A 72,089-nucleotide genomic window follows, 5' to 3' on the forward strand; every position below is an offset into this window, starting at 1 on the left:
CTATATACGGAACATAAGGAACAGTGCGGGACGCGTAACCAACCCAGAAACTACGACAGAACAAACACGTTTCCCGTCTTCATAGTTGGCTGAAGACGAGCGCAAGAAAGAACTCACGCAGAACTATAGCCACTGATTTTACTAAAGCATAAATGAAGAAAGAATAGGCGTACCGGGGATAGAGAAAAAGTTGACCGTAGAGAGTTGACAGACACCGCGGGACAGAAAACACACACACGCGCATACAAACACGGCGACACACATAAACGACGACGACGGCGACGAGGAAATTCTCGCCGGAGATTCGGATCACGTCGTTGGGGGTTCCGGCCCGGACGACTTCCAAGCACCGAGTCACCTCGCTTTCCCCAAGCTCACAATGCGGTGGGAGCTGCGCGCGCTCGTCGTGACCAATGGCACGGGCCATCTTTGGCCACGTGGTCACGCTCCCGCCCCATACCCACGCGCAGAGAGCGGAATTCGGTGATGAGAGGGAGACGGCTGATTGGTCTTGCGGGCGAGTAGCTTCTTGCCGCAGGGTCAGCTTATGGGCTGAACGAAGGGCAGCTCCAGTGAGGGGAATTGTGCGCCGCTGCCCCTGCTACACTCCGTTTCACCCCGAAGATGGACTGCACTGGACGCGCTGAAACCATCATAGCCAACGCGTCGCCGAGAGAAAGTCACGTCATCTTCCGGCTGGGAGCAGTGAAACGCGATGCATTGGGTCACGTGGCAAGTTCTCTCCCGCATTGGCTGGGATGGCTAGAATGCGCCCGCTGCGGTTCAGCTCTATATCAGACGGAGTCTAGGAGGGGGCGGCGTCGGGTTGGGGAAAGGGGGGGCGCAGCCATTCTCGAACCGGGTTTTCTCCGTATTGTGTTACGAGGGGACATGATATATAGATATATTTAAGCCCGGCCATCTGAAAGTCCGCGGCCCACTGCGCATACTTATCAACTGCGCCGCGACGGCGGCAATGGGGGCTCGAGCACAGGCCGAACATTTGCATGTGCAAAGCAGCCACGAAGGAGGGGAGCTCTCCCCTCTCTTTCCCCCTCGATCCGCCAGTAGCACTCCGGAAAGGACACGCAGAGTTGGAAACAAAAACGTCCCAACTCTACAATCGTCTACATAGACAAGGGTGTTACGGCGTTGCTTCTGGGTTCTGTTCGCCTTCTTTCGCAGTTTTGTTATGGCGGCCTTTCTGGAATGGGGTCCTATAATCGCGCCTACCGCGTTCCGATGCGGTTTGTTCGCCCGACGAGGTTGGTTTCAGTATGACCGCTCCGCGGTCTCTTCATGGACCGTTCTGAAAGCTTTCTCTCGGCAATGCCCTTTCATGCTGATGTTGCTGTTATTGCGCCGCTGATGTTTCTTTTTTTTCTGTCGCATCCCGTGACCCCGGTTGAGATGTTGGTGAAGTTATGGCTGCATTACAGGACAATGCTTGCCTGAATCACCGTGCTGTTTCTACCGCAACCTTCGTATAAACTGAGATCAGTAGGTTGATCGGTCGGATGGCTAATCCTGCCTGGGTCTACTTATCCGACATGTGTAGTAACTAAGAATCAGATTGGGACTGAGAATTAATAACCTTTTTTGAAGAAATACACACCTGGAGGAGTGGGATGTATATATAAAAACAATCTTTACATAAAACGTCTAGCTCTGCAAGTTTTGTCTTTCGGCAGCTTTCGAACATTTATTACGGTTGGATCAATAGGGTTTATATATCTGCGTATTTCAACTATTTCCTCCTCAGAAAACCCGAAACGACAACGAAAACTTGGTCATGCACTTAAAGGGTTACTCCACCGATTTTTTGAGCTACCTCAACTAACTATATTTTCTGACTCCCCGGCCTTTACTCTCTCCGGTATGCTATTTAGAATCGCGAAATTCATAATAGTTATTGCGAACTCGGCAAATGAAAATGGTGCAAAAACCAACATTCAAATATACGCTCGCTTTTCAGGGCCGTGACGTCAGTGGCAGGCAGGCTTGCCAGTCGAGCAAGCAGCCAAAAAATAGAATATGCCAATCATTTGTTCCGTGCTGGAGCGCGGGTACTGCAGCGAGCTTCCCAAGTATTCATTTGACACCATTAAACTGCTTCGAATCAGTTTAAAACAAAATCTACAGCCCAAAGAGTGAACCCCTGCCTTCCACTGCCGTCACTTTTTCATTGTTGCCAGTAGAGACTTCGAGCTTGAAAAACACGGTGAGGACCAAAAATGTAAATTCAATAACTTCGCGAAAAAACAATATTTTGACCTAATATTTGGGATACTATTTTCGCGATGTTTGTTGGTTAGTTTAGCAAAATTTCAAGCAAATCGGAGACAATGAAAAAATCGGTGAAGTAGCGCTTTAATAGTAGGCTCGCTGAACTCGGCGACAGAACCAATCAGTGAAAGCTTCCAAACTCCCAGGTTTGGTCACCGACGAGAACGACACGCTCCTGCTAGGCAGTGGAAGACGCACGCTGGGCCATGATTATGCCAGATAATTCTTAAACAACAGAGTTACTCCTGGTCATTGTGAACTTTTAGCGCCGAGCAAAGTTTTGCGGGTACGCATTTTCACTTCTGAATTACGAAAGAAAGTTGTTCTAGAGTATTAACTGCCTGATATAATCGAGAGGGATTATTAACAAAAAAGCAGTACTAATTTTTATTTGGTTCGTACAACCTTGCTTGCACACAGTCTCCTGTTCAGACCACTTACGAACTCTGCCTTTGTTGTCCATGACAGCAGCATAAGCAATCGGAGCAATAACAAAAACAACAATGAGAATTCCCCCCGCACGCATCGGCAAGCTCGTGCCTGGCTCTGTCTCTGTTTTCGTTGCTGTCTTCTCCGGCCGTGCTCCCCGGTTGATATGCATTGTCTGGCGTGGCGATAGTGAATAATTGGACCGGGGGCAGACGCTAATCCATTGTTTCGCGCGTGCACGCCGGTGTACTCACTCAAACTACTTCACCGAAAACCTGTCGGGCGAAGATGGAACGCCGTGCGCGGCTCCCTTAATGACCTTGTCTCGCCGGTGAAAACACCGGATGCCGCGTTTCGAAGTGCGTGTACACACACACGCACAAACACATATAAAATTAGCGGTGACTATGCTAGACTTAAACCACGCGGAAAGCCGAACGAAAACGGCCGTGTTCGTCGTAGGTTGGTGGTAATCAGACATGAACAACTTTTTAAAAACAAGAACAAGAAGAAGCAAACAAACAAAATAACATACGGGAGAACGAATAAATACAACTGCTCGAGCTTGCCTGAGAAGGGTCCTGTTTGTTTTTCCTAATGAAAACTTTTTGTGCACTCTAGATCAGGTGATACTGATGTACCTGATCTTTTGGGCATTCTAAAGTTGGATGTGACATCTAAATTTACGCGACTTTGCGACGCATTCCATCCCGACAATCTGATTCAACGATCGCGAATACATCGAATTCATATTTTTTGCAATAGCCTCTTTCAGCAACATTTCTTTTTCTACCTTCAACTACCAGAGTGTGTCTGTAATATGATTTATGATGACAGGTTATTTTAGTGCTACTTGTCTTTACTTTTTGGATTTATATATCCTTTTGCGGAAGTGACTCCTGCCGTGCACAAACGTCAAAAACTTGAAGATGTTTTGAGAACGTAATAAACATCAATATCATCATCAGACCAAATAATGTTGTTTTGATCACTCTGATAAACTCTGGGAGCACATAATCTTCCAAGCGTGCATCATGCGTGGTTTATGACCTGTTATGCATGGTTACGGGGATTTTAGGGTCTCTTAGGACATATCGCATGCTCACGCAAATCATCGTCCGTTGCCAGAGGTGTTTCGTGCATTGGTGGTGACGTCAGCCATGCCACGGGATGCCTTATTTCGGCAAAAGGTGGTTTATCGCGGAAGGTAGACTATGCATTGGTGTGTTAAGATCTCCCCTTGACGCGGCGAGGTTAAGTCGGACGAATACAAAACGAGTTGTAAGTCAGCGCGTGTGTTTGTCCATTTGTGTGTCAGTGTGTGTGTGTGATTGATATTGCGCTGTTAATCTTAGAATATGAATCACCAACTCGCCCAAGTTTCCATTCTATTAGGTAGGAAGCTCCGGTTCGTGATTAGGGCACACAGTAATAAAGTAAACGTAGGGAGTGGGCACTAAAGCGATTTGGCGACTGAGCATTTGGTGCTCTCACGTCTCATGTAATGTTGGGTGCTGCCATTCTGCGAAATCTTCAATGTATTATGCGTAATATTTGTTACAAAAGTGGCTTGAATTGAAATCAAACGCGCTTTGGGGAGGGATTTTCGGTTTGCCTAAAGAAATATTTATATTGCAGCTCCATTCCAACCATGACTTTTTAAAAATTTGTAACAAAGTTAGTTTTGTTAGCAAAAGTTTCAAAGTAGGACAAGGTGAAATGCTACGTGGCTGCTTGTTTTTTTTACCCAGCTCGGGCGGTTATCGTAAATACATAAGCATGAAAACTCGTAGTAACTTTGTTTGCAAATTTATAACGTATCATTAATTTTTCTCTTTAAACTAAACCGGTTTGGCGTATTTCATGGCAGAATTAAAGGATGCCAAACATCGCATTTTTGACGTTTTCGGAGATATTTGGAGCCATGTACATCAAAATTAATTATACATTTTTCTTATAAAATAAATACGATATGCCTGTAGGCCCAAACATGTGCCATCGGCTGATACTACTTCAGTTTATTATTTTCAGTAAATAATTTCTTTGCATTTTAATACTTCATCAAAAAGTAGATTTAGCCATAATTTGAAATCGTTTTATTAAAATACCATTTTTGGTTTCTTGCTCATTTATTTATACTGTTCTCAATGATGGGAACTTTCTTTGCGTATCATACAAATTCCCCAGTTTTGTTGTTGTTATAACTTCGCCTCGGTGGTCGTCGACCGAGATCCAGAAAACAGACACCCGGCTTCGATCGCACCCGCGTTCCAACTGTCTCGGGGCGTTTATTTGTGAGACAAAGAAGAAAAAGACCAAAACATGCGACGCCCTCCTAGCGGAGGTAAATCATTCAGTTACTAAATTTCCCCACACTAATCCAAAACACACGTTACGCAGTACAACAGCAACACTTCAACTTGGTCTGCCAACCAGGTAATAAGTAAGCCTGTCGGGCTGCCTACTTATTCGCGTGCTGTGCCTTACAGAAGGAGCGGGCACACCAGGTTTGTCATCGTCATGACTATTGAAGTGGTTCTCAGGCTCCGAGTCCGAGTCATCTGAATTCGTGGATGCTGTCGGCTCACCGTGGTCCACCGGCGAGCTCCGTTCAGTATCAAATCCATTTTGGGATCTTGGCCTCAGGTGATCACAGTGTACAAAACGAATCCTACTAAAGACTCGCACCAAGTATGTAAGAGCACTAATTTTCTTCGTCACCTTTCCTCTTGCCCATCCCGTTTCCTCCCCTCTCACGTTTCGCACCCACACATTGTCTCCGACATTGAACTCCCTCGGCCCTGCCTGTTGGGTGTCAACGGTCTTCTTGGCTTCATTTTGTTTTTCTTGCCGAAAAGAAGCAGAACCGGGTTTCAACAAGGCAAGACGTGTCCGTGGCAAGCGCCCAAGAAAGAGCTCTGCCGGCGTCTTCCCAGTTACCACGTGGGGAGTTGTTCTGTACTGGAACAAAAAGTTTGACAGCTTCAGCTGCATCCCAAGCAGCACCAGAAAGTGAATTTCGATCGGCCGACGGTTGGCCAGTGTCTGGACAGCTTGGCCACTTTAAGTGCTTGGCCACCGGAGACATAAACAAGGCCGGCAAGAGTCCGGCCACAAACTAGCTGTTTTTAGCTTGTCCGCCGGAGACATAAACACTGCCGGCAAGCGCCTGGCCAGAAGTGCTGATTTTTAGCTTGGCCGCCGGAGACATAAACACGGCCGGCAAGTGTTTGGCCAGCAGTGATGATTTTCAGCTTGGCCGCCGGGGACATAAACACGGCCGGCAAGTGTTTGGCCAGTAGTGCTGATTTTAAGCTTGGCCGCCGGAAACATAAACACGGCCGGCAAGTGTTTGGCCAGCAGTGATGATTTTCAGCTTGGCCGCCGGGGACATAAACACGGCCGGCAAGTGTTTGGCCAGCAGTGATGATTTTCAGCTTGGCCGCCGGAGACATAAACACGGCCGGCAAGTGTTTGGCCAGTAGTCCTGTTTTTAAGCTTGGCCGCCGGAGACATAAACATGGCCGGCAAGTGTTTGGCCAGCAGTGATGATTTTCAGCTTGGCCGCCGGAGACATAAACATGGCCGGCAAGTGTTCGGCCAGAAGTGCTGATTTTCAACTTGGCCGCCGGGGACATAAACACGGCCAGCAAGTGTTCGGCCAAAAGTGCTGATTTTCAGTTTCGCCGCAGGGACACCCATAATCTAAACTTTTATCCCGTTGACGAAACTTTGGCATAACGACGGGCAGCGAGAGAAGCATCATGAGCGAGTGGTTGGCAGGATATTAGTGCGTGCATCGCGCGAACACTGTTAGCGCAAGCAAACGATCATCGTTTTATTCAGTTTTTTTTTCGTTAGACTTGAAAGGCTATTGTCTTAACTAGCACTGTCGTGTGATATGTTCATTTAGAACATTACCATAAGTGGGAACATATTGTGCCCGTCGTTGTTCTATGAAAATAAAATACGAAAACAGCGCCCACGTCATCTTCGCGCTAACAATACCTCTCTGTCGCTGCGCGCACTCTTACGCGAACACCCCATCCGCGATTTTTCGGTTAATGCTCCACATATTTACTTCCCAACTGCACTCGAAGAAAAAAAAGTTGTAGTCGGGTGCATCGGGCGCACATGCTCCCCTTTCCTGGAAGACGCACTCTCCGTCACCCAGCCAGTGTACTTGAACACCGACCATAAGCCCCCTTCTCTACCTTAAAACCCTATAGGTGTATCAATGCACTCAGCTTAGTAAACCGCCACGCTAGCCACGCTTCCCGATCAGCTTGTGCTTGAATCGGATAAGATTGGATATTTCAGGCTTTGTGTTTTGGAAGAGCCTAAACAAGACGTCTATCATATATTGATTAAACTTAAGCTAGGCTCAATAATGTTTTATATAGGTGCTAGGATACTGATTTCCTGAGCCAACGAAAGCTAACGGCTTCGGTTAAAACCGCAACGGAAACGTTCAAAATCGAACCACACGTAAAAGAAAAAGAAAATGAACATCTCGACCTAGATGTGCAGAACGCTGGTTTTGTTGTTAACAACGTGGTTGTTGGCGGGTGGTGGGCAACGCCGTGACGCTATTGACTATTGACGCTATCGTTGTGATTGAAGCCAGTGACGCTCGGCCGTACTACACAGTAAAAGTTTTGACACCTTTCAGGGTGTAAAATGGGTGTTGTAGCAACTTACGCCCTCTGCTACACCCTTTGAACACCCTAAAAACTAGGATTACAACCTCATAATTTTACCGAAAAGGGTGCTGTTTCGTGTTACTCCCTACACATAGTGAAGAATGTGGGAAGGTTGAAAAAGAGGGTGCTAAATAAATAATTTGAAATGGTTTTGGAAAGCTTATATATGGCTCTGTCCATAATGTACAGGTAAGATTTCTGCTTGAAAGCAACAGTTGTTGGCAGCCTAGCTTTTTTTTATAATGTCAGTTGTAATTCATACAAATAGCTGATAATAAAGTGCTCTTTTGCATACAATTTCTATGTTTGCAAACAAAATTTTATATATGAGTACATATTTCATTTTCTTAGAAATCACTCCATGCTCAGAAATTGGAAAGTAGGGTGAAATGGTCTATACTAGCATTTTTTACAAATATTTATTGATGGAAGTGTACAGTAAAAAATCAGTTAGGCTCGAGTTTATATCTGGCAACATAAAATAAAAATATGGTGAAAATGTTCGACAAATATTAATGACATGCCGCTAGAACCTGTCACTTGACCATGTCAACCTGAGTAAAATATTCATTTGAGAATATGGTGACATGCACAAAAACTCACACACAAAAAGAGGCAAATCCCATAATAAACCAGCCCGGGACATACCATACAAAAATGGCCTATGGTCGTCTATGGAAAATTCAATGGCAGGCTATCACCCCCTGTAGCTTTGCATGGTCGGCCTTAGAAATTTATAGATACAGCTACAGCCAGCTATAGAAAAGTTTAGGGCCCTGTGTCTAAGGACTCAGTGCCATGTTTCAACAACAATAACAATAACAGCAACAACAACAACAACAACAATAATAATAATAATAATAATAATAATAATAATTTTATTGGCGATGGGGACCAGATTAAAGAAGTTCAATTAGCGGGACTGGACAAAGCCTGCATGGGCTTATGGGCCCAGACCCAGCATGCTAAGTTGTCTATTAAAATGTTTAGATTATCATTTGCTTGCAATACATGATTGCTTCCACATACGTATCTGCACACACATATACACGCAGAAATGTCATTCTTGTTGCACCGCTAAACCACAGTGAAGCAGTGCCAGGTCGTTGCCTCGGGAGTGATTGCAGTTTGAAGACAGGCCGGGAGACGCCCACACAGACACACGCACACACACACGCACAGGCACAAATGGGCTGAAGTAGACCGGAAGAAATGTCGTAGAGTATATAACTCTGCTTGAGCGGTAGCAATCACATTTCCGTAAAATGATATGCAAAAAAAAATATTGATTACAATGAGAAGTATACTAAATTATGCAATGTTGAAATTAGTTAACATTTTCTTCAAATTTCTTCTCGTCGTAGCCTTGAGAATACGGTCTGGAAGCTTATTGAAAATGAGAGGAACGTAATATGAGCGAACTCTCTTACCGTAACGCGTGAAGCATCGCGGTGTTTCAAAGTGAGTTAGGTGGCGAAAATTCCTTTGAGAGATGAAGGGACGCTTAAAGTCATCGCTCCAGAAATGGCGAAGCACAACGCTCTGTAGAAATAAGGAATAAAAAGTTGGTAATTGCAGAGTTTCAAAGAGTTCTATGTCAGATGTGAAATTCATTTGGTATCCAACGCTTTTCAACAAGCCTTTTAGATTACGATTGATCTTGTCATGCCATAGTTCTGAGCAATTAGCGAACAGATTGATGCCGTACCTGAGTATACTGTAGCCTAGAGCATGCGCGATTGACTTTCTAATAGTAAATGGCATAAACACTTTTTGATTAAAGAGTAAACAACTAACACTCCGAAGTTTTTTACATATTTGTGAGAGATGCGTGTTCCAGGACATATCCGAGTCGAAATGTATGCCCAAATACTTCACACTATTAACACATCCTAATGGCAGACATTTGCAGTTGCTACAGTTTGATTTGTGTAAGACAACCGACGAGCGCAGGTTCAATTTCTTTAGTGGATTTCTAAAGCAGACAAATCGTGTCTTGGACATGTTAATTCTAATTAGGTTTTCGTCAAACCAGTCCATTAGCTGCGTTGCGTCCTCTGTCAATAGATGTATTGCTTCGTCATAATTCAGATGACGAGATATGAGAGCAGTGTCGTCTGCATACTGAAATATTCTGCAGTTGGATACTCTGGTTGAGATGTCGTTCACATACAAATTAAAAAGTAAGGGTGACAGAACTGATCCCTGAGGAACTCCCGCTTTTATCATTACGCGCGAACTTTGAAAATTTCCAACACTTACAATTTGCGATCGATCAGAAAAGAAGTTTTCTATTAATGCAAAAAATGGACCGCGGAAGCCGAAGTTATGAAGTTTCTGAAGAAGCAACTTATGGCTGACCGCATCGAATGCTTTAGCAACATCTAGGAAAAGGGCACACGTAAATAGGTTATGATCAAATGCAGTGTGTATGAGATCGGTGAAATCCTCAAGTAAGGACTGAGTGCCTCGTCCAGCTACGAAACCGTATTGGTTCTCTGATAAAATTTCAGAGGTGTGAACAAAACTAGTCATTATATTGGACATGTGTTTTTCCAATATCTCGCCAATGCACGGTAAGATTGAGATGGGTCGATAGCAGTCCATCCGACTTGGTGTTCCCCCCTTGAAGAGTGGTTTTACGAGTGCGGTTTTTAATTCAGCAGGAATGTTGCAAGACGACAGGATACCATTTATCATGATAAGAATGACGTTTTTGATAGTTTCAAAATTTCGGCAGAGGTCTCCAATTCGTATGCCATCGATACCTGGAGACTTTTTCCGCTTTATACCGAATACAATTGATCGCAATGTGTGCTCATCTATTGGGGGCAAAAAAGCAGATGGAGATATTTTGTCAACATGACTAGGAGTGATGAGTGTCACTCTGGAATCCCTGGAAATTCCCGATGATGTCGCAAATTGCTTGTTGAAGTCATTCACAGTTGACTGCAAGTCCAAACCGAAATGCTTCTCTAGGGATGCAATTATAGGTTGCCTAGATGCCCGCCCTCGAAATGCGTTTATTAAGTCCCAGGTTTCTCGTGGATTGTGCCTCGTCTCAAAAACCTTTTTTTGGAAGTAACGGCGCTTTGAGGATCTGATCATCGCATTCAATTTGTTTCTCGCGCAACAGAATTCTGCTCTTAGCTCCAAGTTACTAGGAGCGCGACGAGAGCGTATCCATAACGCCTTTTTATCTTTAATGGCTCTCATGATATTGATGTCAAGCCGGGGCTTATCTGATCGTTGTTTGAAATTGACTACTTTCTGGGAGGCCTCATAAAAAGACTGAAAAATTGCAACAAAAGCAGGGTATACATTACAAGGTTCTGTAGATTGCAGGAAGTCATTCCAGTTGAAGGCAGCGACTAAAGCATCAAATTTAATAGTATCTGTTATAATTACGGACGTTTGGTTTCTTCTACTATATTTCTGTTGGGTAGCTTGGTGCTCCATGTGACAACCTACCAAGTAGTGATCGGAATAATAAAATAATAACAACAACAACAATAACAACAATAATAATAATAATAATAATAATAATAATAATAATAATAATAATAATAATAATAATAATAATAATAATAATAATCAATCAATCAATCAATCACTGTTTATTTAAGTGTCCAGGAACAACCAATCGGTCTTAGTGCTGGCACACTAAAAAAAATGAGCAAAAACACACACATACGAACACGCATACACACGAGTGCAGAAGGAGAACGTAGTTCTCCAGTCTGATAATAAAAATATTAACAAGTATGAAGGACACTCAAATCAACAAGGGAAATCAAAAGCACAAAACAGACATCACCAGGTGTGAGAGCAAAAAGCAAATACATCAACGCTTGAACTGATCAGCCCTTTTCCTGCAAGAGGAAGATTCGAACAGCATTTCCGAACTTGCTTTGCATGAGTTAAAAATATCAATTGTGTCAGAGTAGCGATTATAACACTCAGCCAATCTTTGGATTGGGTTTAATTGGCTAAAATGTCGAGCTACATAAAAAGATGATCGTAGCCTTGTAGGCACACGTGGAACTCTGAGGCTCACTTCGGACAGAAGGCTGGGAGAGTTAATCGAGCCGTGCAGGGTCTTAAACAAAAACAACAAATCTGCCTTCACCCGACGCTTTCGCAGGCTCAACAAGTTGACAAGTTGCGAGTTACACACACCGTTCAGACAAGGATCACCTTTCTCAAGGTAACGATATTTAAAGATAGAAATAAATTTGTTTTGGACTCACTCGACCGATAAACTGTTAGTCTTGGAAATGCCTTTCCAAACAACCGAGGCGTACTCCAGCTGGGATCTAAATAGGGAACAATACAGCGTAAAAAAAGCGGACGGGCTTTTGAACTCCTTCGTTATGCGAGACACGGCACCTAACGTGCGCAAGGCCGATTGAACCACTCTGATAACGTGAGTGTCAAATCTCAGGGTTGAATCAAAGACAACTCCAAGGTCCCTCAGTTCACTTACACGTGACAGCAGTTCACCATGATAACTATATAGAAAGAATATATCAAGGGTCTTGCGAGAATATGTCATTACTTTTGTTTTAGAATGATTCAAACGGAGGTCATTGTCTAAACACCAACGACCGAAGGAATATGCGTCATTCTGAAGCGCGATGCAATCCTCTAAGGTCGATATTTTTTTGTAAAGTTTTATATCATCAGCGTACTGCAGAAATGAAGAATTTAATATAACTCGAGAGACCTCATTTACAAAAATATTAAAAAGGAGGGGGCCCAAGACAGATCCCTGAGGCACTCCAGAGCTTGCCTTGTACAAGGACGAGGTAGTATTGTTGACGCGGACGTAGGCTTGCCTATCAGACAAATAGCTTTTTAACAAATTGTATACTGAACCACATACTCCGCAAGAGGAAAGCTTGTATAGGAGGATGTTGTGGTTGACTACGTCGAATGCCTTACTTAGGTCAAAATAAAAAAAAACGTCAAGCTAATAATAATAATAATAATAATAATAATAATCAATAAGTTAGTGTTTTAACAGTGTCCAGGGACATCCAATTGTTCTTCTTGCGGGCGCAGTGCAATAGAACGCACAAACAGACGCTTGCGCGCTCGCAGTCGCACTCATACACGCGCGCACGCACGTACACACGTATGCACACGCGCAAACCCACGCCCGCGCGCAGACGCACACGCACGCACAACCAGAGACGCACACACGCATGCACGTGGACGCATCCACACGCGCTCACACTAACACGCACGCGCATGCACGCACACACACACAAACAATTACGACAAAGGAAACGTTGCTTAAGTTAGTTTCGGTTTCGGTTTGCACAAAAAAGAAACAACCTAAAGTTTAAATAAAACTTAAGATTTACTTACTTTTTGTAATGTTTTACATTATTATTTTAAGGAAATTCTTATTGTTACTTATATAATAATAATTTGCTTAGTATCGTTCTAAAAAAAATAACAATAAATGAAAAGGAAAATAGACTCTTGAAGACTGCGCAAGGTCATCGCTATTGCAATCAGCTTCCGTTGGGTCGGTGGAATAGTCGTTTTGAAGTTCCAGAGGCACCAGAGGCTTCGGAAATCTCCTTTTTTTTACGTTTTAGCCGTTGTAGTGGATATTTTAGATATCGTCCTTGCGAATACCGTGTTCAAGAATAGCAATCGATGACTGAGAGCTGGGAGACGCTGCGCCTTGCCAACGCCCGTAAGTTCAGAACCGCCCATGCACGACTCGTGCAAACGCCGGTAAGCAACTTTCTTTTGTTTCTGCGAAGTGGGCTGCCGTTTCAAACTTTGTCGTGTACCGTGTGCTTGCTAAGCTATGCTTGATTCTAACTATGCTTCTGCCCTGTGTTATTTCGTTATTTGAAAAGAGCGTATCTTCTTCAAAACCTGTGGCTCGCTCCGCAGTGTGATTCCCGTGCGGCGGAACCGTGGGCATGTTCTGGGCGCCGTCGTGCGGCGCTCGTCCGACGACGCTTGTGCGGAGCGTTCAAGTGCCGTCTGACGGCAGTTCAAGCATTCAGTCGCCGTCCCAAAGTGTTAATCAAAGGTCATGCTAGTTCTGACGTCTTGCCCTAACAGCCGCTCGCCACCGATTTGTTTCATAAAGCGGGAGCGAGAAAAACGTTACAAGAGCGAGCATGCAGCATGATTTTTTGCATAAGCTAATGCCTGTGCCGTAGAGACGCGCGGTCTCTTCGTCATATTTCCGAGGGTAAAAGCGCTAAATACAACGGACAAACAACGCCCTGTGTTGTTTGTTTCTTTTACTTGCCCGTTGTTTTTAGAGCGTTTACCCTCGGAAATTAGGTCTCTTCTCGTTTACCGAACCGGCACACTTTTTAAGTTTACGATTGTGTGATGCAAAAGCTAAAAGGAGTTTAGATGTCACGTTTTATAGTAGTGGCGAAAGCCCTTACAAAAATCAGAGCAGCTAGAAAAAGCAAAAACATGAAAAAAGGCGGAAAAAATAACTAATGTCAAACCTGAATATTTAATGAAGTTCAAAGACTACCACCGTACCAACTCGCCCGGTTATTCTTTCTGTCAAAGAATAATAGCCAATAGTAATGAACAAATAAATGCCAACTATTAATTGGTTACAAAGTCGTAATTGGTGCAGTGCAGCCCTACGCTACTCTATTCTTTTGATGATATCAGGTAATGTGTAAATGTATAGGGCAGTTCATAGCAACCATTTATGCCCGACCCATTATATTGAGTTTTTTCTTTATATAAAAGTTATATGAAAAAAAGTGCTCTTCCTAAATTAAGCCGCACCACTGAATGTACAATAGCGTGTAACGTTTATGTATGTTCTCAGCAAAAGAAAAGGAGGCATTAAAAAAAGGCCAATCATTTTGTTTCCTCTCTGTTAGAGCTTCTTTCACGTACACGCAAAATGTGGGTGTCTACGTCTAAAAGAGTGGAATTGACATTTCCTACAAGGCTGGAAGGCCTGACTCAGTTTGGCTAGCAGCTTGAAACCTATGGGAACCTGGGGAACTGAACCACAAGAGTGAGAGTGACACCCGCCTTGCACTTCCTGAACAATGGCACCATGAGGAAGGTGGAGCTGCCCTAAAGTGAATGCAATAGCAGGTGGGTCGTTCCAGTGAACCCCTATACAGATAATGTATCTTGAGCGGGAACTGGAAAGAGTCCAGCGGCTTGCAGTGCGCTTTATATTTTCTAGTTATCGCCGACTTGAATCCCCTACCCAGCTTTGTTCGCAAGCCGGCCTTCCATCGCTTAGCAGTAGGAGAGAAACCAAGCGTTTAAAACTTAACTTTATGATTCTTAATGACCTTGTTTTTATTGACAAAGCATCTTATATTACGCCGCACCAATCTAGAATTACAAGAAACAAACATAGTCGACATATACAAGAATACAGATATAACAAGGAATGTTTTAAAAATTCTTTTTTTCCACGCACAATACGCGAGTGGAATTCCCTGCGGGAAAGTATGGTGGCATGTCAAGATGCAGAAAAGTTCTTTTCTTCATTAAGCGTGTTTTTAGATATTTAGGCATATTGGCATGATCTGTATGTGAGTGAACGGGTGTGCTTTTGAACCATGTGTACCATTGTTGAATTGTTCTTCTTTTCCACTCCTGTAAGAGTCCCGACTCGGGACTGACAGTATGTGAAATAAATAAATACCAAGCAGAAAATTATTAATAAATGTGTTATTAAAAACATGGAATGTGAATTGCACGGACAAGAATGAGGAGATCAACACAGCGCTGTTTTGTGTTCATATCCTCTGTTCCCATATTCTTCATGATTTCTTTTCAATAATTGGCTACTAACTAGTCCAATCATCAGCACTAGTCAATAAAAGTATGCTGCTATTTATTAGTGTGCATTAACACCGTGCTTGGAGTTGAATCCTACAGTCATTTATTAATAAACAAAAACGAGGGTGCAAGCTAGCTAAACAGGCTAAACACATAATTTATTAAAGACGGGTTCTCTGAAGGATGACACAAACGCAGAGAAGCATCAAACACAGCTGAGTATGAATGGGCAAAAAACGAATAGGCGACCCAAAAAAGAAAACGTAGGGGAAGACATGAGGTCAGTCTTTACAATTTCTCTTCTGCTTGCCACCACTTTACTAAGGGAATTCCTTCTTGGGCCTTACGGCGTTTTACTGTTCACAACCCCTGACATACCCAAGGGCTGTAAACATAAAAAAAGCAACCAACATTTGGGTAAATGTGATTGAACAAACAACAGGGAATGCCTTGAGCTTTCAACCTAGGAAATAAAAAATATGCACAACATCAAGATTAAAAAAAAAAAAAAAACAGACGGACGCATCACACCCGTTTCTAACAAAAATATAGGCCAAGAAACTTCTTCCATTCGACGGCATAACACAGGGAAGGCACTAATAGATTTCTAGGTTTCATCATTGTCAGTGATTCTTTCAGTATACACTTGCGGTGCACTCTCTTTAGTAAAAATTATTTCATCATCATCATTCATTAAATCATCACAGTTGCGTTTTTTAAAGGGGTATGGAATCAAAAATTGAAACATTCAAATTTCGTTTGGAAGTGAGTCAAGCATGACGGATAATAACCGTAAATGATAATCGCACATTTGTGTTTTGAACGGCTGGCTATATTTTTCCTTCCAAACGGTGCACTCGAGCAAGCACTCGAAGAGAAGCGAACGGAGAGCGCGATGCGTCATGGGATATCCGGCGCAAACAAAAACAGAACGAAAAGATTCCCCGCGTTCGTGGAGTAGCAAGGCAGGCGTGGTTAGGAGCTTTGCCCTTGGTGGCGCTGTCAGCGTTGTGATGGTGTCAATAGGGAGTTTTCGTAGATCGTTTTCGCCGTCCCGCAACGCCCTCCGCAACCCGCTACGATAGCGGAAACTCCACAGTCAAGGCTATTGGCGCGCAGGCGCAGTAGCAACTTTTTCCTTGCGGAACGCCTAGCGGAGGGGGCCGCGCGGTCTACGAAAACTCCCTAATAGCACGGTGGTCAATAGCGTCAGCGCGTTACAACCGAGCCGTTCGAAGTACCCGTGGCATGACGACCGCGTGGCTGGCCCACGTGGGCTGGCCCAAGGAGCACGTAGCTTCCACAACACTGTCAGCTTAGGGCTGAACGGGATGGGGAAAGCAACTTTTGTTCGAGTTTTGAGCGACGGGCTAATCTTCTAGGGGGAGAATGGCTGTTTCCGGTTGCACGAACGAGGGTCCGAGAATGAGGGGAGTCCTTCCTTTCCGTCTTCTTGGACCGTTTGGTACAATGCGCGATTTGTGAGTTGAGCCAGCAGGAAAGCTAAGAAAGAAAATGTTGAAATTCCAAAGGGCGGCGCTGCTCCAAAGGAATCTGCTACGTCACGACTACGTAGCAAGTTCCTCAGTGTTGCTAGATTACCTCCCAAATAGGCTCCGCATGCATCCACCAGGTGCACATTGAGAGATCGTTTATTTAGCTTTAATATTAGTTTTCTTGTAGCTTTCAACGGAAGACTGGTCTTTTTGAGATTAGGGTGCAACATGCAACACATTCAAGCTAGAAAATGAGCGCTGAAATTTCGTTTCCCTACCCCTTTAAGGCCACACACCTATTACATTAGATCACATGTTTTGACACAGCTGAATACAGATCCTTATTTTTCTGCAACATTTATACTAAGTTCAATCGGTCCCTAATGCAGGGTTTTGTCGCATGAAGTGTTCTATGAGTCGAGCGAGAATTTCTAGCGGTCTTTGGGACATGTCGTGCTGTAGACTTATGTATTACTGGCTTTTCTTTGTTACTTTGTGGGATATGGCAAGCGGTATTGAATTTATTGCAGGTCCCAGCTGCACCAAGCGAGTAGACTCACCGTCAAAGACCGCAAGCCGCTATCTTCAAGCCGCGCAGAGTGTTTTTTGAGGTGAGCAATCATGTTTGGCGGTCTTTGGTACATGCAATGGTGGGGGTTTATGTAAAACCGGCCTTGTCCGTTTGATCCAGTTTTACTTCAGAAAAAAGTGGATTTCTGTAGTGGGATGGTGCACGGCTGCATGCACATGCAGCCGGTATTTATTATATTTATATATACATAAATACAAAGCTTTCTAAAAAAAAAAGAACCGGCGTGAGTGTTACTTGGATGTTGACTTCAATGTGTGTTTGTGGGTCTCAGAGGATATCACATAAGGGGAAAACCTTTAGCAGTATGTTATTCAAAACTAATTAGCCAAAAGTTTTAATAATAGTTTTATGGGGTATGTTTCAATTCTAGTTTCAAAGGCAGTGAATATTAAAGACTAACACAATTGACGCAATTTGCGAATGGCAACAAGTTTCGAAATACTCAGTGCTAAAAATCTGCCTTTTCGTCGTCCACTTTTAAAATCTTGCGCTCAGAAGGCCTCAGGATGTCGTGCGGACGTGGTTGCTTCGGATGCACCTTCACTGTCCTGGAAGTATGATGCCGATGCTTCCGCCAAGGACACTCTGTCGAGATAGTGACGACGTACCCGGTATGACTAGGTCACTCTTCTGCCCATTATTAACGGCACGAAATCTGGAGCTCAAGCTGAGCACGGTTTTTGCATCCGACATTGAAAACGCAAAAGTTGGACAATGAATACCTCCAGGCCGCTTGGCTATTTCTGAATGGTTTAAATAGGGAAAGCCTTTAATACTGACTGGCTTTTAACACTGCAGTTGCAAAATGGTCCATAAAGCCATGAATTACAAAGCTAACAGAATTTGGTCAATTAGATAACGTACTGTGACAGTTATCTCCTTTACCAATGTCCGCTGAGTCCCACGAACACGCAGTGAAGAAGACATCGACAGATCTCTCACGGCCTTTTTTTAAAATTTTGTTAGCTTTCAAATAGAATGCTGTGCAGAGTGTATACACGTAAAACGACTTGTAGAATGTAATCATGCACATAATTGTTACAAAACTTTGCTTTTTACCCAATTAAGTATTGCATTTGTCATGGCAACCTTCCAAACATAAGCAAAGCATCCAGCTTGGTACTCAAAGTTTATTTTATTCGGCAATAAATCAACGGACTACTACTTGGTTCGCATTTGGCTTCATTGTGAAAATATTAGGCTTGTGCGAATGATGGATTTTGGCTTAAAATGGATAATAATTTGAGCTTATTAACTTTTCAGTTGAATGTCATATAGTTTCTGCTCCTCTCTCCAAGCCCGTGAATTCTGGGTCCGTTTACATGAAGTCATCCAGCAGCCGCAGGTTACCTTTTGGGCCACCGAGATTGCTCTTCTCTTGTCGCAGACAGCTCATTGTATATTTTGTCAGAACACCTTTGTCTGTCACGGATTCGAGGGGTGCATTGAGGTGCAAACGCAACAATGTATCATAGCTTGCTGTAGAAATATATTATCACGAGCCCCTTTTAATATGTAATCACCCCCTCTACCGTTGAAAACCGCAGCCGTCAACCTCGACACGCTGCATGCTGGATTTTTGCTGCACCGGTTGGTGTTCGGACGGGGGAGTTCATATGGCCAGCGACTGTACTTAAAATGTAGCCCTTGAAAATTAATTTCTACAGCTACATGCGAAACATTTTTATGTTGGCTGTTTTCTGTAACCTTCATCTTTGGGTTTTTCAGTGTAGAGGAGGAGGCAAAAAAATTAACATTGGGCAAGGGACAAATATTAGCATGTACCGTTATGGTCAGTCGGCAGCCCTACACGGTTCATAAATGCAGGGTGGCAAGGTGAGAAGGGCCCGTCTGTGGCAAACATAGATTGTAGCACCTAAGCTCCCCGCCTCCTGTCGGTGTTTGTCCTTTTTTTTTTTTTTTTTGCAACTGGACTTTTCTTGGCTATGTTCGCTGATATTAAAAAGAACCCATTATCGCACCCAATGAACGCTGGCGACCAATGCCACCGCCTGACAAAGCGTGTCTGCCCAAACGTCCCTGCTTTTGCCTTCTTCTTTTAGACATATTGTTTTTCATCTGTGCATTTGTTGGTGGCCTCTTACCCATACAATAACCTCAAATGTACACAGGAAGGCTGCTGTCAGCAGAAAGAAGACCGGCCGCTGTACAAGATAAAAGTGAGAGCAAAGCAAAAAATCACTCATTGCGAAAATAAACAAGTGATGCGTCGGATTTTTTCCGTGGCTTTTTTTTTTTTCTCTCCAAACCTGTTAGCTCATTTCTAACAATAAATGTAACAATACACATAAGTCTAGCAGCGTATCATAATACATCGCAAAAATATTTCACTACTGAAACACAAATAGATTTCGGAAATGCATTTCGGTACAGAAATAGAGATACTCACAAGTGCCCCTAAGATTATATCGCAATACTTGCATGTTGTGATGTTGCCCCGATTGTGATTCCTCATTCGTTTTACATTGCTGCGGACGCCGGTTACTTGTTCCAACATAAGTACTGTATGCCTGTGTGGAAGCTGATGCTCATGGCCTTAACTGCAGCGAATAATAGCAGTTGACAAGAGCAAACATGTTTTGGCCTTCTACATTTAAATATGTTTTGCTTTATCCTTTTACCTAACGCAGGACGAGAACACCCTACCGGCACTATGTGTCCTCTAAAACAAGCAAGAGCTGGACGATGCAGACTTTCTTCACCTTGTTGAGGATCGTGAGCGCTTGTTCTCCGTTTTTAATGCAGAAGAGGGGCTGTGCATGTTGTTGGCAGCATATTGGCTTTTCAGCATCCAGTACGAATGCAAGGCCTCCAACACACTGGTTGCTCTGGAGAGGATTTTCCTTGGCTTGAGCGACACCAATCCAAGGACAGTCGTAAATAAATTTTTGAACAAAGTTTGCAGAAAGGTATGTGGTTGAAATTATGTTTTGTGAGCCGTTTTAAAAGTGTATAATCCACTTTTCTCGCCAGTATTATCAGGTTAATTTTTATTTTGCTCCAGAACGAATGATAGAAGGTTTTATGGAGTCATGCTTTCTTTTTCTTTCTTTAAATGTTGGGCACTTTCTGTGATAACTAATGCTGAACTCCTGTAGGTGAGTGCTTAGAATTTAGCTGTACGAGTTCCTTATCCATAGTTGTCTTCCAGAACTTTATAATTTTCTTTGTACGTGAGCAAGAGGATAGCGTCTTCTACTGAAACGTTTGCTTATTTGCCGTAGAGTGCAAGTTCATTCTGTAATATTTTTCATTACATGTTTGCAGATAGCATTCTTTATTTCATGGAATGGCATACATTGTATTTTCCATTTCTCAAGGTTCAATAAATGTTCAATTTAACACATTCTAATTCATGTCATAATGAGCTTCACCTAATGAAATACTGCATTGGTTTAGTCAAGGGCTAAACCACCCCCTTCTACCCTGCTTCCAATTAGTAAACAGGTGCACGTAGGAGACAAGTGATAAGCGAAGTGTGTTGCCTGCAATCATCTGAGACAAACAAATCATGTCACTTGATCTCCAAACAGGAAAGCTTTACATGCTTCGTTTGTGGCAGGCCATGATGTTCACAATGGTTCAGCCGTGCAGTGTGATGCTTGGGGCCACTGCTTGCTGACTTAGAGTTCGAGAAGGGGGGGGGGGGGGGGGGGTTGCCGTAGCACTTCCCAATTGCCCACGGGGTTATGATGTGGCTTGCAAAGAGCTATTTTGTATAACTTCTTCATGAAATGAGTTGTGTTTATTGTGACTCATTATTTCTTTATCAGATGCCTCGTATGTGGTGATGTGGCAATCCCTCTAAGTGAAAAAAAGTGTAAATGTGTTCAGTAAACATGATAATCTGTAAATCGTATAATAATAATATAAGAATATGCAATACCATATATGATTTTCGTACAATTACAAGTTCTGATATGTGTATTGGACACATTCCAATGAAATGTTCACTGGGGTTTATACTTCAATTCACCCTTCCTCCGAGCGCGGCGGGCGCTACCAGCCAATCCAGCGTCGAGAGAGCGTCATGTGACCTTAAACTCCACATAACCAAAACGTCGCATAATACTCTCCTGGCGCCAGATTGGCTGGGGTGGCCCAGCATCCACTGGGCCACCCCAGCAGGCGCCCATTTCATGCCAAGCACCCTTTATCAAGGATGTTAGCAAGCACCCTTTGTGAAGGGTGCTTGCCTGAACGCCATAAGGGTGTTAGTCCAGGGACAAACTTATTTACACCCTTAAGTGTGAAAAAACCTTTACTGTGTACTCAAGGCTTCTCTTTCCCATTAGTGCCAGTAAGTTTGTGTAAAGTGAAAAATATTGTAACTGAACAGTAGAGAGTTTTAGTAGATCGCTCCCATGACTCCGATAACGATACCCGATACTCCGCCACCGCCTCCCTTGCGCATGCATGGTATCGTTATCGGGGCTATCGGAGGTATCGGAACGATCTACTAAAACTTTCTATTGTTGCACTCTCCCTTCACCTAAAGTTACTTCTTTTTTTTTTTTTTACTGCTGCACTACCGGGTGATCTTAATGGTGGGACAACATATCATCCCTGAACCCACGACGACTGGAACGGTGGTCGTAACCAGCGTCATAAGACTTAGTACTCAAAAAGTCCAATAAATATTGAGCAGCCTTGCAGCAGCTTCGCGTGTCATTACTATGTAAGAGTTTCTGGGGTTGAGTCCTCAAACTTGACCTCCCGAAACTCTTGACTGTCTTCTGAGGAACACCCAAATTTTCTGGCAGTCTGTGATAAATTATGCATTAACCGCCGAATTCAGAAACCTCACTCAAACTACACTTAAACTGAAGGGCCCCCCTCTTCCTCGAGGAAGGCGTGAGGGCCGGCGCTGGCCAATCTCGAGGACGGATCGGCCGTCGCGATTGGCCAGCGCCGGCCCTCGCGCCTTCCTCGAGGAAGTGGAGGGGCCCTTCAGTTTGAGTGTAGTTTGAGTGAGGTTTCTGAAGTCGGCGGTAAGTGTATAACTACAGCCACTTTCGGCCAGTGGCTGGCCAAACGTGAATGGCCAGTGGCTGGCCGAAAGTGACTGGCCAAGGGTGAATGGCAAGTCACTGGCCTGAAGTCAATGGCTAGTCACTGGCCAAATGTGAATGGCCAGTCACTGGCCAAAGGTGAATGGCCAGTCTCTGGCCTAAAGTGAATGGTCATCCACTGGACAAAGGTAAATGGTCAATCACTGGCCTAAAGTGAATGGCCAGTCACTGGCCTAAAGTGAATGGCCAGCGACTGGCATAAAGTGAATGGCAAGTCACCAGACGAGGACGAAAACACTTCTATTGCCGAGCACTTTGGCCAAGCTTGGGCCATCGAAAATCTGGTTGGCCATAGTACACTTGCCAGCGATGGCCCATTCACAACGTGCTGCTTGGGATGCTCCTCTTTCCATCCCGCTCCCTGTCCTCCAGCACCTGCTTCAGAAGGGACTTCTTCACCGTCTGAACTTCGCGTTCGGCAAGTCCATTGGATGCCGGGTGGTAAGGAGGAGTTATCGTGTGCAAGATTCCATTTTCACGCATGAAGGATCTGAACTCTTCAGACACCAGCTGTGGTCCATTATCTGTGACCACTTCCTCTGGCAACCCGAATTGCGAGAATATCATCTGCAGCTTTTCGATGGTGTGCCAAGAGGTCGTAGACGACATTAGAATGGCTTCCAGCCATTTTGAGTGGTCATCAACTAGGATCAGTATGTTCGATTGATCTTTCTGCGCGAAATCTAAGTGCACGCGTTCGAAGATCCTAGTTGCCAACGGCCAATGTTGGACCGGAGCACGGGGGGAGTTGTTCTGCGTTGCTTGACAGACGTCGCATTTTCGCACCAGATTCTCAATGGCAGCGTCTAATCCATTCCACCAGACATGCTGTCTCGCCAGCATCTTCATTTTAGATGCTCCTGGGTGACCTTCGTGTGGGAGACGGATGATGACGTCATGCAATGCTTTTGGGATGACCACTCTCGTGCCCCATACCAAGCAATCCTGGTCGGTAGACAACGCCTCTCTTCTCTGGAAAAAGGAAATTAAGTCCGGATCGTCTACTTTCTTAGGCCATCCTCGTTTCGTGAGTTCGATGATCCGAGGTAGTAGGGGATCCTTTTTACTCTCCTCCTGAACTGTCCAGCTTGTGATCGGAACATGATCGAGCGGCGAAAAGTAGTTAACCTGGTCACAGTCTTCTGTTTTCGCGGGAAGGGGGAGCCTTGAAAGGGCGTCGGCGTGACTAATGCTAGTACCTTTCGCGAAAACGATCACAAAGTCGTACTCAGCTAACAGAAGTCGCCATCTCTGAATACGTGCAGCTGCCATGCCGGTTGGCTTCTGGCCTTGCTTCAAAAGTGTGGTGAGAGGGTAGTGGTCAGTGACCAATGTGAACCTTCTACCGAAAAGGTACTTATGAAACTTCTTGACAGCGAATACAATGGCAAGCGCTTCCTTTTCTACTTGCGAGTAGTTTTGTTCGGCCGTCGTCAATGTCCTTGAAGCGTACTCAACCGGTCTGTAAACTCCCTTGCTCACTTCATGAGCCAAAACTGCCCCTACACCATAATTAGAAGCATCGCAGGTCAACCTAACAGGCTTACTTGGACAGTACAAGGTCAAGACATCAGCACTACATAGAAGCTCTTTAGCTTTCCTCACACACTCATCACATTCTTTTGACCACAACCATTCAGCCCCTTTTTCTAGCAAGTCGTACAGAGGCCGCAGCAATGCTGCCAAGTCTGGCAGAAACTTGGCGTAGAAGTTTAACATTCCTAGAAAACTGCGGAGCTCATGTACATTTGTAGGAGGCGGAGCGCTTTTGACCGCTTCCACCTTGTCGGGGCAAGGCCGGAGCCCGTGTTTGTCAAGCATATACCCAAGGTACTTCACTTCGCCCACAAAAAACTTGCTATTTTCCAGGTTCAAGCTAACACAATGCTTCGCAAGTCGTTCCAACACGCGTTTCACATTGTCGAAACATTCATCATGGTTCCTGCCTCCAATCAACAGATCGTCAATGTAACATGCAACCTTCGGCAACCCAAGCAAAATCTTATCCATGGTAGCCTGAAAAATAGCTGGAGCGCTCGAGACGCCGTACGGCAACCGCGAAAACTCGAAAAGACCGAGGTGAGTGTTTACTGTCAGCGCTTTCCTTGCGTTGCTATCAAGTGTCAGTTGCTAATACGCAGCGCGCAGGTCAAGAACCGTGAACACGCGGCACTCCGTGAACGCTGCGAACAACTCGTCCACCATTGGCAAGGGGTAGTGTTCCGTGCGCAAGTTCGGATTTACTGAGACACTGTAATCGCCACAGATACGAATCTTTCCGCCGGGCTTCAGAACAATGACTAGCGGAGTTGCCCAGTCACTCGTCTTCACAGGAGACAAGATACCATCGTCAATCATTCTCCTCAACTCGCAATCAACAGCGTCCCTAAACGCAACGGGAACGGTACGATGCTTGCAGAACACTGGCTGAGCATTATCCTTGAAAACAAGGCTTGCCGTGAATCCTGTTATTGCTCCGGATTCTTTCTTAAACACCGACGGAAACAACACTTTCAATGTTTCAAGAGATTTCTCTTCTGCTGTAACTGCGAAAACTGACCTCCAGTCCAGCTTTACTTGCTGCAGCCAGTTTCTACCAAGCAGCGTTGGTAGCCGCACACTGCCGTTTCTTACCACCACTAAAGGCAGCACATGTTTCCCATGACCGCTAGCTACCTCGACGTCGGATACACCGACAACGTTAACTTTTTCCCCGGTGTACGTACGCAAGCTGAGCTCACACCGTTTTAGCACTCCTCGAGGTAGAATCTTTCGATACGCCTCTTCTGGCATAAGGGTAACTGCAGAGCCCGTATCAACCTTCAACTCTACCTCGTGACCTGCTATTTCCAACGTAGTCGTAACCGGTGGCACCCCCGCGACTACGTTACAACGCACAACGCACACGTCTCCGGGACCCACATTAGGCCAGCTCTTTGGCTTATCCCTGGTCTGTTCTCCTCTGCACATTCTTTTGATGTGTCCTTTTCCGCACTTGAAGCACTTCGCTTTAAGGAATGGACACTTACAAGGTTCATGCGCAGAAGAACCACATCGAGAGCAGACAGTTCCTGGCTGTCGCTGCTGTTCCTGGTCTTGTCTGTCCCACAACCGATGCACGTCGGTGGTATCCGGACCGCTCTGTCTCTGCAGCTCTTTACTCTGCTCTGTAGCCAGTTCCCTTGCCAGTGCCACCTTGTAGACGTCCCCGAATTCGGAACTGCCGTCCATCTCGAGAAGCGGTCGCTGAACCTCGGCATCGAGGCAACCAGCGACGAACCGGTCTCGAAGAGCAGTGTCGAGGAATTCACCAAAGTCACAAGTCATGGCCAGCTTCTTGAGGGCAATAACAAAGTCTGCCAGGCTTTCGCCGTCCTTCTGGTACCTCCGGTGGAATTTCGTCCGCTCCGCTATAGTAGACTTGGCCGGCGAGAAGTGGTTCTTGAGTACACATGTCAATTCTGACAAGCTCTTGGAAATCGGAAGCGCGGGCACCAGCAATTCTTTAAGAGTGCGATATGCATTTGTCCCGAGGAAGTTCAAAAACGTTGCCGCCGCATCCTCTGGTTTCACAGCATTCACTTGCACCAAAATCTAGAAGCGTTCCAGGTAGTCGTCGAACGTTTCCTCGTCCGGGCGGAACTCGTGGAACTTCGGCATGCTGTCTGTTCATCCCATCCTCGTCGCCAGTTGTTATAAGTTCGCCTCGGTGGTCGTCGACCGAGATCCAGACAACAGACACCCGGCTTCGATCGCACCCGCGTTCCAACTGTCTCGGGGCGTTTATTTGTGAGACAAAGAAGAAAAAGACCAAAACACGCGACGCCCTCCTAGCGGAGGTAAATCATTCAGTTACTACAGTTGTACTTTCTGTAAACGTGTTTAAAGGGACACTGACAACGCCAAAGTATTTTTTTTAAACTTTTTGCCAGGCGAATGAATATGGCACCAGAAAACTTCCCAATCGATATTTTGCTACATCATCACGCATATCTTTAATAAAGTACAAACAAAAAAACAACAAAAAAAAACAACAACATAACTGCTCGCAACCGAAAATGAACTGGGAAGAAAGAAGAAATGAAGAGGAGGAGCGAGTTGCCGGAAGTCACGTGGCTACACCCGACGCCGTTTTAGAGCGCAGTTCTTAAGGCCTGACCACATTAGCATAAACGGCGCCGCCGGTCGGCGCCGCTGGGCGGCACCGCCGTCCGGCGTCCCAACGCGAGGAGTCCACAATGGCCTCCGTTTTGCAGGCGTCACGTGACAGCACTCGCTCTCGCGATCGCGCGCTCGCCTTCCGTCGGATTTCCCGCTTTTTTGTAGTCTACTCTTCGTTAGATACTTCCGTTTCGGCTCTCATCTTTCGTATATATCAGCATCGAAACCGCACTCGCTGCCTACATGGTAGGTGTCCATGATGACCTGGTGATCAGCGTGAAGGTGATTATTCTAGCCTGCTCGTTGATCTTGCGACGTCGCCGCGCTCTGAAGGGAAGGAGGCAGAGGTTTTGGGTCCGGCCGAGTTGGTTCTACCGAAACACCGAAGGACAGGTCAGTGCTTTGCTGCCCCGCCAGCGCGCCAGATATGAAGGCCACTTTCGAGAGTGTCACGAAATCAACACGACATCTGTCAGAACACAGACGACATGCAGCAAGTGCCACGAAACAAAATCACTTTTAATTCTGAATTTCTCTTCTATAATTTCCAGCGGTTCTTAGCGTCCTTATCTAAGTAGTCTGACTGCGTCTTGTCATATAAGAAGGGAAATAGCCCAACAGTTTAGAGGAAGCGCTCCGTTCGGAAAGGCATTGGGGGAAATAGGGATAGCAGACGAAACAAAACAACGCTACGTTCCGTCAGAACGTGAAAGACGCGCGGAGAACCGTCTTGCGCGTTGCCATGGCATCGCAACGTCACTATCTACGCCACCTCCCATTGGCTCCTCTTTTCTGCGGCGAGGAGCGGCGAGGTCTGAACCGAGCAAGGTCCAGTTGACTCGGCGGCGCTGTACGTCGCGCCGCTGAAGGCGAAAACTGATTTTGGTCGGCAGCCCGAGCCGGCCAGCGTCGCGCGGCAAGCCTCTGCGACGCCAATGTGGTCGTGCCTTTCGGCGCCCGTTTCCGGGCTGAGCATCATCGCCGTCGCCGTCGGCATAACCGCGCGTTGCATTTTGGGACGTCCCCATAATGACATCACATATAACGTCACGTGTGACGTCAAGTGGGTAAAATTTTCTCGCTAAATTTCGCAGGAAATTTCATCGCGCAATTTAGCGAGACGATTTTTCTGCTAAATAAAGCGGGGAAATTCTCCCGCTAAATTTAGCGGGGAAGTTTTTCCTCCAAATTTATTATAAAAGTTCTTAGCGTCCTTATCTAAGTAATCTGGCTGCGTCTTGTCATACAAAAAGCGAAACAGTTCAACGGTTTCGAGGAAGCGCTCCGTTCGGAAAGGCATTGGGGGAAATAGGAATAGGAGATGAAGCGAAACAACGCTACGTTCCATCGGAACGTAGCGTGACGTAACGTGTGACGTGACGTCACACGTGACGCCACTGACCCCGGGAAAATTTTCCGCTACATTTAGTGGGAAATGTTTATCGTTAAATTTAGCAGGAAAGTTTTCCCTCCAAATTTAGCGAGAAATTTTTGCCCTCGTGACGTCACACATGACGTCACGTGTGACATCCCGAGGGTAAAATTGGCCCACTAAATTTAGTAGAAAATTTCCCTGCTAAATTTAGCAGGAACATTTTACCCTCGTGACGTCACACGTGACGTCACGTGTGACGTAGCATTCATTCACGTGACATCACGTGAAATTTAGTGGAAAATCTTTTTCGCTACATTTAACAGACAATATTCGCCGCAAAATTGAGCGGGGAAATTGACGTTACGTGACCTCAACACCCCAATTCACTTTACCCGCTATATTTAACAGGGAAATTCTCGCTAAATTTAGTGGAAAATATGCTGGTAAATTTCCCACTAAATTTAGTGGAAAATTTAGGGAAAAGTTCCCACTAATTGGGAAGGGGCAGGAGAGGAGGAGGGGAGGGTATGGAGGGGAAGAGGGGCATATCCTGCCCTCTGTACCCACCCCTCCTCCTCTCAAGATTTGTACTTTAATTTGGAATTACATGGAATTGTCATCGTCTTTCATTTTTAGGGGCGAACCTCCTTAGGATCTAGCCTTGTCCGGCGTCCGTACTCACATCGATTGCCATCCCATTTGTCTTCTTAAAAAAGAAAAAAAAAATGTTTCCGCAGTCGACAGGATTCGAACCTGTGCGGGAAGACCCCGGTGGATTTGTAGTCCATCGCCTTAACCACTCGGCCATGACTGCGGGACGAGTAGGGGGCTCTGAGATGTGGTAGTAACTCAGAGCTGGGGATGTCATGGATGAAACGTTGCATGTAGCCGCTCGACGTTTATACAGGAGAGGGCGCTGCGGTCAAATGCGTATATAATCGCGTTAAACTTTGCATGTATTGGCTCAACGTTTATAGACGAGAGGGCGCTGCGGTCAAAAACTCAAATCCGTATATAACCACGCTCCATACCACACATTTTCTTTCTGACATGGACCGTTGACTTAAGCGGTGGAGATGCGTTCCCATGGCTTCTAGCGGATCCAAGCTGATCCGCTAGAAGAACCACTGGCTTTGCATTTCACCGACCATAAAGCAATAATAATGAAGTTGAAACGCAACCCGGAACTCAGCACTACCTAGAGCAATAAAAAAAATTATCACCATCAGCACTACCCATAAACAAAATCAGTATCATCAGCACCACCAGAGCTTCGCCCCAATCAACATCATTCACCACGTGGAGATGCTTTCATTTTTTTATCCTTCGTTTTCTTCCTTATTGAAAACATACCATTCAGCCCTGATCTGTTATGGGACCCTCCCAGCACTTCAAACTCCTTCAGCCCACCAAACCCCTCCAACCCATCAAACCCTTTCAGCTCGTCAGACCGTCAAACCCCCTCAGCCCATCATACCATTCAGCCCGTCGGAACCTTCAGCCCAAACCCCCATTGCCCATCAACCCTTTAGACACCCAAATGACTGGGAACCATAGACAAAACTGTAGCTTAAAACCTTATTGGAAATTTATTTCGGTCATTGAATTTTACATATATGTTGTAACTCAAAAAGACAATAAGAACCAACATTTGCTCAAACCCGAGCTTGCTCTCGGGTCTGAGCAAATGCTGCTGTGTATTGTTGTCTGTGTTGGGAAATGTTGTGTAGTGTCTATTCTGAAAAAGAATTGGGGTACCTTCGATCAGCAATGACGGGCATTACGTAGCAACTGATATGGCCTATCTTGACAAAAATATGCTGCTTGGTTGGCGCGTTGTCTATTTTTAAAAAGGAAGGAAGAAAAGAAGTGTCTTCATCAGACAAAATAGACAACGCGCCAACCAAGCAGCATATTTTTTGTCTGATGAAGACATTTCTTTTCTTCCTTCCTTTTTGTGTATTAAAAAGCAGTTGTTAGTTCAGCGCCGTCCTGTCGTCTGTGCTTCCTTACCCTTGTCCAAATATTTGCCGCTCTTTCTTCCCAAGATGTTCACTCAAACCAAATAGCCCAATACATCTCATTACTGTAGTTTTGTAAGTTGACTTTACTGCAATGTTTTTAACCTTAAGATGCTAAGAGCAGGGGTGCCAGACAAGTTTGGGGTGTGAAAAGGCGACAGAGTGAGTGAGCTAAAACATGTATTTATTTTTATCAAGGAATCGCTGGCCTCGGCTGAGTTATCCCGAGGCACTACAGGGGTTGGGGTATAGGTCATTACGTCATGACTACATGAGCTGATGGTTACCAATAATATATTCATTTATTTACCCTTAAAGGTCCCGAAGGGGCATTACATTAGGGGCGGCATACAAGGAAACACATGCATAGGCAACATTATACAACAATAAACAAAGGGAAACACAATGATACATTTATGGCCAAGCAGTGGCCACAGAAAAAGAAATCTTTGTTACATATTTATTATGGATGACACTGAATCTCTAAAAAGATGTGGGGCACTGATTTTAATTATGTGCTTCTGCAGATCATTGCATTCTATTATTGCAAGTGGAAGAAATGAGTTGTTAGAAGTGACGGTGGAACCGGGGATGCCACGTATACTAAGAAAGTTAAAATGGCGTCGAGATTAACAATGGCCACGCGTGTATGTATACGCATTTTTCAAGTGTTCGTGAAATACAAAATTTAAATATGTTGATGCTTTCAATGCACTCAACAACCAATCCACCAGCAATGTCGAGCTAGACGTTGTGGAGAATGAAAACTCCGTGGAAGAGGTCCTATAAGGATACGGGGAGGAGCTGGAAAACATCGCATTGCAGCTGCTCTCTGCCAATATGGACGAGCGTGGCGACTACCACCGTGCGCACTCAGCATCCTCTACTCCCACGCACTCCCCGCAAGTCTCCCCTACCCTGCCTTCTCAATCTGCTTCTGTTTTTCACCCTCAAGCTTCTGCATCTGCTCCATGACCTCTGTTGCTTTTGCAAACCCTGATTCCCAAACACTCTTTCCTGCCAATCACGACCACCTGGACGTAAAAGAACTAGCAACGACACTGCGCTCATTGAAGAAATCGAGCAGCAGATACGAAGCTTAGAAACTGCAACCCAGCAATTCTTAGTTTCCTTGTCTAGTCATATCTAAACAATGTGCCACTGCACCTGTACGGCTACTGCCAGATCCATCTTCTGGATGCGGTCTTGCAGTACTAAAGAGGTGTAATACCTGCAACACTGATGCAGGTTCAAGGGCCGCAAAATAATGCACTGTAACATACATATTCTCTCGGGAAGAAAGGCAAGTAGCATTCTTAAGGGCATTTGACATGCGCATGTGACGATGAGGGGAAAAAAATGTACGGGTGTATCTGTTTGCCCAATCCTTCGACTTATTCTTTATCCTTTGGTTTTACAAGATAATTGCAACAATCCCATAACACAACCCAAAGGACACTGTTGCAGTACGCCACAACGCAATGTCTAAACTTCCTACTAACTTTCATCACTCTTAGTAACCAGCGAATTGATCATGCAATGTCGGAAATGATAAAATAGTTGAAAACTTAAAATGATTTTTGTTTTGAGTGCACCACCGGAACACAACTAAGATAAACATTGTGCAAATACTCCGATTTTACATTCCTTAGACAGAGTTGAGGAAAAAATTGTAGTCGAAGCTTGACAACTTAAAGCCACGAAATGAGACTGTTCATGCAGCTATAGAACACAGTACAAAACAACCAAATAAAACTGATATGTTCCAAGAAAAGTTGCTTGATGATTACGTCTAAAGTTGTTGACAGATTAAGACGCAGAAGATGTTTCACCTCCAGCACACGCTCGTTGCCTTCTGCCGAGCTTTGACTACTTGTGCGCAGAAGCACCATCAATGACCGAAACGTTGCGCCTTAGACATAGCGTCTAAAGTTCTTAACCTGCCATTGACGATAGAAGCATACATTTCAATATTAGTATGGAACAAAATCACAATTACCAATTTTTTCCAGGCTATGGCCCACAGGGCAAAGCTTCCGCCAAAAACCTGTTTCTTAGATATTCTGCGTGCACGAGCATGTGGTTTTCCAAAAAGATATTTATGCGCAAGTATTCGCACAAACAAAATCTGCACAGCCAAGCTTGCACCAGAGCTTTTGCCATCACTGAAGGTAACTTGTGAGACTACACACCACGTGTAGAATATTCAAGAAGTCATTCGTCTTTCGTTTATATTTTCTCCGGTTGGTCATAGTCTGGAAAGTGCAGGATACCGTACTCAAGCGGTTACCCTTTAATTAGGCCTCTTGGTTAACACTTCAGCACTGCACCTTGCCAGGACACTTTGCCTGCAGCACTTTTAAAGTAGAGCTTGCACGGGTCGCTCACACACCGAGCCATGTCGCCCAAGATCCGCGCCAGTGTTTACACCACTTGCATTGGTGGCTGAACAAGCAGTTTGTTCCACCCGCCGCCCTGCCTTTGACCAGTACCATTTACAGACTTAAGAAATTGGGAACAGCGCGCAAAAAAGACGATGACAACGAGAGTAGAGCACAGGAAAAGCGCCGACTATCAACTGGTTTTATTAAAAACGGCTCAAACAAGAAAACACCACAAAGCCAACCAACGCTGAAACAACCAATGGCCGTGTCGCTCACCAGGCATCTATAAAATCTGTCTTTTTTGTGAATATAAACGGAAGGCTGGCTGACGCAGTGCCCCGAGCCAGCTTTTTCTATTGCATGCGCCTGCAGCACCTCTCTTTACACTTTTGTGCGCCCCCTGCCAATGATCATGGTATCTTTGAAGACGGAGTGACACAACCAGCCTCTGCAGTATACGTAAAAGTGAGCTGTCATTGACAGCAGGGGAAGGGCATGTTCACACATTCTCTCATTGACGCAGCGTCCCGATTGTCCTATATAAACCCGGCCGCATGACAAGGGGATTTTGCAGATGACACCCACCACGCAATCCACGAACTTGTTGACATGTTTAACCGCACATTACCTCTTGGTAATGTTTGCCTAGTTTACGCGTGGGCAAAGTTGTGCTAATTTGCGAGGCACCGAAAAAACCATTGACACATTGAACCGGTTAGCCGCTTTTTTAAATTATGTGAAACGTTATGTATATAGGGGATAACCTGAGGCCTTTGTTTAGGCTTTACTTTTGGTTCCTGAGAACCACTCTTGACTTTTTTCAAGAGTGTCTGAGAGACACCAAGCAAAACGGACAAAGGAAATCCTGCTCCTAAAAGTCGCTTGACCTGGGCTTCATAGCTGTCAAGCATGGCATGGTGACAAGACGTGTACAGTGCAGCCTAGAGGCATGACGTGGCAATTTTTCGTTTCACAAGTTTAGAATGGTTGGAATCATATGGCAGGATTTCCTCTTAGTTCGCGGGTTGTGACGCCAACACAGATGTTGCCCGGTAAATTGCAGCCGTAAATCCAAAAACTGCAGGTACTGGCCGTCTTGTAGTTCGTAGGTGAACTTTAGGCCTGCAGAGCAGCGCTTGAAAAAGGTCATTACATCATCTACAGCCTTTTGAAATTACAATTTGCCGATAGCCCTTAAGAACACCAGATAATCGGCAACATACCTGTATACCTTGCACACCCGTTGACACAATGCCGGTTTCATGGACCTATCAAACTTCGCTTAGTAAATGTCGCATAGCACCGGAGCAACGCTCGAGCCGATGCAAATGCCCTCTCTCTTTACATAGTAGCTTCTGTCGAAAAGGACAAAGAAAAGGTCTTTGTCCTTTTCTTGTTTGAGCCGTTTTTAGTAAACCTTCAGTTGATAGTCAGCGCTTGTCCTGTGCTCTGCTCTCGTTGTCCTCGTCTTTTTTCGCGCTGTTCCCAATTTCTTAAATCATGAACCAACTCGCCTGCATCGCCACCTTAATTCAGTGCATTTATAGCGTCTGTGTATCCAGCTGCGAAGTATGCACTGTCTCTTGCGTGTTGCTGCATCAAAAAATTGTGGAGAACGCGGAGTGCCTTCACAAGGTCCTCGGCGTTCTGTGGGCTCTCCCCCAGTCGTTTTTCCAGTATCCGCCAACGGGCAACTAAGATGCCAAAGGCATTTCCCGCATATCTCCTTTAGGTGCGAGAAAAGAACAAAGCAAGTTTATTTCTTCAATTCCCACTTGAGAGACATTATCATAAATGTCAACCTCCAAAATATTATGTCAAGTTCAAGACTTTGGGCCTCCCATTCCACAATTATTTCATTCTATTTTGCAATAAAAGTTCTGTTGTGAACAATCTTGACAAGTGCAGAGAAAGAACATTACGATTTACAAGGTACCGTAGCTAAGTCCTCTTGACCAGTCCAGAGAAAGAGCCTTACGATCCAGAAGATAGCCTAACTAAGCCCCACAGATAGTTGCTTACAAGAGCCAAGGCCCACTCTCCTCCCTGAAGTTTGTGACCTGTAAACCGAAGAGACAACTTTTTTGCACAATGTGCCCGCCACTTGCGTTGTCGATTCAGACACGCACTGCACCTCGCACACTGTACCAACTGGTTAAGAACGTCAGTGGAGAGGGGGACAGGGTCTATGTCTCATTGGAAGTTTGCCAACTATTGCAAACTAGAGTCAGTGACAGGTTCAAAGCTCGGGGTAGCTCCTCTTTCTTTCCACTTTAGCAGAGCGAATGCCGGAGGAGGTTGCCTCATCGCCAGCACTCTCTCTGTTAAAGTGAAAAGGGGTGAAAGGTGTTTCCCTTAATTCTGAACCTGTAACTACAGTAACGTTGGTTTGTAAACACTATGGCTACTGTATGTCCTCTTTGCTGCCAATTTATCAAAATCCAAGACATCCGAACTCCTCATACCGGCCATCTCCATTTGTTGTGCATGTCATGAATTTCAGTGATATTTGATGGTGTTTATTTTTCCCCGGTAGAGGTTATGGTTAGTGTCTAATGTTTTGGTAAGCTTTAGTGCCACAGAGGTAACGTTAAATTAACCTTAGTGTTGTTGCCCCACTTTCTGGGACTATCTTGAAAATTCTGAATAGACCTTCTGCAATACGTACTGCGCCACAGCAGCAGGTCTTCTTTTTTTATAAACACTCGGTACAGATTACGCACTTTCTTGTTGCGTCTCCGCGATTGCGCTGGAGTCGCTGCAGCAACCGCCAGCAGCCATGTTTGTGCTTATGAACCTAAACCAAAATGATACCTGTGGCAGCGTAAATGTAACGCGACAGGTGAAGCTATTCACCGATTTGAGTACGTGATGCATCGTAACTCCTTCACGTCCTTGCAGTGTCACCGAATCCACTTATTTTGCACCACAACCGTGATAGGGTTAGACTGAGTTCGACAAAGCGTTGGTGTAGCAGACCACATAGTAGACGACGGAACCTATGCAAAAGAGAGGAATGAGAAAGGGCGAGCCTCACAAGCCACAAGCTAGCCAACACAACGCCCTCTCCCCATTTCCGCGCGCTCGTCCAACACAGCCTAGAAGACAAGGCCGTAGTGCTAAAATTTTTGCATCATCAGCGAAGGCCAACGCTGGACACAAATTGGAAATGACTACTGCATCAGCGCTCGGCTTCGAGTCAAGGTTAAACCGAACGCTAACGCAATCTCTATTGGCGAAATCTCTATCAGCACTATGGCTTTGTTGTTTTCGTGTTGGCTCGTCCGACTCGGCTGCTCGAGCGTTGTTGCTCTGGCAACCTGCGTCTATTTGCGTATGTCACGTGGTAGTGGGAGGAAAGACGATGGGACTGGGCGTACCGCCGACTCCCGTAATTCGTCGCACGGTGCGCCCAGGTTTTTTGGGGATTTTCGCAAAGGGTTTATTGTCTTTCAGCCTCCACAGGACCAGACGATTGTTTCGGTTCCCGGGGTGACTCTCCTGTTAGGGGCCAATCCCTCTTGACTGTCTTTGGCCTGCACAGATTTCTATTTTTATTTCTCTAGTAGAACACAAAGGAATGCAAGCAGTGTTTACTGCTTGATCCGTGGGTTGCCGTTTTGAACCTTTCGACCTTTGATTTCTCTGCTTTTAAAAGGTGAACTTGAGTTTTCAGGAGGTCCTGGGATGAGAATATTTGTTACGGTAAATAGGTTTGTTGTGTTCTCGAAGGTTTATTGGCTGAGGATTAACTTTAGAATGGTGTGGCCTGAAGCGTATTGTTACACATCCAACCGTTCTTAGGAAGAAGTGTGACAGCCCTGGCTACCGGGCTCCTCTTGTCCACCGTCTCGTTAGTGAGTGAGTGGGAATTGTTTTCCTGTTGAGCTGTTGCCTAGTTTGCCTGTAGAGGCGTCTTTCTTCCATTTTTCGAAGCAAGTGCGTGCGGCAGTGAGGTGTCAACCCTTAACTCGGCAGCGACGAAGGTGTTCTAGCATTGATCTTCAGACAAGTTTTAAGAGTTAGTATCGTAGAACTGGATACAGGAATAAACAGCTAACACTTTGTTTTCCAAGGCTCTGTACTGGCTTACGTTTGTCCGCAGCTGCATTGGTGTTGGACTTTAGCACACGGTATATTTATTATTGCTGTGAATGGTTTCTTTATACAATGCTAATTGAGGATTTCTATCTGTACCCAAGAGGCTTGTCTAGTTTTGTCTACTTAATGTTTTGTGCCATGCGATATCTATGTATGATAATGTTTGAGAGTTGTGTTTGTTGCCATTTCTTCATGGTTGTTGCCTCTCATACTGAATTTGCACTGGACATGCATGTACCTCATTACCTGTCACAAATAGCGCTTCGGCTCTCTAAAAAAATTAAGAGGAATTCAGATTTTATTTATTTATATCCCCACCCCATGCAGCGTGTTAGACGTTCTGGCTTGACCAAGATTGTTTTGTTTGTTTTCTTCCCATACATCCAGCCACTGCATCCTATCTACTAACATAACCAAAAATGCCGAAGGTGCATGACCAGTGAATGAAGCGCGTCGCTACGCTATTTCTTGGTGGTTGGTTTAACCTGGTTTCTAGGCCACATAAAAGCGTATGCGTGTCTTTTTGTACTTCTCATGCATGGGTTTTATCGGTTCTTCAGCAACACGGTACTTTTCTCAGAATCTGACGCCAGGGACGGCTTCGGCGGCCGGCATGATGAGCGTCTGCTACGGATTACCCCAAACTGACGATAGCGCTTGCGGCTTTGCGGTGCAAATCGCCGAGTGGGCGTGCCAGGTTTTAGAAAGAAGCGAGTTTATTGCTCATTCGACTTTCCATTACTTGTTACTTTTAAGATGCAATATCACGACACAACGACTGCAGCAGGTGATTGCTGTTGAAGGAAATTGAACTGGTAATTAGTCGTGCCTTTCGTTTCATTTTTCACGTCACTTGCTTCATTTTTTAGGATGAATAAAGCCTTGTACTTGCTTTTCGTCTCACTCTTTTATTGCCTGCATATCCCCTGCACCCACCGTCGCAGAACGGGGTATGGGCTTTAACCAACAGCCACCGAGGGCAGAGTTTTTGCTGGGTGAGATATAACATTTATAGAGCTCACGATGCCTTAGTTAAACTTGTGACATGCGCAAAATTTAAATAAAAAGTTACAGTCAAACTGAAGCTCAATTTTTTTAAAAACCTGGTGCGCCCACTCTGTGATACGTGCCGCAAAGCCACAAGCGCCATCTCTTGTCGGGGTAATCTGTAGCAGACGCTCATCACGACGGCCGCCAAAGTGGGCCTCGCGTCGGATTCTGGGGAAAGCACCACATCGGAGAAGAAATGAAAGACACATGCATGAGGAGCACAAAAGACTCGTGTGCGCTATTGTGCTGTCTCGAAACCAGGTGAACCACCAGCGGATAGCGCACCTATGCACTTCAGTGAATGCTCAGGCGTCCCGGGGATGTTTGTCTGCAATAGTACATGCTTCCGGTATACACGCAGCGTTCACGGCATTACCCTATTTTTTCAGATTTTATAGGCCACTAGCAGAAAAAAACCAGTCACAGTGAGGTTTCTGTTCTTCATATCAACAAAAAAGGTGTGAAGTGACGTGTAGTTATACAACGGCATTTTAGATAATGGCTAAGGCCGGCATCAAACTGCACATTTCTGCGTCCAGACACAAAATTGATGTGCGAGCCACAGGTGTCCCGTGGGAGTTTTACGAATTTTGATGTCTGCAGGTATACTGTAAACTTTCTTATTGCATATTTTATATTCTTAAGAATTCAAGCTTGTAGCGAAATTTCGTGGACACAAAATTTTGCAATGTGGAGTGATATTCATAATGTGGCGTAATATATTTGCGGGACTAATTGTATGCCACAGTTGTCAGGTTGCGATATGAATGGAAATAAAGTGCACATTGAACATGCAGATTTTCAAGGAATTCTGCCTTTACAGGAGTCTAGACCGAGTTCATTTCACCTTGCTCAGCTGTGGCGGTAGTTGAAGATGTGTTTGTCGCCGTCAAGGCTGCGTCCGGCATAGAGCCTCACAAAATCCGACCTCAGCTGGAAAGCCCAGTCCCCCACAAACACACATGGAGCAGGGAGCCTTCTGCTGGACAGTGGCGAGTCCTTCGGAAACTTCAGACGACCTTGCTCAAGCAGCTGTCCGAAGGCCGACCGCAGGAGGATCCCTCCATCACTCTGTTTCCCGTAGGCGCCAATATCCACAACAACGACCTTGTAGTCGCTGGCGACTACGGCAAGAGTACAACATAGTAGGTCTCCTGGAACGAACAGCATTATTTTACTTTAAGACATTGTGGGTACGGTGGACTCGAAATAATTCAAGCTCAGATATTTAGCACTTTCGAGTAATTTAAAAGAATTAAAAATTTTGCCCGTCCCTCTATATTTTCGATCCTTTTTTAGATAAGCTGGTTAATTCAGACATACTATTTATTTACAGCGGCGGGTTGGCCCCACTGAGTGCGCTTCTCACCGAGACCCTGGGTACTGCGGAAAAGCAGTACCCACGAAGCGCGCCGTCATTGCTTTTCCGCAGTATGAGGGTGCTCGGTGAGAAGCGCACTCTATGGGACTAACCCACCGCGATTAGGCAAGCGGAATTGTCCTGACAATCGGCTTCCATTATATGTGCCTTATTTTGTTTTTTTAATTTTTCCGAGGAGGTTATATTCGAGATTAAAGAAATAATGTTGGCATATAGCAAGCAGATGTGTAAATACCCTCGATTAGGATAGCTGGGCGTCTTTTTAGGTTTAATTGTACGTCAAACCTGTCCTTTACATGCCGACCCAACGTAGGATACACCAAGAGAAATTACGAAGGCTGCCTGTTGTCGCAAACACAAACTGCATTTAGACGGGCATCAAGTATAAATGTATAGACGTTCAGCAGAAATCTGGCTTGTTGGATTAAAATGATAATAAAGGAAGGAACTACTAACCAATCGCAATCAGTGTCGCAGCCGGGAAGGCGGAGGGGGGGGGGGGGGAGTATCTTATGATGGATCAGCCGTCCCCCCGCCCTCCCTTGAGATCTAGCCGTCCGTATAAGATACATATGCATTTTAAACTCCCCCCCCCCTTCCCCTCTCCCTCCGCCCCGCCCCCCCCCTCAAAAAAAAAAAGAATCCTGCCTACGGTGCAATATTTTAAAACCAACTCTGTACCTACAACTAAGTATGGGAGCTTTTATTACTATAAGTACGCGAGAGTTTATATGAGGAGTAGTAAGTAGATCCTGAAAAATCGCCATGAAGTGCCGCATGTTATGCAAGGATAAACCTTTACATTAACATAAACGAAATGTTTTATAAGAAGATATGAGTGATGTGATTTGAATATTTAAGGAAAATCACTACTAAAACGGCAAATAATTGGTGCAGGTAAGAAAGTAGCATGAAATTCGAGACACACCTTGTAGTTGAAGAACATACTTGTTTTTCATCAACTGAACCAAAGTAGTTCGGGAACTGCCACCTCCTGCTGAAATCATCTGCAACCTGAAGCCAAGCCTGATTAGAAACCACGTATCTGGTTTCTAATCAGAGGCAAACAAGGAACAAAGGACATGTAAGTTCATTTAGAGTTTCACACATAAACATCCTCATTGGTCAACACTAGAAGTTCAGAGATACTGACACAGTTACTCCATATTTCCTACGATTTTGAGATGCTGGCAAGAGCAGCAATCTATGCGAATTGAAGTGGCGCAGCTTGTGAAGAAGCTTCGCCTAGTATACTGTGGTACCTGCCTATAAATTGTGGTAATGTAAAGACTGCCAACTGGTTACAGCAACACCCTCAACCCACGATGGGACTTATTCAAAAGTTGGCAAGCTGTAGATTTATATAAACAGTCTCTTTGTGAGAAACACAAATTACATCCAATGTTAACTCTTGGCAGAGTTGTGTTGACTCCTTCATTTGTTTTTGCTTTTTAAATCCGTTTTACCACGGAAGATCGAACAAATATGTATCACAAAGGAGAAGGCCTTGATAGTTTTATTTTGCACTTAGAGAGGCACTGAGAGGGTATTTATGCACGGCAAGGTTTTTATTTGTACATAAATCCTAACTACCCAGAGCACAATTCGCAGGTCGAAATTCATTTTCTTTCTGCCCAAAAACCACCGATCGAGAACTGGCAAGTTTGAGTCGCGCTCACTCTCTTCTCCGTAATCACGTGCTGTTCTCTATGGTTTAGACACACGCGCCAAATATAATAAAAGTCATCAGAAAACAAATTCACACTTATTATTAAAAATAGCAAAAAATATAATACCAACGTTTTAAGGCTTCAAAAAAAAAAATAAATACGTTGAGTAAAACAAAAACAAAAACACAAAGTCGCACGAAAAAAACAAAACAAAAAACGTTTAGCCTTTTTACTCTCGCGAAGGAAAACCAGCGGAGCTGTACTCGAGACACTGTGTGTTTCTTCTTCGTCGTCGTCTGTTTTTCGCGCTGTTTCCTACGATGAATTCCCACCAACGCGTCCAACTATTCATTCTTCTATCATACAGTGTTAGAAAGTCCCGTGTATTTGGGGAATATTTGGTGTGAAAAACACGCTATTTACACAAATTACCATAAATTTACACGATGAGTAACGGATAATTCGTTCAGAAATCATGCGAGGTTGTAAAAAACGGATTTTGGTTCGGTCATACACGCATAACCGTGTAGCCGACCTCGATAACACGCATCGCCCCCGGCGACAACCGCGGCATTGCCGGCTATCGAAGCACCGGAATGCTTGGGTACACACTTAGAAAGGACCGTCGAGATAAATGCCGCGGAAAGAAATATGTCTCGGAGACAGATATGCACCAAAAGCAATTGCGCCATGTCGCAGGACGTTGCCGAAACCCGCGCTTACCGTGCTCGCCGCCATCTTCTGGTCGATGGCAATGCGGCTTCCCTCATGTCGCCCATGTTTGTATTTAGTTTAGGGGTCCTGATAACAGTTTCTTAGACACCACAAATAAAGTCATGGGTCTAATTATTCGTTCCAAACAGTTAAAATGGATATAAAAAGCGTGTCCTCGATGTGTACACGTGGCATTGCAGTTGGTTTTGTTTTTGCTTCAAACTTCAACTGCAAGCGATCTGGCCACGGCGCAAGCGCAACGCCGATGTACGCTGGAAGCAAGCGCCGGTTGGCTTTCGTTGTTTTTGTTTGACCGGAGAAAATCTGGCAAGTACGCATGGCGCTGCTACTGTTTTGGTTTGACGGGACGCGAGAAGCTTCGCAGAGAGCTTCGGAGTTTGCGAGCACATAGTGAAGACGTGACCGGAGAAGTGCCCCTGTGATGTTCCTGGAAGACGGAAAGTAGCATTCGTAATCGTCGTGTGTGCTTTGAAAGCGAAGGGAGTCACAGGGTCCACGAGTTCGCAACCACAAGCCAAGGTTCACGACAGCGCGGCGTTGACTTCGGCGATCTCGTTCTGTTTGGTGCAACCCGGCGATGCGAAAAAGAGCTGAAATATTCGTCGTGTGTGGTGCGGTGCTTTGTATTCCGGGTCTGTTTGAACCACGCTTTTAACACGGAGCGCAAATTGTTTGTTGCGTGGTGGAGGTTCAACGGGTACAGTCCCGTCGTCGTCAGCTGATCCGGTCCAGCTGGTCCGGGAGGACGCAGCGAGCGTTTTTAAAAGTAAATCTTCCTTCGTTCCGTTTCAAACTGTGGAAGTATCCCGACACATACCGTGAGTAAAAAGCAGCGGGCGTTTTCAACAAAATTACGTTGTTTTAATTGAATGATGGACTCCGGATTGTTGTCTTAAATCTGCCGTTTCTTATGCTTCGTGTTGGACTGTGTTTGCATAGCGACGCACACCGCTCGAGTAGATGATTCGGTCCTGCAACGAGTTTGTTGCGCCAATCATGCGGCGGGAATAAATTAGGGCAAGGTTTCCTACCTGCCCACAGATGCATGTACTGAGACCATTTTTTATGTTGTGAACGTAGTGCTCTTAATTTTGGAAGACGCGTTGGTGCATTTATCATGGTACAATCACTTGAGAGTTGAGAAATTGGAGAGCGAGCAAGCTTTCTCAACTTTGTCTCTTTCTCTCTGGCACTGCCCTGTTTCAGTTTCAGTAGGCATATCTACTAGCAGGTACAAACTGCTCTAAAGCAGGTAAAAAACGGGAAGCTTAGGGCGGTGCGGACTCCGTGTTTCGCGCTTTTCGCAGGGTGACAGGGTAAATGCTTTTGTGAGGTATGCCGAATATGCAAGCGATTTTGTTATGCCCGTCGTTTGCGTCTCCAGCAAAACGAATAAGATGATCTACTACAAAGGCGCAATCACAAGCCAAGATTTAAGATAGCAGTCGTTTGCTTCGGTGATCCGTGTAACTGTATTTTACCCTGCTCTCTGCAACACCGTGTCATGACGAAGAGCTGGAATGGTCACGGTTTGTGCTGGCCTCCCGGTTGACAGAAACCCGCGTCGCCCGCATCGGCACCGAGTGCGCTTGGGCTGTTGATGCTCAAGCCTTTCATCCGCGGCTTGTCGCCAGCTCATCCTGCTGCTCAACGGTGAGGAAGCGGCGAGAGTAACCTCGGAAGCGAATGTAAATCCTCGTTCATTCAGTTATCCGGTCAAAGTGTGGAAGATGTCCAACGTGTACTGAGGGCGGGAACTGCGAGCGTTTTGCCTTGCTTTTATGACTGAAACCAGAACAGCGAGATAACTGTCTTGCGTACTTCAAAATGACGGAAGCAATAAGTTTTAACAGGTCGAGTACGTCACCGGGACGTACTCGACCTGTTGAAACTTTTTGCTTCCGTCATTTTGAAGTACGTAAGACAGTTATCTCGCTGTTCTGGTTTCGGTTATAAAAGCAAGCAAGACGGTGCACACTGTTTAAATGCTTGCAGTATCCACGAGTGGTACCAGGAAAGTAACGTCAACAGAAAAGGAGCTCGCGATATCCAGCATAATGCAGTGCTATGGGCCCGTGTATCTTCAAAGTTCAGGGTGGTGGCAGTGTAAAAAAAAGACGCATCAGCGCCCTACACCAGTGTTCACGAATAACACCGGTCACAAACTCCCAAGCCCCACCGCTCTTCTCGACACCGACACGACATACGACAACAAACTGCATCAAAACGCCCCAAAAGTGAAGGCGTCTGCTCCCGTACTGCAACTGCTGCAACTAGCGGAAGTGAAGTGTTGGGCGGATGTCCGGATGTCCTTCACAAAAATATATAAAAAATGCTTTGCGCAAGGATCATTTTCGTTTAATATTGTATACGTAATGACAAAATCCCAATAATTTGTTTTCCTATCTGATTCAAGCTAGTCGGACTGCTCATAACACTGGTCAAGCAAGAATATAACAAAAATGTGGACTTTTTCATGACCGGTTTAAAATTTATTTTTAACATATCGTTATTTATTGCAACGGACTAATATTATAGATTTTGCCTGCATACTTTTTAAATGCAAACAGTTCTAACACACGGCTGTCCATTGTGCCGTGTTTTGTGTATTCTTCTATAAATCTGTAATGGTCAGCGACCAAAGAGCTCACCCGCACATGTCAAGCTTATATGCCCCGCGGGGAGAAATGGATATCGAGTAGGAAGTGTCGGGCGTAGTGTCGGGCGTAGTGTCGGTTGTTGTCTTTGTTGGTGCTGTGTAGCTGTGTGTTGTGTTGCCTGCGTTGTATGTAGGGTTGCTGTGTAGTCGTGGTCGTTCGTAGTGTTAACAGACTCACCTTTCCTTTAAAAACAGGCTGCTAGAAATCTCGATAGGTGGCGCAAGTTACCGCCCGATTCTAAATAGTTTGCTCAAGTTATTTATCCATGTAAGTTCGGCATTCGTTTTTTTTTTTTGTCTTGCGGCTTGTTGAAGCTACCGACACCGCCGACAACGCACGTACGTACCTTTGCAAGTAGCTACGTCCGCCGCTTGGAGACTTTACTGTGTATAAAAGACATCGAACGAGAACTAACGCGCCCTGTGTGCTTGAATTCGGCTGGAAGGCGCGCGGCTCGCTGGGCTCGTCTCTCGCCTGTTCTCGGCCGCTGGCCTCCATGTTTCATAAGGAACACGCTCGAAACGGTTTTGCGGAAGGCAGACACGGTGTAGCGTGTTAAGTTTACACAGCACCTCATGTGTAGACGAAAAACACAGATGGCCTCGTGTAAAACGAACACGTTTCGACGTGTCCGCTATGGGACAACGGTTTACACGTCTGGGCGTGTTATTTTTCCTAACAGTGTAGCTGGAGAGGTTGCCGCCGTCTACGAGCGACGACGGAAACCATACTGATTGTGTGCTTGTCGCCGTCGCTTATAGATGGCGGCAGCTGTCCAGGTAGGTCTGTGTCGACATACCGGACACGATCCTGGGGAACCTAGCCCTTAGCAGCTCCGCTGTGAAAATTGGAAGCACTTTGTGTATTCTTTGTGTAATTCTCAATATGGCATCGTATCACGGGTAATCGCGGGTTAAACGGCTGAATGAAGAGGGCTAAACGGCTGAACGAAGCCGACTAAATGATGGCGGCGGACGAAGGGGTGTCGGAACTGTTGTTAGCGGTACCGGCGAGTTTGTCTAGCTTCGAAAGAGGGATCGTTTACCGATCAAGGCAATTAGGATTTCTTCCGTGTGACATGCAACACCATTAAGCTGATTCGCACGAAGGCGTCGCCGAGTCGCCGTTCCTTCTCCTGGCTAAAGACATCGCTCATCTTACAAACACGAATCGTTAAGAGCCTGAAAAACGCGCAAACGTCAAGCACAAAGTGATTGACTTTCGCGTTTTTGGTGCGACGTGTGAATTTTTCATCTGCCTTGCACGGCCAAAAAAACGAAGGAAAAAAAATGGAAAATGCGGTCGCGTGTAGCCACGTGACTTTTGGCAACGCTCTTCTCTACATTCCGTCTTCCTCCCGAGTGCAGTTTCGGTTCCAAGCAGTCGCAGTTTTTTGCTCTATTAAGGGTATATGTGATGCTGTAGCAAAATATTGATTGGGTGTTAGTGTTCCTTTAAAGGAACCATGAAATGAATTTTGGGCTGCGATAAATTGGGGCTTTGCTAATCATATATTGTTTAGTGCGCCAGAAGGAAACGAGTACACGCGAAGGAAGAAAGCCAGAAGCCTGCTTCTCGGTACGAAAATTTGAAAATACTGTGGGCTATTTCTCATCAATTTTCCTTTTAAAGCTCTTCGCCTTTTCACTGCGATGCATCTGCAGTGCCCAAGCACTTCAGCTAACCCTAGCTTACACATTTGACACAAGCGCTGCGTCACTCGGACGTTTGCACTTGTCATCAATCAATCCGTTGACGGATATTTGGATTCACGGTGCTTGCCACTGAGGGCCGTGACATCATTTTTCATCACTTGGGAATGACAAGTTCTATGGTGATCTTAAAATGCACGGTGGAAGTGTGGAATCATTTACTCCGATGCCCAAACACGTCACAACCACGTGATTTCTCATTTTGCTTTTGAGTTGAAGTGAAAAGCTAAAGGGGGGGGGGAGGAGTTGAGAAATAATTTCATGGTTCCTTTAAGAATAGGCTCGTCGCGCAATCGCAAAATCCTGCTCTTCCAAACACATTTAAAGCAGCTCACTACTTCAGACATGTAAACGGACGAAATTCTATGTGGACTATAGGTGCACTTCACATAAGCCTAAACATCTAACTGTGGCACGATACAAAATGTTGTGCATCTGGCATCTGCAACAACCTAGAAAGTTGCGGCACTTACCACCAAATAGAGTGGCTGGAGCCTGTTCCGAGTGCCTTGCAGGTGACTCGCGCCGCCAACCGGGCCGTGGATATGTCCACTCGAAAAGAGAGGGCAATGTACTGAGTCAAGTCGCCGGAGGACAAGCGGCTGCAATGGGGACATTGAGATGTCCCCAGCTTCAATCAGATGTGGTAAAAATTGTGATGGCCCCTGTGACTGTGAACTGAATAAAATGCAGCAAGCAGCATATTGGGTATTTCATAGTGTTAATTATTTAAATTGCAGCATGCCGAGTAGCCACTTTGCCATCCATTCCTGATGGCATTGGATTTGTTATCTTTCCAAGCAGTGCTTGAGCGTACCTGAACTGAAATTATAACAAAACTAAGGTAATGAGTAGAGTCACTGAACACACACAGCCCCAATATCATGCAGTTCATGGGCACTATGTCGTGACGGCCTTTTCGGAGATTTTGTTTTTAATTTTAGAAGCATTTTGAAACACTGACTATTCTAGGGAATTTATAAAATATTACCTTTCATTCTCCACATTTTTAGAGGGTAGCTCTTAGCCACCCGTTTCCGGCTTGAGCGGCGTCGACGTAACCGTAAGGTCACGTGACCCACCCCCCCCCCCCCCGCCAGGTCAGGCGACACCCCCAGGTTACGTGACCCCCACTCCCCCCCTCCCCCAGGTCCGGGAGTCACGTGACCCCCTCCCCTCTCCCCGAGATCACGTGACCCCCGTGAGGGGAGGAGGAGAAAGGAGAGGAGCAGGGAGTATGAGCAGGGGGGACGAATCCGAATTTTCATTACTCCGAAAAATGATTTTAAAAGACTCTTGTCTCTTGTCCCTCGGCCGGCTTTGAACCGGAGCCTTTTCGTTCAGGTGTAGCAGGCAAGATCACGAGGAAAAAGAGGGAGGAGGAATATACCCTCCCCTCAGTACCCTTCCCTCCTCCTCCTCAAGAGCTGCGCTCCAATTCGGCGTTACAGGGAGTTGGAAACGGCTTTCCTTTTTTTTTGCTTCGACATGTGGAATATTTTTAAACGCAATAATCTGTTCATTTTACGGCTTTTGATTTTGTGGCAAAAAGATTGAGGTGTCATTCGTCCATTGAAATCCCAAAATGTGACTGGTAGGAAAACTGTGAAGAATAGGTGCCACGGCAACAGTTCATAGGCTTTTATTTTATTTTTTGGTAGATTCCGTTTTTTTAGACCATTATCGCCCAACACATAGGGTTCAGCCGCTATAATCTAATCCCATTCAGTCACATGCTGTCCCGTCCCTCGGTCACGAGGCAGCAAAGCAATTGCAAGGCCAGCAATAGGCAATTGGGTGCACAAATGTAGGTTGGTATTGTAACAAAGAGTCCTCCTATGGGTTTTGCATGGCAGCAAAGCGTTACAACTGGGAAGGTGCGAGCGAGATTTTATACAACTGTATTTGCAAATTGTTGCTGCTTTGAGTTAACAAGTCAGATACCACTTCGACCAGGAAAATTATTTCTCTTGACAAGACAATTTTTCATTGAAGAAGAGTTTATATGTGTACAATGCTTCTTGAATTCATGGGAGCTGTGAATAAATATTGGACAAGTGCTTTTTATGTCATTTCTCCTGCCTAGCATTTTTCTGATGTACTTCCAAGGTGTTGTCATAAATGAATATAAAAAAGCTATTCTCGGCACATGTAAGACATTGCTGTATTATTACATAGAAGATGAGCGCAATCCTAACTTTGTGCCAGAATTCTAGGTATCACGAGGCCCATGACTTTCTCAACTATTTGCTACTTTTTTCCATCATTGTTTTATGGCTGTCACCACTAAGAACAAGGTAAGCAAATACTAGGTCTGCCAAGTGTTGAACACGTTGGAAGTGCGTAGGTGCAGACGTGCCATAGAAGCGGCTCTTGTTTGCTGTTTTGTGTTGTTTGCACGCTTCCACCTACTTCTTTATCGTGATAGATGCTCTATGTTTTGAGTTGCATGTAAACTGATTTAGTTACCCTGTAATAAGACAGGTTGCGTGGAATAGGCTTTGAGTACTTAACTCAATTTTCTCGCATGCAGTTCAGTGATGGCTAGTAATATCTGCTAATATCCATATAAGCTGCTTCTGCATGATCTAACACACACGATCAGCAAGCACTTTGCAAGGTTTCGACCGTGCGCCTGTTACCTGTGATATGCCCTTTACTGCAGCCTGTGGCAGTCTAATCCCATGATCAATAGGTTTATAATGGGTATGCCTGAGAATGAGGGACTAAAGAGGCAAATAAACTGAACGTCACTTTGACAGTATCCCATATCAGGTCATAAAAAGACGAGTATTTGAAGTACGTATCTGTGTACTTTTACAACCCCAAGCATACATTCTTCGAGTTATTTATGCAGTTGTTCCCCAGTCATGCGTGAATGATTATGTAAAAATCACATGAAAAGAATTTGGAGTATAAACATAGAGTTATTGAAGTGTAAACACTACGAGATAAGCATTCAACATGCCGAACATAAAATGTCCACACAGCCTTTGTTATTACCGCAGCGTCTTGGCCAGTCGCTCCGCAGGGCACATGGGTTCTCTGCAGAGATACTGTCTCTCAAGATCTTCCCGAAGAAGGTTCAACAGAAAGTCAAACTACTGGGGAGCGATCTCGTAAAATGTTTTAAAAGTATTCCCATATCTGTCTTACACATCCTTTACACCTGGGAAAGAAGAAAAAAAAAACAATTATTCAGATCACGGCTCAACCAAGGCACTGTAGCCACTAAAGATTCTTAGGCTACACAAGAGCAGCATCTCTTATAAATAATAGAAAAAACTGATTAGAGAAATGAAAACAAAGACATGTTTTCAAGCTCCCTTATTTCGTGCAGATGTTACCATCAGGTTGTATGCGGACGATCGTGTTTTGTGTAAAGAAATACGCGGAAACGCACATGTTGAAGTTCTACAGAACTTCAACACCATTTCAGGGTGGTGCGAAAGATGGAAGACGTTTCTTAATACATCCAAATGTATCCATATTAGATCTACAGGAAAACGTAACGTAATTCATTCAGTTTTTCTTCTAGGTAACCAGCCTTTGGATCTTGCTACTGAAGCAAAATATATTGGAGTGCTGTTGTCCAATGATTTGAGATGGAATAATCACGTCGCGGGTTTATGTTTTAAAGCTAGCGGCATGTTACATTTCTTCCGTCGCAACTTTCGGCAAATTTCTGCAGACCTGAAAGAGATTCTTTATTTCTCTTACGTTCGACCGATTTTACAATACGCGTGTATTGTGTGAGACCCGCATACGCAAACATGTATTAATCAAGTAGAAAGGTGTCAAAACCAAGCGGCTAGATTTGTTTCAGATAATTATAACTTCAAGGAAAGCTCCTCAGAAATAAAGCGCACACTGGGATGGAAATCTTTGCAGTTCAGAAGGAAATGTCTACGTTTAAAGTTTTTGCAAAATCTTTATTACGGGACACAGATCTAGACAAGTCAAAATATTGGATAACGCATTACGACATTTCCCGCGGACTAGATAATACTAGAAAAATTCGAGAATTCTGTGCAAGGACTGATGTCCTAAAGTATTCGCTTTTCCCCCAGACGATCCACGAATGGAAGATGCTCCCGGATGCCTTAGTAGAACTTTCTTCTGTTTGTTCCTTTTTGGACACTATCATGTTGATGTAAGGTACCCATCATCCTTTTTTGTATGAATTTTTGTTTGTTAGCATTGTACTAAATATATTGTTTTCTTTTATATGGCATCTTCTGTATATTTTGCTGTTCTGCGGTATTTCTCATGTAATATCCCCCCTACTGTAATGCCCACTGGGCGAAGTAGGTAATAAATAAAATAAATAAGTAAATAAATAAATAAATAAATAAATGTGGAAGAGCGACGCTTTCAACGCTTCATTACAAAGGTCAAATACGGGGTGCGGTCACAAGGACCACCACATTTGGCATGCCCTGCAAAATTCCATTTCCAAACATACATACCTGAGAGTGGGCACGGGAACATTGTTTGCAAAAAGAAAATATTTATGTCAATTATTTAGAGCTCGACTCGGAGCTGGTGAAAAAAGAAAGCGTAATAACGGCAGTCGTGCATTTTTTGTTTCCTATACACGCGGCTCTGACATCATAACGCTGCGGTGGCATTGCTAACGGCAGGGAGCATCTGCAGATGCTTCACTTCATGCAAATCTGGTTCCTACGCACATGCGGCGCCCACAACTCGTGTGAGAACTGCATGTTTGTCCACACCTCATCTGGGCTTGTTTGCTAACAGCACGTCGACCTTGCCAGCCTGTTCTTCGTCTGCATATTGGTTTCCAAGCTCGCTCCCAGATGGGATGGTGAAAGCAAAAATCGCTGAGAATGACGTGGGAGAGCCTCGCAACAAGGAGGATGACCGCAATGAATAACGAATTAACTAAATATATGAACATTGTTTCAGTTTCTGTTTGCATTTAGAAAAGAAGAAAAAATAGCAAACTTTGCTGTTAAAAAAAAAAAATAAAAAAAACTCTAAAGCGGAAGTATGTTTTATTTTGTCGTCTACCATTCGTTTGCGCATCTCTGCCGGGTGTGGAAGGCGCGTAGGGAAGAACGAAAAAGTAACAAATCACATAAAAGAAAAAAACAAACAAACAAAAAACTTTTGTCTACTTAAGAATTTAGTTTTCAATTAAACAGAGACCCTTTTTTTGCTGTGTGAGGGTCCGGGCTGTGCGTGCCACGGCCACGCACAAAACATAGGCGCTCGCGCGCCACACACCGTGCTCGGCACGGAGTTCACGCCCTGCCCAGCGGGTGACACATCAGGGCATTGTTGCTCACGAGGGACAATGCGATGGGACAGCAGAGCGTTCGCTATGTCGGGGGACAAGAGAGAAGAAGGAAGCTATGAGTCTAACGGTTGGAACATAGCTCATGTTTAGCGAATCTATGTAGAATAAACCCCTAGACGGGCTAACAGTTGGTTTCTAAATGCGAACAGAAACTGCATCATCGTACATATATTTCGTTTAAATCCTTATTTACTGTCGTTATCATGCTAGTTGCTAGCAACTCCTACGACATTCTCACTGTTTTTGCATTAACCACACCTCCTGGGAGCGAGTTTGCAAACTAGTATGCACACGAAGAACAGCGACAGCTCCTAGTTATGCTCTAAACATATATACATTTGCAACACTTTTCGCGAAACGACGTTCATACGACCAGTTTCACGCATGAACGCTTGAAATTCAAATTTATTCAAGGCGTGGTAAATGTGTTAGTCCTTAAGCCGCATCCTGCATATATGTAACGTTGCAAACACCCGCACCCCAAACATGGACCTGAGCCCGTCTTCCGCGGTGCTTCCAAAACGCTCCTGCTATTCCCTACGGTACACGGAACGGCGAAACACCCTTCCCTGTTTCTTTTTGTTTGGCGTGTCCGCGCGATCTTTTTCCAGCGAGGTAATCTCCCGATGCGTGCTTGAGAAGAGTGTTTCTTCGTGAAATAAACATCCATTTTAACAATAGCTGTCTCGAGCCCTATATATGTCTGTATTGCCCTTATCGTTTTCTCAGTGATATTCGTTTATTTACCCTATATATCGCAGCCAGGGTGCAGGTGATCGCTGCAACCAAACGAAACTGTTCTTAACGTCGTAAAAAACTCGCTCTCGGTGCGTCGTTTCCTCCACGCAGACTTTACCCACCACTTGCGCCGCTTTTCTCTCAGTCTTCTAAGAAGAAGAATCTTCTTTTTGAGGAGAAGTAGTTTCGTGCGGTAAGTTAGATACACAATCGCGAGGAACAAGACGAGTCGAACTAGGCAATCCCCTAGATCATCTAGACCGGTCAAAAACCACAGCCAGCATGAAACCTTCTTAGCTGCCAGCATTAAAGCCTGAATCTTCTATTTTAAGTAATGTCTAGGAGGAAACAAATATAGCATTTAGTAACTACATTGTTTAACAATCGAATAAAAAATGAATTTGGCTTGTCTTAAAACGATTAAGATGCTGATGCTTAGTGACAAAGCCTCCTTGTAGTGATACCGGAACTGGGCGGAGACTAACGGAACGACGCGTCGGAAGCCATGTGTTTCGAACCGTCGTGCGCGGCGATCCGGAGCAGCCATCTTTCAGACACCTCGCACGCCAGATCGGACAGTTTTGACGCGCATCTGTCTCACGCTTCATGTGCAAAAACTGTTGAACCGATTAAAAAAAATGTTCAACACGTTTACGATTTTTTTGGAATGCCGAATTAGGGCGCAGTTTTTAAAAAGGAGGAGATAAGGGTACGGAGGCGAGGGTATACTCCTCCTCCCCCTCTCCTCCTACTCTCCTTCCCCCTTCCATTTAGCGGGCAATTTTCACTGAATTACCCGCTAAATGTAGCGGGAAATTGACCGAAACTTTTCCCGCTATATTTAGCGGGAAACTGAATTGGTATTCAGGTAACGTGACTCCAAGTTCCCCTCTAAACTTAGCGGTGATAGTTCCCACCATATTTAGCGGGGAAATTTTACCGTCGTGACTTTGGTATAACGCGCCTTGTCCTGTTTCCCTTCTTCTGTGGCCCTGTTTTTTTCGGCGCTTTTTGTTTTTCGTGACTTTTCAGTGAGGATTGAGACGTTTTCCGGCTAAAAACTTCGGAACTCACGGCGTCGATAGTAGAGACCAGAGACCAGTTGGTCTCCTACTACAGTGTTGCCAACGTTAAAGGAAAGTGTGGATTTCTTTTTCTGAGAGTAAATTATATACATAAGAAAAAACGTTTTGCTCAAAATTTGCTTTGTTTCTACAAGACAGTTTGTGTCGAAGCCTACCTCGTGTATTATTTGTCTGCTCAGGCACCTGAGAAACTATATTTAACGTTTATTTAGATTATTGTTGGTGTCATCGTTATAACATTCCACGCATTTTTAATGTTTGCAATGCATTTTCAAAATAGCTATATACTATTGATGTATTTAAGTGTATTTGAACTGTGTTGAATCCATTTTTACAAGGTGTATTTTCAAAATATTTTGAGAACTATACTTTAATACCGCAAGAATCTTAATATAAAAAATAGCTGAAATGCATTTTAAAGGCACTACCGCAATATCTATGTATTTACGCGTATTTGAGGTGCACATTCAGAATATTCTTAATGTATGTTCGGCGTATTTTGATGAATTCTTTTTTAATAGCAATTGAAAAACTGAGAAGTGAATTTTATGTATTTTTAGTGTATATAAGAATACGCAATACTGATTCCTTTTTATTTTTGAATGCAAGGTTCTAGATCGAGTATTTGAGTTCCGTTTCCAGGAAGAGGCTTGTGCGGGACTTGAGGGACATGCTTTTCCCCATTCCGCTCTATCGGTTTTATTTGCTGACGTACCTGGGCAGGACTGTCTACAGAGGGTAAAAACAAATTACAATAGCGCCACGAGTAAAAACTTTCTTTTTCAAACTACATTCTGCAACGCTGCCAGTTAAGCCCTGGCTTCAAGATAAAGGAATATATGTACCCTCGACTATAAACTGCAACTTGTGTAAGGCCCCCGAAACCATTAATCATATTTTCATTGAGTGTTGGGACGCCATTTTCTTTTGGGACCCGTCCTCAAAAGAGCAATAAAAAAAGAATTATACATGAACCCACATACTATCTGTTATCTCCCTCTTAAGAAAAATGAAACTATGCCCATTGATACGTTTGTAGTTCTTGGTCTTTATAGCCTCTGGCGATCTAGATTGAGTGTAAGGCACGCAGACGTCCCACTCCTGCATACGCACATTGTATTTTTAGAGAGTATTTCTACTCTGAAATCCGTCATCGAGACACTTCCAGAGATGCCCGAATGGGCAAGTGTTTTTGATCAGCTACTTGCAGCAAAGTGGCTGTAGGGGACGCCCAGAAGACTTGGGTGTTGCCTTTTTAAACCACGGACCAGTGTATGTGCTACATACCTGTATATTGAAATAAAAAAAAAAAGAAGAAGAAAGCGCACCCTTGGTCTAACGGTTATCGCGTTTGCCTTCCACGCGGAAGGCCTGGGTTCGATTCCCGGCCACGGCTACGCATTTTTGTTGACTCTGTAATGTGATGTTCTGGTGAATTCGAGAGCCGTCTTGCTGATTCAAGGTTGGAATCTTCCAGAAGCCCACGCGTGTACAAAAGGGGCTCCGCGCGGCAGCTGCTTCAGTCAGTCTCACCCCAGCGTTTGATCCTGCTGTTACGCCGCCATTGATGCCCGCTACGCTCTATTGTTATTCTCTGTTTCCTTTTCTGTTTTGGGCACTAGTTCGCCCCATCAAACGTTTAGTTTACTTAGGTTTTCGTCGCCTCAACACTTGTCCCTCGTGACATTTTGGTGAAGGTGCTGGGTAGCATCCTTTGCCCGTAAAGCGTATGAGTGAATAAACTTTTACTGTAGCGACGTGTGACAAACTCTCGGGTGGAGCCCCTAGTCCGGGGCCCCATATGTGGCGGCGACCGCCTTGGCGCGGTCCACCAGCGATTGCTGGCCAGTGGCCGTGTCATCGGTCAGCCGCTCCTCCCAGGAGGTGGGGGTGGAATTGGGATTGGGTGGGACGGCGGGAATGAGCTGGCACTGCCAGACCATGTGAAAAAGGTTGGGACGGTCACCGCAGTGCGGGCACTGAGGCGGGCTGAGTGACGGGTGGAGGTAAGAGTAGAATTGGGGGGTCGGGAAAGTGTTAGTTTGCAGTTGTCGCCATATTACGGCGTCTCTGCGAGTAAGGGAAGGGTGAGGAGGCGGATAATGCTGCCGAGCGAGGCGTAGCTCTGCAAGATGAGTGCTGTAGGAGTAAAGGGCTGGTTGGATGCTGACAAAGTCTTCCCCTGGCGCCCGGTGTGACAGGTCTCGGGCGAGCGCGCTCATTACCGGGGACGGCTGCGTGCCCAGGCACCCATATCAGCCGGAAATTGTGGGAGGTGGAGGATAGGAACGGGTCGAGTAAAGATGCAGTGGAAGGATGTAAGGTGTTATATAGGAAGTGCCGACAGGCCGTCCGCGAATCAGTGAGAATGTGAATGGGCATGGAGGAGGAGAGAAAGGAGGTAGAAAGTATCGCCCTGGCGACCGCTCGTTCTTCCAGGATGGAGACGTCGGTAAGACCACGCTTAGTGGCCGCGTGGACTTCCTGAGATCAGAGTCCACGACAACTGTAATACCCCCGCGCACACCCTGTGGGCTGGCGTCCGTGAAGAGGGCACGAACGGTATCGCAACCTACCGGATACGCGCGTCGGAGGTAGCGCGAGCGATGGTCGCGCCTAGCCGAGTGGCGGGTAGGATTCATATGACGGGGGATGGGAGCCACAGTGAGTCTGGCACGCGCAACGGGGGAGAGACCCTCAGCTGCGAGGGTAGCGGGACAGGGTGGAAAACCAAGGGTGGCAAGGAGTGCCCGCCCCTGAGCCGTGCCGCGCAAGCGCGTCAACTGGGCAGCCCGATGAGCTTCCATGAGCTCCTCCAGAGTGTTGGTCACCCCAAGCCTCTCGAGGCAAACTGTGGCTGTGCGAACAGGGAGGCCGAGAGCAAGTTTCTGCGCCTTCCGCAGCAATACAGACATACGAGTGCGTTCGGTCTGGGTGAGGTTGTGGTAAGGAAGGTGGTAGGTTAAGCGAGTGTGTATCAAGGCCTGGACAAGGCGTAGGGCATCCGCCTCTTTAAGGCCATGTCGACGATTTGAGACGCGACAAAGCATGTGCATAATTTGGTTGCACTGGGTGGTGAGTTGATGGGAGGTTTGAGTTGCTTTAGCGTTGGATTGTAACACAAAGCCAAGCACCCGTATGGCCGATTTACGCGGGACGGGTTTGTCGTCTAATGTGATGGTAATGGGGAGGTCGGTCTGTCCGCGAGCGTGTTTTGTCGCGATTAGTAATTCTGACTTTGTGGGTGAACAGGTGAGGCCTCCACACCGGGCGTAGTGCTCGATGGTAGTAGCGGCTTCTTATAGCTGACTCTCTATGTGTCCGAGGGAGCCTTTCGTTACCCAGACAGTAATGTCATCTGCATAAATTGCATGTCTGACATCCGAGATCTGATCCAGAAGGGGAGGAAGACCTCGCATGGCAAGGTTAAACAGGAGCGGAGAAAGTACAGAGCCTTGCGGTGTGCCACGGTTTGCCACTGGCGCGGAAGGAGAGCGAAGATGACCAAGGACGAGGCTGGCAGATCGGTCACGGAGGAAATTGCGGACGTAATTGTACACTTTCACTCCGCAGCCAGTGGCTGCCAACTGTTCAAGGACCAGGTCGTGGGAGAGGTTGTCAAAGGCTTCCTTAAGATCTGCGGCAAGGACGGCGCGATATTGGGCAGTGCTCGGGGAGTCTAAAACATCATGTTGGAGACGGAGCAGTACGTCCTGGGTAGAAATGCCACTACGGTAGCCATAAAGGGTGTCAGGAAGAGCTGATGTGTCCGCAAGAAATTTGTGGAGGCGAAGCTGTACAACCTTCTCAAGCAGTTTGCCCAGACACGAGGTAAGAGAAATCGGGCGCAAATTCTCCAAGGAGAGGGGTTTGCCAGGCTTGGGAATCAGAAACACTGTTGCTTTTCCACTCCTTGGGAAGGGTACCCGACTCCCACACCTCGTTCAAGTAGGTAGTAAGCTGCGTGGTGTCCGAATCAGAGAGGTTGTAGAGAAGAGAGTAGCGGACCTGGTCAGGACCAGGGGATGTGTTGCGGCGTATGTCGGTCAGTGCAGCGCGAATCTCAATTGCTGCGATCGGTGCGTTAAGATAAGAGTGTGTGTTGGGGGGACCCATGTAGTCCGCGTAACCTGGAGCGTCAGGAGGGGGAAGGTAGCGTTGTCGTAGCTGAGTGAGGCATTGGGCGTCTGTTAGGTTAGTGGCGCGTAGAAGTTTATGAATGCCCTTGGCCTTGTCCGATTTGGCTTGACCGGGCTGTATGAGGTGACGGAGTAGGGACCACGTTCGTGCGGTACCGAGCGTGCCATTGAGATTGTCACATAGCGCGTGCCAGTTTTCACCAGTAAGGTTGGCAGCATAGTCTGCAGCATCAACAGTAAGTTGGCCAATACGTAGTTTTAGCTTCTTGTTGCGGCGTTGACGTCGCCACCGTTTGGTTAGGCTACGACGTGCTTCCCACAGATGGAGTAGGTGGGGGTCTATATCCGGTGCATCTGGAGTGGTAATAAGGGTGCGCGTGTGTCGGTTTAGCCGGGTTTGTAGTGCCTGCACCCAATCGGTGAGTGTGTCGGAGGAGATAGAAAAGGAGGACGATGCGCGGAAGGCAGGCCAGTCTGTGATACGGATGTGGCGTGCTCCCCTGTGAAGTCTTTAGTGTGGATACGGGTTTCAAGAATCGAATGGTCACTGCCGAGCTGTTCCTCAAGGTTCTGCCAGGTGCAGGGTTTAGTGCCATGGTACATGGTAAGTTCTAGGCACGTGTCTCGTGCAACGCTGGCTCCAAGACGTGTGGGTGTCGATGAATCAGTAAGTAAAGTGAGATTCTGTTGTTGAATCAGAGTGTGGAGCTTTCGGCCTTTAGGTGTGTCGCGAGGGTAACCCCAAGTTGGATGTGGAGCGTTAAAATCGCCTCCAATGAATGTGGCGCAACCCTTGCAGCGTGCGGCTTCAAACAACTTGTCAAACCGTGCATGAGGATCTTGAGGGAGGCTGTAGATATTGAGTAGACGGAGGGATTGGGTGTTACGCGTGCGTGGATTTGCAGGAAGGAGTTCAAGTAATACATGTGGAACGGCCTGGCTGTCGAAGGTTAAGTCGACGGCGGTATGAACGCGCTTGACTAGGGTTGCCAGAAGGTGGTCTTTATCAGGATCATTATGTGCCACATATGTGACATATCCAGGAAGATTGGGAAGGGTTACGAGGCTCTTGTAGAAAGATGATGTCGGGTGGGGGAGTGTGTGATTGGATATACTGGATGGGACTGCAGTGTTTTTTTCGGAAACTTCGGCAATTCCACTGCCGTACCGTGAGGTCTGAAGAAGACCGTGGTGTGGTGGATGCAGGGGGACTACAGGTCGCCATTTACAAGGATCGAATAAGGGGAAGGGCCAGTTGAAGAAGTATAAGAATGCTGCGGGCCCATTCTGCATCAACAGATTCCAAGGACCTGCAGGCGAAGTTTGCTGCTGCTTGAAGGTTCAAGACCCACCCCTTACTTTGAGCTGTGTCTGTTGAAACGGACAGAGTCCTCCGTTTTGTTGTTCTGCGCTGTCTTGGATCGGTGGGCGCGCTCCCTGTAGTTTTCGGATTCTCAAGTGGATTTGCTCCGTTTGAACTGGGCCCTTCTTTAGTCAGAGGTGCCTTTGGTTTGTCCTTTCTGGGCAGCTTGATTAGTGTAGTATAGGTCGATCTCTCAGGCCGCTGGTTTTCAGTTGTGCTAGTCAAGGTGTCTTGTGTTGTTCAAGAAGACCCTTCACTTTTTCTGGACAACTCGGGCCAGTCGGATGCTTGAACTGCAGCTTTGGCACTATAATAATCGACTGCATGTTCCTTGGCATAATTCCTCGTCTTTTTTTCTTGCTGCCATTTAGAACAGGATGTTGATGTAGCAGAGTGAGCGGCTCCGCAGTTTACGCACTTCTCTTGAGCAATGCAGGAGTCCCTGTCCTCGTGCGTGTTACCGCAGCGCTTGCACAAAGGACTGTGCTTGCAGGAGGCCTCACGGTGTCCATATTGGCAGCACTTGCGGCATTGAACAGGTTTCTCTTGGAATGGAGTAACTGGATGCCGAACAAGACCAAGGTAGACGAAGCTTGGCAGCGAAGATCCGCAGAAAGAGATCTTAATTGCCGAACTTTTACCTAGCCGTCGCAAACGTGCAACTCTGTTTTCAGGAGATCTTAAGTTGTTGGTGATCTCCTCGTCAGTCAGCGTAGTGTCCACATTTTTGATTACACCTGTGGCGCAGTGTCTGGGGAGAGGCTCGTATGCTCTGACTTTGATTCCGCATAGCTCTGTGCAGCGTAGCAATCCTGGTGTTGTCTGTCCGTCTCTCACGTCCACGGCAACGAGATTGAGGCGGCTGTTGTACCTGATCTCCAGGATGCATTCCGGGAACGTCTTCGCCAGAGTATTGGAGAGTCTCAGGCTGCTCAGCGACGTAATAACTTGGCCCTGTTCGACTGGCGTAAATATAACAGTAAGTCCTTCAGGTAGTACTGCAGTACTGCGGACTGTTTCAGCGCTTGGGCTGGAATTAGGGCTGTTCTTTTTTCGCTTTTTCCTGACAACATCAGTCCAATCCAAGTCGTTCTATGTTCACTGGATGGCACAATGACTCGCCGCGAAGAGGTTGTAGCGCATTGCTGACCTGGAGTGATGTCCTCTGCGCTATTCATGGGTGTGTCCTGTTCTGATTCAGCGATTGAGCTGCCACAGACGGACGAAGGCAGACTGTACTGATCAGTGGAGGCGCGATGACTGGAATCTGGCGAAGGTGGCGTTGGCCCAGTAGACATGGTCATGTTCGATTCACGGGCACCAGGGCTTCAACACTATGAACGCGTAGCCCGCCGTAATGAATGGACCAGGGTCCAGCGCCTCCAAAACCTCCTCTTCTCTTTGATGGGCGCCGCGAGGCAGTGGTTCGAGAGGCACAAGAGATCGTTCACGTCGTGGAACATCTGTGTGGCCGAGCTGCAGCGGACCTTCACCACCCAACACCGATGGGAGAGGGCAGAGGATCTTCTCCGGATTCAAACCCAGGGGCCCAACGAAAGCGTCACGAGTTTCGTGGGAGTTCCGTGGTGACCCACTAGCCGGGAACGACAAGAAACTGTGGCCCTCATGCGCAAAGTGAGGGACGACATCTTCGGAAGCCGCGTCCGCAACCCGCCGGCAACCGTGGACGCCTTCGTCACTGAGGCAACAAACATCGAGCGCGCGCTTCAGGCGCGCGCTCGGGCGCGGTGTCGCTGCCCTCTCGACCTCCAGCTGCAACAGCCCCGACCTCCGCGAGATCATCCGGCACGTCGTGCGCGAGGAAATCAGGAAGCTTCTACCTGCTGCCGCAAGCTCGGCTTCGCCCTAAATCGCCGAGATTGTCCGGGAAGAAGTTCAGCAGGCGCTGGAGCCAGAAGTACTCGTCAGCGCCGCCCCCGAACCACCGACGCTGAGCTACGTCGCAGGTACCGGCCGATCACCGCCCCTGCTCACCAGTATACGGCGCCACCCCAACGTGAACCTCCAGCGCCGCAGTATTCCCGACGCCAGGAAGATCGGGTGCAGGTCCGCCTAGAGCAAGCTGCGCCACGCAAGACCTACTCGTGGCGAACGGCCGATCGACGCCCGCTGTGCTACCACTGCGGTGAAGCGGACCACATCTAACGACGATGCCCCTAGCGCCAGCTGGGCCTACGAGGGTTTGCGCCCAACGACCCTCGACCACGTTTTGGAGAGCGACCTCGGGACATCGAGGACTGCTTCCGCCGCTCTTCATCTCATGAGTCGAATCCCCGTCGAGGGTTCAGTTCACCTCCTCCCCGACGCTCGCCATCGCCCTTCCACCGGTCTCGCCAAGACAGCCTGTCACCCATCGCTTCCCATCGGGAGATCTAGGCGCGACAATGCTGGGAGGTTGTGTTGCCAAAAACGAATGATGCCAAGATCCTCCAAGATCGTCGGAGCATTCCGACACTAACGCCGCAAACCCCGAAATGACGTTTTCACAAGAGTGTCGAATAACCTCAACGTTATCATCGACAGACACGACGCAACGGCATTTGTCGCCCCCGGAGCAGACTACTCCGTTTTGAGTGGGAGACTCTCTCACCACCTTCGGAAAGTTACGACATCGTGGGACAGACCGCAGATACGAACCACCAGTGGACATCTCATCACACCTGTTGGCAGGTGCACCACTCGCGTTGAGATCCACAGTGAAACCTCCCCCGTGAAGGTTGTCGTTCTGCAAGGCTGTTCGAGGGACGTCATTCTCGGAATGAACTTCTTGTGTGAATACGGCGCTATCATCGACCTTGCGGACAACAAGATGACACCTCGAAAACCTGTCCCATCGCCTGAAAATCCCAAAGCGACGTTAGCTGCATTATGAGTCCTTACCAGCCACGTAACCTGCCGACGCTGTCAAGTGTCTTTGTGCCCATCGGGAATGAACAAGCCACCTGCGGTGTAGGACTGTTGGAAGGAAGCGTAGAATTTCTTCTTGGACGAGAGATTGACATTGCAAGAGGCGTAACCGAGCTCCAGGGCGGGCGTGCCTTAGCCCTTGTCACCCAATTCGGGCAAGAGTCGCAGCACTTCACCAACAGTACAGCTGTGGGCTACCTCGAGGAAATTCAGGACTCAGCCGCTATGGCCGTGATCTCAGAAGACGCCTGTCCGACGCAGCACTAGAGAACCACGCCGTCGGAGCTCGACATCGACCCGTCCCTCCCAGCCCCACAACGACGACAACTCAGTGACCTTCTCGCCGGGTTCAGTGAGTGCTTCTCCACGTCGTCGAAGGTCAGCCAAACGACGGTTGCGAAATATCGAATAATTACTGCTGACGACGTACTCCCTGTGCATCGGCCACCGTACCGAGTTTCCTTGAAAACAAGGGAAGCCATTCAGAAGCAAGTTCAGGAAATGCTTAATTACGACATCGCCCAACCCTGAAACAGTCCGTGGGCTTCCCCACTAGTCCTGGTGAAGAAGAAACACGGAATCATGAGGTTCTGCATGGACCATCGCCGGCTGAACGCAGTAACAAGAAAAAGTGGAAGCCGTTTACCACTCCCTGTAACGCCGAATTGGAGCGCAGCTCTTGAGGAGGAGGAGGGAAGTGTACTGAGGGCCACGGTTTCTCGGGGGGCACGTGACATAGGGGAGAGGGTCACACATGACCCCCCCCCCCCCCCGAGGGCACGTGACCTTGTTGGGGTCACGTGACCTCAGGGGAGGGGGTCCACGTGAAGGGGGAGTCACGTGCCCCCCCGAGGTCACGTGACCTCGGAAGGGGGTCATTTGACCACGGGGAGGGGTCACGTGACCCCCAGGTCACGTGACCAATATTTCCCCGCTAGATTTAGCGGGAAAAATTTTCCACTAGGTTTAGCGGGGAAATTTTTTCCGCTAGGTTTAGCGGGGAAATTTGTTCCGCTAGATTTGGCGGGGAAATTTTTCCGCTGGATGTAGCGGGGAAATTTTTCCGCTAGATTTAGCGGGGAAGTTTTTCCGCTAGATTTAGCGGGGAAATTTTTCCGCTAGATTTAGCGGGAAATTTTTTTGCTAGATATAGCGGGGACGTTTTTAGCTAGATATAGCGGGGAAAATTTTCCGCTACATTTAGCGAGGAAATTTTTCCGCTAGATTTAGCGGGGAAATTTTTCCGCCAGATTTAGCGGGGAATTTTTTCCGCTAGATTTAGCGGGGAAGTTTTTCCGCTAAATTTAGCGGGGAATTTTTTTTCGATAAATTTAGCGGGGAAAGTTCCGCTAGATTTAGCGGGGAAAGTTTTCCGCTAGATTTAGCAGGGAAATTTTTCCGCTAGATTTAGCGGAGAAATTTTTCCGCTAGATTTAGCGGGGAAATTTTTCCGCCAGATCTAGTGGGGAAGTTTTTCCGCCAGATTTAGCGGGGAAATTTTTCGCTAGATTTAGTGGGGAAGTTTTTCCGCTAAATTTAGCGGGGAAATATTTTCCGCTAAATTTGGCGGGGAAATTTTTCCGCTAGATTTAGCGAGGAAAATTTGCCGCTAGATTTAGCGGGGAAATTTTTCCGCTAGATTTAGCGGGGAAATTTTTTCCGCTAGATTTAGTGGGGAAAATATTCCGCTAGATCTAGCGGGGAAGTTTTTCTGCTAGATTTAGCGGGGAAATTTTTCCGCTAGATTTAGCGGGGAAATTTACCCATAATGCACCGCGCGCTTACGCCGACGGCGACGGCGACGGCGACGCCGCTCAAGCCGGGAACGGGCGCCTAAGAGCTGCGCTCTAAAAGGACGTCTATCCGCTGCCCCGCATCGACGACACCCTGGACCGGCTGCGTCACGCCCGATACTTTTCCTCGATGGACTTGAAAAGCGGGTACTGGCAGATTGAGTTCGACGAACGTGATCTTGAGAAGACGGCCTTCGTCACACCGGACGGACTGTATGAATTTAAAATAATGCCGTTCGGGCTGTGCCCAACGCCGGCAACCTTCCAGCGCGTTATGGACACTGTCTTTTCCGGCTTGAAATGGCAGAGTTGTCTCGTCTACCTCGACTATGTTATGGTGTTTGCAAGCGAATTCGACAAGCACCTGAGACGGCTGCGATCTGTGCTACAGGCAATAAAGACTGCTGGGCCGACGCTCAAGCCTTCCAAGTGTCGGTTTGCTCATGGTGAGCTGAAATTCTTGTGCACGTCGTAAGTGCCCACGGTGTAATCCCTGATCCTGTAAAGACGTCTGCTGTCGCCGAATTCCCGAAGCCATCAGACAAGAAGGCCGTCCGAAGATTCTTTGGGCAGTGTGCCTACTACAGACATTTCGTGCATGACTTTGCACAGATTTATGCACCGCTGACGCATCTGACGAAGGACGACGTGCAGTTCCAGTGGGGAGAGGAGCAAGAACAAGCGTTCGACGAACTCAAGCGAAGGCTTCAGTTGCCCCCTATCGTCGGGCATTTTGATCAATCGGCGGAGACAGAAATCCACACGGACGCCAGCAATACCGGTCTCGGTGCGGTACTCCTTCAGCGACAAGAAGTGGCAGAGAGAGTAATCGCTTACGTAAGCCGGGCGCTGTCTAAGGCAGAACAAAATTATTCAACGACCGACAAAGGATGTCTTGCTGCCTTTTGGCCGATAACCAAGTTCCGTCCGTATTTATACGAGATCCCGTTCCGCGTGGTCACAGACCACCACGCTCTCTGCTGGCTCGCCAACCTCAATGATCCTTCAAGACGCCTCACCCGCTGGAGTCTTCGACTGTAAGAATTTGACGTAACCATTGTGCGTAAGTCCGGCCGCTAGCATAATGACGCTGACTGTTTGTCTAGGGCTCCAGTCGAACCACTCATTGTCGGCCCTGACGACGATGACGACTGTCGTTTTCTTGGCGCAGTTACCGCTATCAACATGAGGGCACTTCAACGTGGCGACACGGAACTTCGCTCCGTGATCGACCACCTCGAAAGCCGAGGAGGCTCAGTCCCACGGGTCTTTTCTCGGGACCTTTCAAGCTTTGTCCTGAGGCGAGAGGTGCTCCTCAGAAACAATTTCGGAATCAGAAAACCTTCCTGGCTATTCGTTTTCCCTACCACCCTCTGAGAAAAAATCTTTCAAGCGTGCCATGACGACCCGACGGCTGGACATATCGGATACAGCAGGACCCTTGCCCTGATCCGTGACAAGCAATACTGGCCAAAACTCTTGAAGAGTGTTCATCTGTACACACGGTCATGTCACGAGTGCCAACGGCGTAAGAAGCCTCCAGCGATGCTTGCCTAATTCCTGGAACCGATATCGAACCAAGGTACGCCATTCCAAGAGATTGAAATAAATTTGCTTGGGTACTTCCCTCCGTCGACGTCGGGGTACCGCTGGATAATCCTTACCACAGATTACCTCACCCTGTACGCGGAGACGAAAGCCCTTCCGTCGGGAACAGCGGTGGAAGTCGCCAAGTTTTTTTGTCGAATCTATTCTCCTTCGACATGGCACCCCCGAAGACTTGAAAACAAACCGAGGGTCATTGTTCCTGGTCCAACGGGCTAACGGGCTAACGGAGCGGCTCAACAAAACGATCGCCGACATGATCTCTATGTACGTTGACGTAGAACTCAGGATGTGGGTCGAGGTATTACCATACATCACGTTCGTCTACAACACCGCAGTTCAAGAAACAAGCGGGTTTACACCATTCGAGCTGGTGCATGGCAGAAAAGTGACGACCATGCTTGACGCGATGCTACCCCATGAGCCAGTGAATGACGGATGCGACGATGCCCATGCGGTCAGCCAGAAAGCTGAAGAGGCACGCTAACTAGCCCGCTTCGAATCCACAATGAACAGCGTGTCGACGCTCGCCGGTACAATCTTCGTCCCCGCACCGTCCACTTCTAGCCCGGAGACAGAGTATGGGTTTGGACGCCGATTCGTCGCCGCGGTCTCAGCGAAGAACTGCTGAAGCGCTACTTTGGGCCTTACAAGATTATCCGACGCCTCGGAAATCTGAACTACAAAGTCCCCCCCCCCCCCCCCCCCCCCCCTTGTAGTAGCGGTCAGTGAGCGACCTGAGAGTCTTATGTTTTCTACCTTTCTAATAAGAACTGTTCTTGTACATGAGTAAAAGTGAAAATTATTAGACCTGTGCGTATAGTGTATTTTGAGTTCGAAGCGACTTCGCATATTCGGTTCGAAAATATTCGAACCGAATATTTTCAATTCGAATATCAAATAGTTCTTTCACACTTTTTACTACGATTGCGTCATCCTTAGATGAAACCCCAGCTAAACTCATGAGGGTTGTTCCATTTGTTCATTTATAAGGAAAGTTTAATCTATCAATATTTATGAGCTTTAACTTCAGAAGGCCTCATGTTTTGAGATGGCAAGTAAATGGTGGATTTGACATAAAATGGATCCTGTAGAGATGGCCAACCATATCCAATTGAGTGAATTTACAAATCTTGCTATATAAAATATTCTCTCTTTCATTTCGATTTAAAAAAGAAAGAATGATGCATGATGAACGCAGGTCGTAAGTGCATCTTTGCCTTAGATTTACTCTTGCATAACAGTTAGTTTAATTTTGAAACTTTCACCATAATGTAGATATGAACATTCACAAAGGTTCCATTTGTTTCCAAATACAGACGGCACGCGTGCACCATCCCGCTTTGAATGTATGCTTTTCTTTTAAGCACGCAGTAGCGCTATTGATACTTTTCCAAGTGTTTATCGCGACGGGTTCTTCTTTGAGTGCGTTTTTTGCCGAGCACTGATTTAAATAATGTGGAGAAGCAAAACCCGCGGAGCTCGCTTTTGCGGGTATAGCTTCTCCGCAGTGCACCGGTGCTCGGCAAGAAGCGCTCTCAACGGAACTACCCGCCCCAATCAACACTTCGAAAAACGCGAATAGTGCCCTTCTTCTCGAAGCGATTATAAAATGATGTATTATTCGTAACGAGTATTCAAAATTGAGAACATTCTCACAGCCCTGAAAATTCTCTACGGCCTTGTTGTTTTCAGTTCTGCAACTCTTTATATCCGCAAAACGAAAATTTATTTTCATCGTGGTTCACATGCACAGTAAAGTCATGGCATGTCTTATTACACTGTTGTAGCCAGAAATTTTTATTGCGGGTTGTGTTTGTGTGTGTGTGTGGGGGGGGGGGGGGTTACTTTGATGGTCGGGTCTGGAAAAAATAAGAACAAAATCAGAACATGAAAAGATATGTCTTCTTGTCTTCCTCTTGTTACTTTCTGTAATCTACTCTCGTAATTTAGAATCGTATACTACTACATAATATTCTATGACGTGGAAGGTGCTCGTGCACCTTCAGGTGAACAACATATGAGACCATTATACAGTTTCCGTGTTTCTTGGATAATATCTAGTTGGATACGAGACACACTTTCATGAGGTGCAGGCAACGTCAACCGAAATTTCAAGTGAGTACAGACTTCACAGTCCACTTATGCCCCATTTACACCATGAACAAATTTCCGGGTGGATTGATCACGTGACAAGACCTACACGTAACGTCAGTCTCCCAAGTGTGTCCACACGGAGGAGACGAACAGACGACAGCGAGGACAGAGTGAACCTATTCGTCGCCCTGAAGTTTCTTGAAACGCCAACGCCTCACTGTGGCAGCGTTCAAAAATAAACGGAAGTAATATTTGCGGCTGCAATCACAGCGCTATCATAGAAAGGAATCTTTGAGTGACGCTGTTAGATACCGAGCGAAACAGAGCATCGTGACAGGCTTAGCGCGAATAGCCATTAGCTTTACTAACCACTTGACACAAGTATGGTCTTGATCAAGGAGGCTTCAGCGTCGAAGCGATTAAGTCCTGGGCTTGCGGAGGCTCGTTTGGAAATGCCTTCAGGCACCGCATGCTTGTGCACCACTCTTCAGCACATCACAGCCGTAAGAAAGGTCTTGCTGGATAAAAAAACGTGGGTGAACGTGCAGGAAAGGTTGCGGTTTGCTAGGTAAGTTATGACAAAACTTATTGACACCGACCCTGATGAGTACCAGAACCTGCAGCATGTCAGCCAGGAAAAGTTATTGCAGCTTGTTTCGCGGGTTGAACCAAGAACAGACAAAACACAGTGGTTCGCTATCTTTGGCTCTTTCGAAAACAAAGCTATAGCTATGCTATCGCTACACTACTGTAAACGCTTTTAAAGCCACCGAAAATCCGCGCATGAAATGGCACTCAGTACTTTCAGTCTGGGCTTCCGCGGCCGAGGTGCGGATCGCAGGAATCGCCGATATTATGGTCACATGACTAAATGGTACACGGGTAAAAATCGCGATTCGATCTATCGTGCGAATCTGCCATTATTTCGAAATGATCTTAATATGGACAAGTGGACACCAATTCAGTTTCTCTAAATTTAGCAGAAAAATTGATGTCACCGGGCACTATGCAACAATTTAGTCCCCCCGCTAAATTTGTGTCTGTAGGGGTTGTGACGACGTCACGACCCCTACAGACACATTCAGGTTCCCCGCTAAATTTAGCACAAAAATTGACATCACCTGAATAATACGCCAATTGAGTATCCCCGCTAATTGTGACGGGACACAAATGAAAAAAAAAACACTCGAAATCTTCTTAAATACTGCAGTTTAAGCATTATAGCACTTTGAAACTAAAGGTCAGTGCCAATTTTAAATAATGTTTTCACTTGAAAGAAAGAGGCGTTTTCCTGATTGTTTTAATTGAGCACTTTACACCGTTTCACGATAACTTGTCGAAATGCGGAGACTGTGACCCCGCGACCCAATACATTACAATACAATACAATACAATTCAATACAATTTATTTTCTTTTTCGAATACATTTCGCTCTGCACCCACATAAGCCAGTAAGGCTTGTGCGTAAGACGCGGCGGGTAACTAACAACCAGAATGATTTTAGAGTTTCAACTCATGCTATGAGTTAAATCAAAGGAACAAATCATACAAAAGAAGCGGTTCATACTCAGGTAAACAGTAGCAGATGGAACGGGCCTCTACTAGGTACACACTGCTATTTACTAATACATCTCAAAGTGTTGTTTTAATAATCAAAAGAATTCATACAGTGGTTACGGTCGCAGGTAGGTAAAGCGTTTTATTTATTGTCAATTTTTAATTCCTCTGATTATTGATCCATATTTTTGTTATTGTTTTCATTGCATGCGGATGTCTGCACTCAATCAGATCTTCATGTAGCTGGTGCAAATGTTTGGTACATAATATTTTCTTCTAGCCTCTGAATACTTTTTTATTAATGGTTCAAAATATCTAATAAAATTTCATTGTAGCCTCTCCATACTTTATCTTTACTAATGGTTCAAAATATTTTCTAATTGGTCATAAAGTTCTTTCCTTAACAATTTATATTTTGTGGTAACTGCTTTAAAAGAATTTTGTGATTATGTCGTATTTCAATTGATCACTAAAGTAAAATAGCCTAGTTATTTACGTATATCATCTATTAAAGAGTTTCCTTTGTTGATTTAACAAGCACCTCTTCTGAATATTTGTCTTTGAAAAGTGTCAACTTTTGCTTTGGGGATTTTTGGCACAGTGACCATAAACAGTTATTTCATATATTATTAAAGATTTTTCTAATGAGTTATAAATCATTTTAAGTACTGAATGGTGGACCGTATCTTGAATATGAAAGATATAGGCCATCAGTGTCCTTAATTGTTTGCATACTTGGTCTATGTAAGGATGCCATTTAAGATGGTGGTCTATATAATTTCCAATGTATTCTATATTGTTCACATATTCAATTGCTAGGCTTGAGCAGTTATTACAAATTTTATCATGCATTTAGTGGGTAATTAAGCTAAAAGTATGTTTCTAGGGTCTCTAATGCACATTATTTGAATTTTTGAAGTATTTACGATAACCTGATTTTTACAGTACCACTGAAAAATATTGTGAATGCCTTGTACTTCTCGAACGGCGACTTCATAATTTTTGTGGGCGTATACAACTACTGTATCATCTGCGAACTGCAATAATTTGCTTGTTAGTTTTACCTAACCAATCTCATTGACATATCAATTAAACAGTAGAGGGCCCGGAACTGTGCCTTGCGGTGCTCCTTTTACCCGAATTGACCTACTATTTTTCGATCCTAGTCGCATTATTTGATATCTGTATCGAAGATAATTTTGTAACAAGCCATGCACTTTTCCCCGAATCCCTATGCTGTACAATGGAATAAAATAGAGTGATTTATCGTTCCAAACGGTGGTGTAAAATCTATAAAAACAGTTAACAGATATTTTGTACAGTCAAGGGTTTTATAATCATAATCAGAAAAATCCTCCAGAAGATCTGAAGTTCCCCATATTTCTCTGAAACCATATTGCGTGTCAATTAATATATTATGTTTTGCGATGAAACTCCGAAGTAATTTATTAATGTACTTCTTAATTATATAATTACTACCAAGAGTATAGAAACGGATCTATAATGAAGCAATTATTTTTCTCGCCCTTGTATATTGGCCGAACAATAGCTGTCTTAAGGTTTTTGGGAATGATACCACTTGAGAACATGCAGTTATATAGCTTAATCAGAACTGGATTTATAATCTGAATGTGGCATTTAATTTACCTTGCCCTTATATACTCCTTGCCCACTGCTTTATTGGTTTCATTTGGTCACCGATTTCGATTAGGTAGTTTTCTGTCATCTCTGCAAGGAAAAGTGAACCACAGATTCTGATTTGATTAGATTGCCTTTCTGTTGGCATCGAGCAAAGTTTTTAATTGATTTAACATATTCTGTATTCAATTCATTTGCCAGTGTTTCCATATCACGATAATGTGCAAAGTTTACTTTAATTAAGTCTGCAATCGATTTTTTTTCTTTTCGTCCTAGCAGTTGATTGACTGGTGACCAGCATTGTGCTATATCTTTTGTTTCTGGAAATTTGATCTAGCAGTAATTTCTTTTCGTACATCTTAGGATGGAAGTTGCTTTGTTCGGAATTGCTCAGTGATTAGTTTTATATGTTCTATTATTTGGGGAGTGATCCAAAAGCTGTCAGGCCTTCCTTATTCCCTTTATTAGGTCGTCAATCTTTTTAGTTATCAATTCATTTTGTTCTTTACGTCTTTTTATATTACCTTTTATGTTGATCTTTCATAAATCCGTTTAAATATGTCTATAAGTTCATCGCATAGTTTTTCTGTATTTCGTTCTTTGGAAATTTCTTTCTAGTTTATTTTCTGTGTGTATGTATCAACGTTTTATTGTTAATAAAGGAACTCTCAATATATGCTTTTTCTGCAGTTTGCAAGAAGTTTAAAATAGTTACTGCCACAAAATAGTGGTCGGCTACTTTCTCTGTGATAATCTGTCCCTGAGATTTTCCTGCTTTTGTCCGTGTATGTATATGGTTGATCCATGATTGTCTTAGTCTCCCCCTGTACATTTCCTCTCTTGTGATATCCTGTGTAATCCGCTCTAGACTCGATAGTACCATTCTATCAAGTTAATTATTTGTCGTTCTATTCGAGCTGTGTCAATGTTTGCCTCACGTACTAGAATCATATCATTGTCTTTATTTTCAGTTAACAATTTATTTATATAATCTATGGATTCGCATATATTTCCTCGTGGTGTTCGATACAGACTTAATACCGAAAATAGTTTTCCGTTTTTTTTGCAAGTTTGACATAAAGAGCCTCTGTTGATGAGACATAATTTAATACTGAGGAACGGTGTTCTGCACGGCAGATCTTTCGTCCGACGGTGTCAGGATCCCTTGCTCGAGCACAGTGCTCGTAACCATGTTGAATTAGCCTGAGACTGGGGTAGAGAAGAAACATCAAAACGTAGAAGGAACAGAAAATAGACAGGACGACGTCTCAAACTAAGCTAACTGGTTTATTTAGTCCACTTCCTTATGTAGTCTCAACCTCAAGGTCATTTCCACCAACACAAAACACAAAGGACGAAGCCTACACAGTTCAAGCGCCACAATCTTCACCACACAATGCAAGAGCGTTGACAACCTTTACAGGTCGACGCGATAAGGCAACTTCCATTGACCTTCAAACTTGAACAAAAGGATGTCTTCCCTTACTATTTCAATCAGAGTTCTTACTTTTAAATCATAAAAAAACACACACACACGCACACACTGAAACGGTAGTTAGGAACTTAAGAACCACACAAAGCAAACAATCACAAGCAGGTCGCACTTCAAACAACCTAAAAAAATGAAAGATTACATTTTTAGAAAGCCTTTTGAATTGCTCCCAAACTTAGTGAAGCCTGACTTATGCGGTTGCCTAGAGAGTTTATCCGCACTGTCTCCCTTACTACTCTCTTTACATCGTTCCTCTCTTCGTGTATTATTTCCGCCTCCGACCAGAGCGCGGTGCAGTTGTTACATTCATGAATATGTTTTGCTAATTCCGAGTTTGGTGCATTATTCTTTACATTTCTTTTATGTTCGTTTAATCTATCATTCATGCAGCGTGACGTCTGTCCTACATACATAAATCCACACTCCAATGGTATCTCATACACAACGCCAGTCTCGCAACATACCGACTTTTGCCGATGAGCCTTTTTGCACTCACTTACACCTGTTTGAAATGGCGTCAGTTTACTTAATCTAAAATCTGAACTAAAGACCGTGTCTACTCCAAACTGCCTCGCACATGCCTTCAGGTTGTGAGAGATGTCATGATAATATGGGATTACAGCAAAGCGGTTCCTCGATTTCTCTTCGGTTTCTCTCCTGCCTTTAATAA

The 72,089-nt window shown here is 45.6% G+C and overlaps 1 non-coding gene and 1 pseudogene across 1 annotated transcript; one reads left to right on the forward strand and one right to left on the reverse strand.

The window, feature by feature from the left end:
• Positions 1–28,679: 28,679 nt before the first annotated feature.
• On the reverse strand, positions 28,680–28,761 carry Trnac-aca. The gene has a single exon. It is a non-coding gene; the product is annotated as a tRNA-Cys (tRNA).
• A 1,842-nt stretch (positions 28,762–30,603) lies between these two features.
• Positions 30,604–31,246, forward strand: LOC115331527 (annotated as a pseudogene).
• The last annotated feature ends 40,843 nt before the right edge of the window (positions 31,247–72,089 follow it).

The sequence above is a fragment of the Ixodes scapularis genome, unplaced genomic scaffold (assembly GCF_016920785.2).
Source record: "Ixodes scapularis isolate PalLabHiFi unplaced genomic scaffold, ASM1692078v2 PGA_scaffold12__126_contigs__length_90152505, whole genome shotgun sequence".
NCBI lineage: Eukaryota > Metazoa > Arthropoda > Arachnida > Ixodida > Ixodidae > Ixodes > Ixodes scapularis.